This window comes from Microcebus murinus, chromosome 19 (genome assembly GCF_040939455.1).
Source record: "Microcebus murinus isolate Inina chromosome 19, M.murinus_Inina_mat1.0, whole genome shotgun sequence".
Classification (NCBI taxonomy): Eukaryota; Metazoa; Chordata; class Mammalia; order Primates; family Cheirogaleidae; genus Microcebus; species Microcebus murinus.
In genome coordinates, this window is record NC_134122.1 from 30,066,587 (window position 1) to 30,133,543 (window position 66,957).

General features: G+C 55.9%; 5 protein-coding genes and 1 pseudogene across 6 annotated transcripts in view; 3 read left to right on the forward strand and 3 right to left on the reverse strand.

Annotated features, from left to right (window-relative positions):
• The first annotated feature begins 9,411 nt into the window (after positions 1-9,411).
• ORAI2 (ORAI calcium release-activated calcium modulator 2) lies at positions 9,412-18,390 on the forward strand. Of its 2 annotated transcripts, XM_012759084.3 has the most exons (4): positions 9,412-9,548; positions 11,368-11,458; positions 12,925-13,162; positions 17,863-18,390. In XM_012759084.3, exons 2-4 carry the CDS (start codon positions 11,451-11,453, stop codon positions 18,388-18,390), a joined length of 774 nt encoding a protein of 257 aa, XP_012614538.1. In that variant the 5' UTR covers positions 9,412-9,548; positions 11,368-11,450. The 2 variants fall into 2 exon arrangements, with proteins under 2 accessions (XP_012614538.1, XP_012614542.1); XM_012759088.3 differs by lacking the exon at positions 11,368-11,458 and having other exon boundaries at positions 9,441-9,548.
• A 157-nt stretch (positions 18,391-18,547) lies between these two features.
• On the forward strand, positions 18,548-21,091 carry LOC142862378 (uncharacterized; annotated as a pseudogene).
• A 2,594-nt stretch (positions 21,092-23,685) lies between these two features.
• Positions 23,686-29,026, reverse strand: ALKBH4 (alkB homolog 4, lysine demethylase). Its single transcript, XM_012759081.2, has 3 exons — positions 28,892-29,026; positions 25,032-25,229; positions 23,686-24,593 (listed from the first exon to the last, which is right to left on the reverse strand). The coding sequence occupies exons 1-3, from the start codon at positions 29,015-29,017 to the stop codon at positions 24,006-24,008; spliced, it is 912 nt and encodes a 303-aa protein (XP_012614535.2). The 5' UTR covers positions 29,018-29,026; the 3' UTR covers positions 23,686-24,005.
• A 26-nt stretch (positions 29,027-29,052) lies between these two features.
• LRWD1 (leucine rich repeats and WD repeat domain containing 1) lies at positions 29,053-35,848 on the forward strand. The gene is made up of 15 exons (XM_020281591.2): positions 29,053-29,335; positions 29,815-30,049; positions 30,144-30,260; positions 30,742-30,882; positions 31,142-31,246; positions 31,478-31,600; positions 31,682-31,796; positions 31,985-32,085; positions 32,279-32,486; positions 33,008-33,080; positions 33,178-33,318; positions 34,894-34,985; positions 35,141-35,296; positions 35,376-35,488; positions 35,583-35,848. Exons 1-15 carry the CDS (start codon positions 29,256-29,258, stop codon positions 35,721-35,723), a joined length of 1,941 nt encoding a protein of 646 aa, XP_020137180.1. The 5' UTR covers positions 29,053-29,255; the 3' UTR covers positions 35,724-35,848.
• A 285-nt stretch (positions 35,849-36,133) lies between these two features.
• On the reverse strand, positions 36,134-40,902 carry POLR2J (RNA polymerase II subunit J). Its single transcript, XM_012759091.3, has 4 exons — positions 40,680-40,902; positions 39,114-39,203; positions 37,067-37,241; positions 36,134-36,368 (listed from the first exon to the last, which is right to left on the reverse strand). The coding sequence occupies exons 1-4, from the start codon at positions 40,730-40,732 to the stop codon at positions 36,333-36,335; spliced, it is 354 nt and encodes a 117-aa protein (XP_012614545.1). The 5' UTR covers positions 40,733-40,902; the 3' UTR covers positions 36,134-36,332.
• Positions 40,903-46,541: 5,639 nt separating this feature from the next.
• The window catches only part of RASA4B (RAS p21 protein activator 4B), a 26,541-nt gene continuing 6,125 nt past the window's right edge, over positions 46,542-66,957 (reverse strand). Inside the window, exons 3-21 of the mRNA XM_012759079.3 lie at positions 66,618-66,731; positions 66,054-66,115; positions 64,781-64,910; positions 62,758-62,839; positions 62,082-62,213; positions 61,729-61,820; positions 60,374-60,491; positions 59,985-60,135; positions 59,685-59,749; positions 59,269-59,381; positions 58,838-59,030; positions 58,578-58,715; positions 57,908-58,052; positions 57,621-57,790; positions 53,279-53,416; positions 51,773-51,908; positions 50,245-50,365; positions 47,267-47,331; positions 46,542-47,126 (exon numbers count right to left, since the gene is read on the reverse strand). Coding sequence (XP_012614533.2) covers positions 46,999-47,126; positions 47,267-47,331; positions 50,245-50,365; positions 51,773-51,908; positions 53,279-53,416; positions 57,621-57,790; positions 57,908-58,052; positions 58,578-58,715; positions 58,838-59,030; positions 59,269-59,381; positions 59,685-59,749; positions 59,985-60,135; positions 60,374-60,491; positions 61,729-61,820; positions 62,082-62,213; positions 62,758-62,839; positions 64,781-64,910; positions 66,054-66,115; positions 66,618-66,731 — 2,293 coding nt within the window. The 3' untranslated portion in view covers positions 46,542-46,998. The remainder of the gene's footprint in view (positions 47,127-47,266; positions 47,332-50,244; positions 50,366-51,772; positions 51,909-53,278; positions 53,417-57,620; positions 57,791-57,907; positions 58,053-58,577; positions 58,716-58,837; positions 59,031-59,268; positions 59,382-59,684; positions 59,750-59,984; positions 60,136-60,373; positions 60,492-61,728; positions 61,821-62,081; positions 62,214-62,757; positions 62,840-64,780; positions 64,911-66,053; positions 66,116-66,617; positions 66,732-66,957) is intronic.

A 66,957-nucleotide genomic window follows, 5' to 3' on the forward strand; every position in this document is an offset into this window, starting at 1 on the left:
GGACAGAGGCTGATGTTTTATACCCTTACTAGATTTCAGAAGATGATATTTAGGCAGGACATGTCCTGTAGCAGTTTCAGACTTCTGGGTTTGTTTTTGTTTTTGTTTTTTGAGACAGGGTCTCACTCTGTTGCCCAGGCTAGAGTGCAGTGGTGTAACCCACAGCTCACAGCAACCTCAAACTCCTGAGCCCAAGCAATCCTCCTGCCTCAGCCTCCCGAGTAGCTGAGACTACAGGTGTGACACCATGCCTGGCTAATTTTTCTATTTTTAGTAGAGATGGGGTCTCACTTAGTTTGGACTTGGAACTCCTGGCCTCATGCAATCCTCACACCTCAGCCTCCCAAAGTGCTAGGATTACAGGCTTGAGGCACCGCACCTGGCCATTTTTGTTGTTGTTGTTTTGATACAGGGTCTCTCTTTGTCACCCAGGCTAAAGTGTAGTGGCCTCATCATAGCTCACTGTAGCCTCAAACTCCTGGGGCTCCAGCAATCCTTCCACCTCAGCCTCCTGAGTAGCTGGGACTATAGGCACATGCTACCATGCCCAGCCAATTTTCCTACTTTTTGTAGAGATGGGGTCTTGCTTTTGCCCAGGCTGGTTTTGAACTCCTGGCCTCAAGTGATCTTCCTGCCTCAGCCTCCCAGAGTGTTAGGATTACAGGCATGAGCCACCATGTTGGCCGGTTTCTCACCATTTTTAAGGGGTCATCAGTACCTTAGGTTGAATTACTTTTAGTCTTTGTTCAAGATGTTATTTGTTTGGGAAAAGAGGAACAAACAGCTATCACCAAGAAGGGAGTGGCTGATACTGAGAGCCCCTGTCCCCCAACAAAAGCCATGATTATGGGAAAATGGTGAAGTAATGCCCTTGTTGATGGCTCGAGGATAGGGAAAGTCTGGAACTGAACACAACGTTGTATATAATATGACTTGGTTGTTCCAGAAACCTCATGTATGATAAGGCTGATTTACCGGACAAGGTAGCCTTCTTTCATTCATTCATTTAACAAACATGCATTGAGCTTTTACGTGGGATAGCATGTGTCAGGCCTCATTATTTCTATTAGAATACTCTTTGTCCTTCAATTAGATTACCCCTAGGATTGGCCAGCAAGTAAGTAGTGGAGCTGGGCATCTTGCATACCTATGTGCAGCCCAGGCTTGGCAGGGAGGGGTGCCCAGGTGCTGCTTTTTTGGTGCCAGGGCTGGGGGATGCAGATGCCTCCTTTAATGAGCTCTCTGGTGCATCGGTAGTTGTGTGTGTGCATAATAATAGAATATCATAAAATAGTTTTAAGTATAGTTGATCCTCATTATTCATAGATTCCATATTTGTAAATTTGCCTGCTCACTAAAATGTATTTGTAACCCCAAAATCAATACTCACGGTTCTTTCATACTCATTTGCAGACATGAGGAGAGTATCAAAAAATTCAAGTGACACATATATATGTTCCCAGCTGAGGTTGAAGGAGGTGATACTCTGCTTTCTTGTTTCAGCTCATACTCTAAAGTCCTTTTCATGCCCTATTTAGTGTCCAGTTTGTGGCCTTTGTTTTGCTTTTTCTTCGTGATTTTGCTGTTTAAAGTGGGCCCCAAACGTAGCGCTGAAGTGCTGTGTAGTGTCCCTAAGAGCAAGCAGCCTATGACGTGCCTTATGGGGAAAGTATATATGTTAGATAAGCTCTGTTCAGGCTTGAGTTACGTGCTGTTGGCCCTGAGTCCAGTGTTAATGAATCAACAATAGATATTAAATAAGGTGTCTTTAAATAGGAACACACACAAAACAAGGTTATGTATTGATCAGTTGCTGTAAATGTAATCAGTGGCTCACAGGAACCTAACCCTATATTTCCCCTAGTGGCAGTGGTTCAGTATTCACTAATGCACTGTTCATGGTGACTTCATAGAGTATAACTACTGCAGCTTATGAAGATGAGCTCTGAGTGTGTGTGTGTGTGTATTCATAGGCAGTGAGCGTGCGTGAGCAAGCCTGGAATTACAGGCTAACACAAGGAAGTGGACCTTATTGCTCCTTGCCATGGTATCCTGGAGAATCCAGCAGCTGTACTGGTCAGTCCCGCTTTGAGTGTAGGACCAGAGCTGTTACACAGCAACCCAGCACTGGCTGCTGACCCTTAGACGCTCCCACTTTCTACGTGCAGTCTTTGCATGTCCTCTCCCCTCTTGGGTGACTGTGTCATAGAGCTCGGAGAAGACCACAGCCTGCAGGTCCACCCCTCGTGGCCCAAACGTACCTCCCAGCACCTGGGCCACACTCTGCTTCCCTCCTGGTCCAGTGCAGGGCAGTTCCTGCCTCAGTCTCCTCAATCTCTGGCTCACTCCCATCTGCAGACAGACATGCTCTGGTGTCCCCCTGTATGAGATAAAAGCCCTGTCTCCATGTTCTCCTCCAGCCACTCCTCATTTCTCTCCTCTCCCTCTCAGCCTAACTCCCAGAGTTTTCTGCTTGCTTCTGCCCTTCACCTCTCATCCCACTCCAAGTTTGCATCCCCGTCCTCCTAGTCTTGCTAAATCCAGCCCCCTGGTGGCATTCTCTGCAGTTCTCCTGTCTCTCAGTGTTCCTGACAGTCCCCTCCCAGCTTGCCTTCTGTTCCTCTGCTAAGACTCCAACATGCATGAGTGACCCGCAGTGCTGCCTTCTGTCCCCTGTTACACTCAGGCCCCAGGGGCCCGTGGTTTTGACTTCCACCCTCACTGGTGCCTTCTGAGTCAGTCTGTGGCTTCGACTTCACATTGGAGCCCCCATACTCAGATCCATCTGCCAATGTGGCATCTATCTCCCCTCGATGTCTCATGGGCACTGAGAGCTCAGTGTACGAAGAACCCGCATCTCAGTTTCTAAGCCTTTTCCTCTTCTGCCTCCCATCTTGGTTAATTGCACCAGTGCTGTCCAGTTCTTGAGCTCCTCACCTAGCAGTCAGGGTCATCCTTGGTTCCTATTTGTCTCACTCCCTCCCTGACACTCCTCTCGTTGACAGCCATGCGTCAGCAAGGCAGGGCTGCTGGCTCTTGCAGCTCTGCCCTGTACCCCCCCGCCCCCCCCTGCACACCACCAGCAACTCTTGTCTGGGGGGAGGCTGTGCCCCCAGCGGGCTCCCCACAGGGCAGCCAGAGTGGCCCTTTAAAAGAACACCAGGGCCGGTTGCGGTGGCTCACGCCTATAATCCTAGCTCTCTGGGAGGCCGAGGCAGGCGGATCCTTTGAGCTCAGGAGTTCAAAACCAACCTAAGCAAGAGCGAGACCCCGTCTCTACTATAAATAGAAAGAAATTAATTGGCCAACTAATATATATATATATATATAGAAAAAATTAGCCAGGCATGGTGGCGCATGCCTGTAGTCCCAGCTACTCGGGAGGCTGAGGCAGTAGGATCACTTGAGCCCAGGAGTTTGAGGTTGCTGTGAGCTAGGCTGACACCACGGCACTCACTCTAGCCTGAGCAACAAAGTGAGACTCTGTCTCAAAAAAAAAAAAAAAAAAACATACACACCAGGCCGGGGGCAGTGGCTCACGCCTGTAATCCTAGCACTCTGGGAGGCCAAGGTAGGTGGATTGCTTGAGGTCAGGAGTTCGAAACCAGCAGCCTGAGCAAGAGTGAGACCCTGTCTCTACTATAAAAATAGAAATTAGCGGGACAACTAAAAATATATATAGAAAAAATTAGCCAGGCATGGTGGCACATACCTGTAGTCCCAGCTACTCGGGAGGCTGAGGCAGCAGGATCGCTTGAGCCCAGGAGTTTGAGGTTGCTGTGAGCTAGGCTGACGCCACAGCACTCACTCTAACCTGGGCAACAGAGTGAGACTCTGTCATAAATAAATAAATAAATAAACAAACAAACAAACAAACCAGATCTTGTCACCCCCCTATGCTAAGTCCCTGCTGGCTTCCCTCACGCTTGGAATAAAACAGAGGTGCTAGGCCCTCCTGTCTACCCCTGCCTCTCTCATCCCGCCTCCTGTGTCACCCTTACTCTTGCTCCCGATGGCCCCATCTCCACACTTATACCTGCCTCTGGTGCTTCACACATGTCTGCCTCCTCCTCTTAGCCCTCCGCTCAAGTGTCACCTCCTTGGAGAGGCCTTTCCACCCACCCTCCACTGTCTGGTCCTATCACTCGTTCACTCATCTAGCCCCTGCCACCCCAGCACCCCATGGCCCTCAGCTCCCTGAGAGCAAGGACCTTGCCCGTCCTCCTTCTTGCTGCATACCTAGTGCCAACACAGCGCTCAGGACGTAACTGATGCTCAGTAAATGTTGCTAAGTGACTGAGCCAATCCCAGTGGCTGAAAGCAGACAGGGAAGTTCTTCCCACCTGAAAAACTGCTTACATGGCAGGAAAAACTTGCAGGAGGATGCATGCAGCTAGCTACATTCGCTGGGGACTTCCAGAGGGCTCACACCAGTGCCGCACCAGCACCTGCGGAGGCTGCTGAAAAATGCAGATCCCCTGGTGATGCCCCAGAGATCTCGTCCTTACCTTTCAGGCCCAAATACTCTTTTTTTTTTTTTTTTTTTTTTGAGACAGAGTCTCACTTTGTTGCTCAGGCTAGAGTGAGTGCCATGGCGTCAGCCTAGCTCACAGCAACCTCAAACTCCTGGGCTCAAGCAATCCTTCTGCCTCAGCCTCCCGAGTAGCTGGGACTACAGGCATGCACCACCATGCCCGGCTAAGTTTTTCTATATATATATATTAGTTGGCTAATTAATTTCTTTCTATTTATAGTAGAGATGGGTCTGGCTCAGGCTGGTTTCAAACTCCTGACCTTGAGCAATCCGGGCCGCCTCGGCCTCCCAGAGTGCTAGGATTGCAGGCGTGAGCCACTGCACCCGGCCCAAAATACTCATTTTAAACAGGTGCCCCAGGAGATTCTACTGTACATCCCTCACCCCCCTACCCCCTTGCCTTGAGAAACACTGGTTTGGAGCATATTAAGTACTGTTTCTTTCTCTTTTTTGAGACAGAATCTCACTGTGTTGCCTGGGCTAGAGTGCCATGCCGTCAGCCTAGCTCACAGCAACCTCAAACTCCTGGGCTCACGCCATCCTCCTGAGCTCCTCACCTAGCAGTCAGGGTCATCCTTGGTTCCTGTTTGTCTCACTCCCTCCCCACAGCCACACATCAGCAGGGCAGGGCTGCTGGTCTTGTGGCTCTGCCCGATCCCCTGTATGCCCCCTCCCCGCACACCACCAGCAGCTCTTGCCTGGGGGGCGGTTGTGCCCCCAGCCAGCTCCTGAGTAGCTGGGACTACAGGCATGCGCCACCAGGCCCGGCCAATTTTTTCTGTATGTTTTTAGTTGTCTGGCTGATTTCTTTCTATTTTTTTTAATTTTTTTTTTTTAAACAGTCTCACTTTGTTGTCCATGCTAGAGCCCAGGCTAGAGTGCTGTGGCGTCAGCCTAGCTCACAGCAACCTCAAACTCTTGGGTTCAAGCAATCCTTCTGCCTCAGCCTCCCGAGTAGGTGGGACTACAGGCATGCACCACCATGCCCGGCTAATTTTTTCCATATATTTTTAGCTGTCCAATTAATTTCTTTCTATTTTTAGTGGAGACGGGGTCTCACTCTTGCTCAGGCTGGTTTCAAACTCCTGAGCTCAAAGGATCCGCCCGCCTTGGCCTGCCAGAGTGCTAGGATTACAGGCGTGAGCCACCGAGCCCGTCCAATACTGTTTCTATTTTAAATTTATTTCTCTATTTTCAACATTACCTTTTGGAAAAAACAAAAATTACTAAATTGAGTTAGAGGAGTGATGTTCTACTGACTTTTGGAAATAGAACTATAACACAATCCAGTTTCTTTGCAATCATCATGGGAACAGGCATGTTTTCTCCTCCTCCCCTTTGGAGTGTCTGTTTACTATCTGGAATACTTAACTAAAGTGAGCTGTAATTACCATATATTAACATATATTTCAGCAAAGAGAACACTTGTAGAAATTAACCTGGAACAAGTCCCGTGAGGCAGTTTCTAGTGTTCTTACTCTGCAGAATGTGGCAGGTGCTTACTGAACACCCACCAAGAGCTAAACCTGGAGGACTCCCAAGCCCAGTTCTAGGCACCGGGCGGATGCTGAGCAAGGCACTGAGCTCCATGTGTGATCAGGAACAAGGTCTGAGTGTATCGCTGAGTGCCGAGTGGGCACGTGACCCAGGCCCCCGGGAGGGGCTGAGCTGAGCTCTGAGGTGGCTCAGTAATGCCCGAGCACCCAGAGAGCACAGGGGGAGCAGACACCCTGCCATGGCCTCTAGACTCTGCCATGGGACTAGACTTTATTAGCCAGGCCACAAGTAACGTCTGAAGGGATGGGGCTGGAATGGAAAGACACGAGGGGGACCTTTGACTTTGCCGTGCAGAGAACAGACTGGAAGGGGACAGATGGGGGGGGCGCCTACAGTAGCGCAGGCCAGAGGCGGCAAGGGCCTGATTAGTGTGGAGGTGAGCAGGGACAGGGAGATGTGGGGGAGACCAGAGACCTCCGTGAGAGAATTCACAGGACCTGCTAGGGAGGGGAGGAGTCCAGGAATGACATGAGATTTAGTGTCACTAGCTGAGGGGATGATGGAGGTGGAGCAAGCATGTGAGGGAACGATGACAGGCTCATTTGTGGGCATGGTGTGGGCAGGGCCCTATGGACACGTGCTGCAAAGATGTCCCCCAGGCTGGGAAGAGAGATCAGGGCTGGAGGCGATGGCTGGGGGGTCATCAGGCTGCCATGGTCCTTGAAATAACAGGGGTGGATGAGACCAGGAGTGAAGAGAAGAGAGGGGACCCAGACAGAACCCTGAGGAGCATGTGTATCTAGGAGACAGCAGGGGGACAAACAGGCAGAGTCACTGGAGCTAAGCAAGGAGGGTGTTTCCTGACAAGGGAGGGGCCCCCAATGGCAGAGAACGCTGACTGCTAAACATCCTCTGGAGTTGGCAACACACCGTCTGACTGCAGAGGGTCGAGGAAATGGCCGGATGAAGCTCTCGAGAAGGCTGGCCACGAAGTAGGGAAAGGTGGTGGCAGGAGGTTAAAGAAGGTAAGACAGTGGCAGGAGAGTAGCTGGAAAGCATCAGGCTCAGAGGACAGGAGAGGGAGGAGGAGGGAGGTGGGGCTTGCTGGGTTGGGGAGGAGGGGTGGTGGGGACTGGAGTGAGTGAGGTCAGAAGATGGACACTGGGTGAGGACAGGCACTAGGTCATAGGAATGAATGGCCGAGGGGCCAGAACTGACACATGAGGGGACACAAGCCACATTAGGAGGCCACCCTCAGTGCAAAGACTAGGGTCTAGAGGAAAGCAAGGACCACAGTCCACTAACAGAGGGGATGTGTATCCATGAGCAGGACTAGAAGGTGGCTGACCCTCCCGTGTGCTGCTAAGAACTGGTCTTTTGCAAATGAGGGGTAGCCAAGGCCGTAGGAGAGGAAGTGACTTACTCAGGTCAGCCAACTAGGGAAATAGCCCAGACTGTAGCCCAGACATCCTGGCTGGGTGGCTGGGTGGCTGGGTGGCTGGCACTTGTGCACCTTGACCTGAACCTCCTTCCCCTCTGTGTAACTCCCACTCAACTGCCTGTGCACCCAAGGGGGACCCTCCTATTAATACTAGTTTTGTAATTGTTAGTTCTCCTTTCAACATGGTGCTGTCACCCTCCTCAGTCTTTTAGGGGAAAACAAAGCCATTCTCTGTGTTTAGTTAGGAAACTAGCTCTGAAAAGCACTGCTAATTATGACTGCATTTTGCTTTGTCCAGGCAAGCTGGATAAACGTGCCCGGGGGCGGAGGCACCCTAACTGGCATGGGAAGCTTTCTCAAGGATGAGCTAAGTCAGGCTGCAAGAGTGAGCATTCAACAAGCCAAGGCCTCCCTTGCCGAAAGGATGTTCATTCTATGATGCAACTGCTGCAGTTTGCAAAGTGTTTTCTTCCTGTTTTCCATTTCCTTTTACTAAGAGCTCCACATTTGAAAGCCACAGTATGATTGCATTTGGGGAACTTTGCCCCTGAAATTCAAACAATATCTTTCCCATAACCACATATAGGGGTAGGGTGGGAGGAGCAGGAGTCAACCTGGGATTTTTGTATGCCCTTGTTAGGGCCTAACCTGTCTGTTAGGTCAGTAACCAGGAGGGGGAAACCTGGTTTATTAGTTTCTAAATGCCCTCCTAGATTAAAAGGTATCGGTCCGGCTCCCAGCAATGGCCACTACAGCACAACTTGGGCTGGGCACAGTGACTCACACCTGTAATCCCAGCATTTTGGGAGGCTGAGGCCGGAGGATCACTTGAGGCAACAAATTTGAGGTTGCAGTTAGGTATGATAGTGCCACTACACTCCAGCCTGGGCTCAAAAAAAAAAAGCAACCTGAAGTGTAACTGGATTTAGCCTGACGTGTGTAGCATCTACTCTTCCAATTGTCAGAAAACTTGGATTGGTTGACACGAATGGAATTTTTCTTGCGATTGGATAAATGTGTCACGGTCCAGTGCTATTGTGACAGATGGAAAAATCCTATGTAGGGCACGCAGCAGCCTACCAGGTTCGCAGGAAGGATATACCAGGGGGCCCTGTGGCACCGAAGGCTGATAGGAATCCATCTCGCCCTCAGTGAATTACTCATGTGCACTTCCTGTTAAGAACTGTTTGAATATCTCGGTGGTAAAACCGCAGAGTTTATCTGCAGTAGCGAACAGAAGAGGCTGGGCACTGCAGAAACCCTCCGGTACTGTCCACCAACAGCCATAAGAAGGAGCGCACTGTGCCAGGCTTGGGTCCCCACTGGTGTCGCTGGGCCGGTGCGGTCCCGCCAGGCAACCCCCAACCAGCTCTGCATGGTGCCACCGTGCACCTGGGCAGACTCGGGCGGCCAGACGGAGCCTCCCCTTGCATCCCTCTCCCCCACACTTCCCACCTCACGCCTGTCCGTCCTGTTCCCACGCCCCACCCCTCCACGAGGCCATGCAGCGGTGCCAGGCACCTCTTGAGGCCCACCCTGCCAACCCCGGGCTCCCATTCTGCGCTCAGACCCAGAGGCAGAGGAATCCCAGCTCCTAGTCTGTCGCGGGGCCGGGCCCAGTCCTCCCGCGCGCCCCGTCGCCACCCGGAGGCCACTCCCGGTGAGGCCGGGCCGGGGCAGGAGGGATGCGAGCGGCTCGCGGTCTCCCTGCGCCCCACGCTCCCCTGCGCGCGGCCCTGGGGTGGTCCCGGCAGGTGAGGCGGGGACGCCCTCCCCCCGCTCTCCCCAGGAGGGCCCTGGAGCTCCGCCCCTCCCAGCCCAGAGGGTGACGTGGCCGCAGGGCCCCCGCGGGCCGCTCACGTGACGGCGGCGCGCCGTTGCCATGGCTGCGGCTGCGGCGGCTGGCGGGGGTGGGGCGGCCCGCGGAGGCGGGGCCGGGGGGGGGCACCCCGCGCGACCGGCGGAAGGAGGGAGGGGGCCGCGTTCGGCGCCCTGGCCCGACCACTGGGCCACACGGCCGCGCCACCGCCGCCTGCCGCGAGCCTGGAGCCGGGCGGGGCGGGCAGGGCAGCTCCGGTGAGTGCTCGGCGGCGGCTCCGCGCCCACCCTTCCCTTGGCTGCGGGGGGGTTGGCGGGAGGGGGTCCCCGCCCAGCTGTGGGGGCCGGAATTGGACCGGGGACGCTCGCCAGGGGAGGGACGCGGCTTCCTCCTGGGCAGGCTCAGGATGGAGCGGAAGGAAGAGAGGACCGCCGCGGAGTTGGGGGGCGGCCAGGTGTCCCCAGCCCCGCGGGATCCCGGGCCCGGTGCGGCGCCAAGAGGATTAGGAGGGCGGGGTCGCCGCCGAGTCCGAGTCCTGCAGCCACAGGGGCTTCCCAGGAGAAGGGACAAGGATGCAGGTGGACACCTTTCGGAGGCCCCCGCCCCGCGCGCCTGTGTGACAGACACTCACCATTGCCGGTGCCCCAGATGTTTAAAGGAAGTCAAGACAGGCTAAGTCCAAAACCTCTCCCCTGGAAATGTTTCTAATAGACCTGCCAGGGAGAATCGCTCGTCTTTAGAGAGAGGGTCACCGTTATCCTACAAGAACTCTTTTCTCTGACTGCTCCTTATAAAAACAACGAAACAAAAAACCCCACAGGCTTCAGCCAGGTGCGCATCCTTTGGAGCCTGTGCCACCTGGCAGAAATGTAGGGCTCCTTCTGGCCCCACTCCACCTGCTGCCTGAGCTCCAGAGTGTGGCGACCAGACTCTGCCCCTCCCCTTGGGCCATGAGGCCTGGCACAAGGTAGGCCACTGTGAACTAAAGGATGGATTGGAACCCGACCTGGGCTGCCCTCTCTGGAGGAGGTGGCTTCTCTACCTTCAGCACCTGCAGGCCTTTCTCCAGGCAGACAGACAGCCCTTCCTTCCCAACCCCACCCACTCTGGGGACATCTGCAGGGCCAAGACTGCCCTGGCCACTCCCTGGAGGCCACCCTCAGTCCTCATTGCCTGAGCACTCCATCTCCACTCTCAGAGTTAAGCCCGGCCTACACTCACTGACTGCCCCTGGACTTCCCTCTTCTTCACCCTTGTCCCTTTGGAAGCCACCAGGCCTTCCCATGCCTCCCAGTCTGCCAAATATTCATTCCCTGGTTTGAACTGTGGTCCCAAACAAGACTGACCCAGCAATTCCCAGACTGTCCCACTCACCAACTCCTTCCATGCCCCTACAGCTGGACACTGCTAGAGAAAGGCCAAACAGGGTCATGCTGCCTGGGCCTGCTGGCCGTAAGCTCCAAGTGTCTCCCACCCACATCTCCCTGCACCCTCACCCTCCAGGCAGCCAGCCTTCCCACCGTGTCCCCTGGAGGATGGGAGCCATCCCAAATGTGCCAGGAGCTTGTCTTCTTGCCTCTCAGGACCCTTCCATGGGGGCAGCACCTTGTCTTTGAGGGAGGGTCCCTATTTGCCAAGGCTACCTTCACTACCTCCCACGTCCTCATGACCCCTGGTGTTGCCTGTGGGGGTGGGGGGGACCTTTCCCTTGCCTCCCTCCCTCTCCACTGCAGACCATTGGAAGAGGGTACCCCCTTCTCTTGCTCCCCCACTGGGCAGTGAGATTCTTGCCTCTTTCGCCTTTGCTGCCTTCGAACCAAGTGCAAGAAACATCTCTGGGATGCAGATGGGAGGAAGGAGAGATGCTGGAGGGGAGCAGAAGTCAGCCCCGCACCATCTGCCCCCCGCACTCTGTGTACTGTCTTCCTCAGACCTGCAGGCTCGGTTCTGTCCCATATGGGAGAGGCAGAGGCAGGGGGAGGGGAAAATGCATTTCCAAACTATGACATTCTCAATTATGTGGAGCTAAGCAACGGATTGGTTTAATGAGCAACACTTCTCTGTATTCTCCCCAAGGAAAGGGACGTTCCAGGGATGGAAGTGCTTGAACGTTGCTGCTGGCTGAGATGGGACCGAGCACCGAGCTGGCATTCCTATAAATGACCTGGTAATTGGCATCCTCTGGCAGAGATAAGAGAGCACAGAACTGTTCCCGGGGATGCTGCTGGCCGGTGGAAGCCGTGGCTCTGCGGCCTGGCACACCAGAGACCTTTCCCCACCTCCAGCACCTTTTTAAGCCCCGCTGGAGGCTGGCGTGGACGGATGAAGTCTGGGGCATTTCCTCAGCTGCTGACCCTGGTCAACGCCGGCGGCCCCACCCATCCACGCACTCCCTGGGCCCTAGAAACGCTGATCTGTTTGTAGTAGCTGAAAGTAGGCTCTCCATGGAGCCTGTGGGGGTCTGAACAGAGAAGTTACTCTCGATGCCAAGTACGCCGCAAGGTGCCTGTGCCCTTGAAGTGTGTGTCCTGCAGATTAATTAGCGCCGGAGCCGGCGTGTGGCAGCCAGGCCAGCCCCTTGGGCCATAGGAGACCGCCAATCCCCTGTTTGGATTAGTGGAGATTTGGGTTTAAAGTCACAGATCTTGACAGATTAGTCCTTCTGATATTCAGTCCTTGTTATTGTCAAACCAGATGTCTACCAGGTAGAGTACAGGCGTCTCCAGTGTCTGTTTCTCCTTAAAATGTACTTGCGTCAGTTGGTGGATTCAGTTTTCATTTTGTGGAAGGGTTCCATTGCAGCCTGGATGTGGCTTTAGTTTTATTTTTTGAGGGCACACTGTACTGACTAAAATTTAAGTTAGATTTGCGAAACTGGCAGCTACTTGGAAATGTTTATTCCACGATTGGCACCTGGACGTTGAAAGCAGGTTTGAATCTCTAGTTGTCTTGTTCAAACGTCCTGCAGGTGGGAATCGTTCTGAACATGAAGGCGTGAGGTCAGAGGTCAGCTGCCATGCTCAGGATCATGCAGTCGACTCAAATCCAGGTGTTCTGACTTTAAGTGCTAGGCTCTTTCTAAACCACAGCTGATGCTCCCTGAAGGTAGGTGCAAGTCAGAGGAGTCAGTAGGGACTTTGGGCCATTCCTGATTGGAGCCTTTCTAGCCATCAGGAGGCTGGGTTCCAGCTTTGTGGACAGATGACCTTGCTGCAGCAGTGCCTGGTAATGCACGCCTCACCTTCCTTTCCTGCAGGTGGCCCCCATGTTTGGTTTGGGGACTGCCTTGGAGACCAGGGCTCCACATCCCTACTCGCTTTGGACCCCCATGGCTCTGATATGAGCCTTGTACAGCAGGGCCCAGGGCATATTAAATGGTCTTGGGACTGGCTTTTCTTTCTTTTTTTTTTTTGAGACAGAGACAGAATCTTGCTCTGTTGCCTGGGTTAGAGTGCCCTGGCGTCAGCCTAGCTCACAGCAACCTCAAACTCCTGGGCTCAAGCAATCCTCCTGCCTAGGCCTTCCTGAGTGCTAGGATTACAGGCGTGACCCACCACGCCCAGCCTGAGTCTGGCTTTTCAAGGCCACAGAAACCCTCTCAGCAGCCTGAGCATGTCTCTCTCCCTTCCCCAGCCTGGCTCCCACCATGAACGCTGAGCTCAATGTGCCTGTGGACCCCTCCACTCCCGCCTGCTCTGAGCCTGGCCACAAGGGCATGGATTACCGCGACTGGGTCCGCCGCAGCTACCTGGAACTGGTCACCTCCAATCACCACTCGGTGCAGGCCCTGTCCTGGAGGAAGCTGTACCTGAGCAGGGCCAAGCTGAAGGCCTCCAGCAGGACCTCAGCCCTCCTTTCCGGCTTTGCCATGGTGAGTGCAGCCCTCAGGGGAGCTCAGCCAGTCAAATCTGGGGGTAGAGTGCTCCCTCTGGGCCACTGGCAGCCAGGATGGGACTTCTCATTGGGAAGTGTCTGCCCATGTCCCAGCTCCTCCAGGAGGCTGTTCTTTGAGGGGTGGGGTGGGGGGAGGCTGTGCTGGGAGGATGGAAGGGTGGGATTCCAATGCCCTGAGTCCTCAGAAAGCCCCCCTTTGTGTGCATGGAAAGTATTTGCTTAGCAAGGAGGTTAGTGCAGCGTGATTAAAATAGCTTCAGTGTTTCAGTGTACAGGGTTTCCTCAGGAGAGATACCCACGTCTGTCCCATCCCGGGCACCACCCAGAAGTTTGGAAATCTGAGAGATTTGAGCAGGGACTCTGGGATTGATTGGGGTTTTCTCAGTTTAGCCCAGTTGGGGATGCAGACTTGTTCCCTGAATGTGGCCTCTGGGGTGACAAAGCAGAACCTCTGGCCTGGCTCCCGGCTGCCCGTTTCCCTGAGTCATCCCCCAGGCGTCATCCTCTAGGACAAAAATCAGTCTGGGGGCAAAGCCTATCTGCTGTTGACTCCAAACCCACATCCCTTGGGGGAATTTTTCCTGAGGTTGAGGACTCAGAGTGAGAAGCAACAGTGTGCCCAGAGGCCTTATTGGGCTGGAAGCCATTTATTTCTTTATGTAAAAACGATTGTTTTTCTAAAGCCCAGAGCCTCAGTTGTTAAATTGGTAGGGCAGCTTCCAATAATAAGCTGACGGAGCGAGCCACTAAGGCCACAGGGCCTGCTCAGTCATCAGTATGGGCCACTCTTGGACAGGATGAGTCGTTTCATTGAGAGGGTGAGGCTTTGTACAAGGCAGGGCAGAGGTCACCTAGTTTTGTGTTTAGGTCTGTAGGTTAAAGCAAAGGCTTATTTAGGTCTTGTGGGTTTTTTTTTTTTTTGTTTTTTTTTTTAACATATTGACAAAGCATATAATTATATGGTATACATCTTTGGCTCAGAGTGACTTTCTTCCACGGTTTTCATCTCATTAAAAGGACAGAATATTTTCTCAAGCTTAATTATAAGGAACATGTGAGAAGTTTAGATGTCACCATTAAATTGAAGCTTGTTTTTAATAGCACAGAAGAATTATAATATTGCATTACATTTTTCTGGCCTGTGCTCCCCCCCACACCTTTGAAAAATTAACTCTTAAGTGTTTAACACAGGTGGTTTCCTTTCTGTGGGGGGCCTGGGATTTGGAAATCGTTTCCTGGCTACAGCTGTCTTTTTTAGACCTTGGCCTTCCAAATATTTGGCTTTACAAACTTAGGACAGCCTTACAATTTTTCAGCCAACAAAATGCTCCCCCAAGACTGAGGCTTCAAGATCACTAAATAAAATTTGAAAAGAAGCCCTGTGAATAAAGCTATATAACACAAGACAAGTGGACCAGGCGTGCTGGCTCACACATGTAATCCTAGCACTCTGGGAGGCCAAGGCGGGTGGATTGTTTGAGCTCAGGAGTTTGAGACCAGCCTGAGCAAGAGTGAGACCCCGTCTCTATTAAAAATAGAAAGAAATTAGCTGGACAACTAAAAATATATAGAAAAATGTAGCCGGGCATGGTGGTGCATGCCTGTAGTCCCAGCTACTTGGGAGGCTGAGGCAAAAGGATCACTTGAGCCCAGGAGTTTCAGGTTGCTGTGAGCTAGGCTGATGCCATGGCGCTCTAGCCCTGGCAACAGAGTGAGACTCTATCTCAAAAAATAAAATAAATGAAACAGGATGTGTGAATTCTGGAGGAAGAGTTTGACACTTAATGACTGCCCTTGGGGTATACAGTGGTGTTAGAATGAGAATAGTAGGGGTGGGAATCGGGTCACCCAGCTTGCTGGGGCCTGGGGCAGTCCCATTCTCCTGTAATCAATCATTTCCTGTTCATTGATGAGTGTGTCCTCTACCAGCAAGTGCTTCCTTATGCAATTTGGAGGCACATTCCAGAAGTGCCTTTGCTCTCTCTTCTAGGAGTTTTCTCTCAGGGAGACTGCCCCAGCCTGACATGCACTGGCCATAACAGAGTATACAGTTGTCCCTTAGTATCCTGGAGGGATGGGTTTCAGGACCCCCAGGGGTACCAACATCCACAGATGCTTGAGTCCGTGTGTGGCATTTGCATACAGCCTACACACATCCTCTTGTATACTCTAAGTCATCTCTAGATTACTTAGAACACCTAATACAGTGTAAATGCCATGTGAATGGTTATACTGTATTGATTTCTTATTTGTATTATTTTTTATTTTGGTCCTCCCCCCCCCCCATATTTTTGCTACATGGTTGGTTGCATCTACAGATTCAGAAGCCTCGGATATGAGGGCTGCACTGGGAAGCCGGCGTGCGCCCCCTCGGTTGATTAGATGAATCTACCACCATTCAATCAGATCATTCCTCAGACTGGGGGCAGCTTGGGGAAAATAAGTGATAGATGCAGGGTATCAGAAATCCTAGCTGAATCTGGCAGGGACACGGAACAGTGAAAACGCACACTTTGCTAGGTGGGACCCTCGTTTATATTATGTATTCCCTAATTAGAATTGCAAACCTGTTCCTTCCTCCAACAGCAAGCAATTATGCCTAACCATTAGCTTATTTCCTCATGTTTAGCCTTGCCCTAACTTAGAGAACCAGTGATCCGAGGCCCCTCATAAAATCTCTGCATAAACACAGTAAAAATGGCCCTTGGGCCTATTGAGGTGGAACACAACCACTCTTTGTAGACCTTATCTCCTGCCTTTTAATCTACTTAGTTCCTTCTTGGAACCCTCTGTAGTTTGTTATACCCTTTTGTTGGGCCATTATCCTTCGTGGAACTAAGAGCCCACCCAGAGCCACAGGAGCACTGAGAAGAGACCACCCCTCAGTATTGTATTGTGACTACTGTCTTTTAGATATTTTTTACCATGGCCCCAGCCATAGCACTATTGAATTGCTATTCAGGTCTGGTGCACTCGGACTGTCATTATCTTCTTCTACCTACCAAGTATGCCATCATCATTGAAGGTGAGGTGTAGGGATAAGGTTCCCCAGGAGGCAGTAGTAGCTGAAAGTTATGAAATCTTATATATATATTTAAAAACAGGGATGGCTGATCTAGGAGGCAAACACTGTGGGTGGAAAAACCTTCCTCAGTATATTTTTTTTTTGCCTCCCTACCCCCTTCTTTGACTAGTCTGGCTTCTTTGGCTGCCCGGGGAGAAGGTCCTTTGTTCCCCTGCAGTCCTTGCTGGGCATGGACTAAACCCTCCATGGGGGGAGGGATCCACAGTGCTGGGGGCAGGTGGGGACCCAGGAAGGTGCCTTGGTCTGACTGCAGGGGAAGTGTGGGAAGGGCTTGCTGTGAAAACCCCTCGGGGTGCATGGTGAGCAGGCAGCAGTGACTATAGACACCCCCTGCCACGGAGATAAGCGGGAGCTTCGGGTTCCCTCTTTGGGGCTTTTTCTTCCTTTCATTTAAAAATAATTTTTATCTCATCAAAGCGTAGTACATGAATATATTTTTATTTTTATTATTATTTTTTTAGACAGAGTCTCATTCTGTTGCCGTACTAGAGTGCCACGGTGTCAGCCTAGCTCACAGCAACCTCAAACTCCTGGGCTCAAGCAATCCTTCTGCCTCAGCCTCCCGAGTTGCTGTGACTACAGGCAAGCACCACCATGCCCAGCTAATTTTTTTTTTGTATATATTTTTAGTTGGCCAATTGTTTCCATTTTTTTTTTTTTTTTTTTTTTTTAGTAGACATGGGGTCTCATTCTTGCTCAGGCTGGTCTCAAACTCCTGTCCTGACCTTGAGCAATCCTCCCGCCTTGGCCTTCCAGAGTGCTAGGATTATAGGCGTGAGCCACTGCGCCTGGACTATATTTTTAAAAATGCTTATAGCAAACCCTAGCAGCCCTGCGTCCCCAACCCCTTGAGGAGGGCACTTGGCTTTGGCTGCAGGTTTCCAGATGACACGCGGAGACCATGGTGCTTGGAGCATCCGTTTCAGGCCTCACCCACCCACTGGTCTCCCCTGCCTGCGGTGCCGATTTCTCTCCCTCGGCCCAGCCCAGGCTCCTTCCCACAGCTGCACCCCTCACTTCTCCTGCCTTTCCTGGCCTTCAGACATGCAGCTTCCCCCAGCTTCTGGTCTCAGCTGCAAGCTGCCCCATATGGTCTATACGAGGCCGTTTGGGTGCACAGTTCCAAGTCCGAGAACCGTGAGGAGCCTCACTTTTTACCTTTTGAAAGGTCAGTTTTTATTTTTTAAAAAACAGCCATTTCTGCAGCTAAGCCAGCTTCAGCCTGGCTCTGACATCAGCAAAGCCACACAGACCCATGCCCAGGGTCGTGGGCATGTGCCCTGGGTGCTAGCTGGGCACCACAGAGGCATCCTTGCTTGTAGGTACAGGATGGCACCTGGGGGTGATCACCTGTGTGTCTTTGTTCTGTACTTTTTAGATTTTCCCTTAGTGTGATCTTCTTTAGCTAGTCAGAACTTTTTGAAATACTTAAATATCAAGGAGAGGTCCTCTGGTCTTCAGGGCCCCAGAACATGGGTGAGTCCCCAAGGTAGGTAAGTCTGTGGGTGCCCACAGCCCTCCACACTGCCTGGCAGGTGGCCATGGTGGGGGTGCACCCTGCTCTCCCCACCCAGCCCTGCTCTTCCTCGCAGGTGGCCATGGTGGAGGTGCAGCTGGAGACGCAGTACCAGTACCCGCGGCCGCTGCTCATCGCCTTCAGCGCCTGCACCACGGTGCTGGTGGCCGTGCACCTGTTTGCCCTGCTCATCAGCACGTGCATCCTGCCCAACGTGGAGGCTGTGAGCAACATCCACAACCTCAACTCCATCAGCGAGTCGCCGCATGAGCGCATGCACCCCTACATCGAGCTGGCCTGGGGCTTCTCCACCGTGCTGGGCATCCTGCTCTTCCTGGCTGAGGTGGTGCTGCTCTGCTGGATCAAGTTCCTCCCCGTGGACGCCAGGAGCCAGCCTGGCCCCGGCAGCCACACAGGCTGGCAGGCCGCCCTGGTGTCCACCATCATCATGGTGCCCGTGGGCCTCATCTTTGTGGTCTTCACCATCCACTTTTACCGCTCGCTGGTGCGCCACAAGACAGAGCGCCACAACCGTGAGATCGAGGAGCTGCACAAGCTCAAGGTGCAGCTGGACGGGCACGAGCGCAGCCTGCAGGTCGTGTGAGGGGCTGGGCCGTGCCCCAGGGGCCAGAAGAACTTGCCAGAACAAACGTGCTTGCGTTTGGGGAGACTCAGCAATGCAAACTGCTCACCAGGCTGCTTAGACACTGCCAGGTGGTTCAACACCAAAGTTTTACTTCTGTCTTAATGTAACAACCTGGATGATTTTCCCTGAGATGGAACAGCTGGTAATTAACCAAGACACTGTTGCTGAGAGCTTAGGGGGCAAAGAAAGGCTGATTCCTTGGCCCTGGGATTTCCTGGGTCCGGGCAAGCTGAAGAGGCTCCGGGGGATCCATCCACAGGCCCTGTCTCAGGAAGGGCTGTGAGCAGTACCCAGTGGCCAAGGGACTCTCTGAGACTTGGAACGTGCAGCCGGCCAGGGAAGGGAGCATCTGGGCAGGGGCGTGAGTTCAGAGGATTGTCCCGGGAGCCCTTTGGGGAGCATGTCCATTGGTGATTAGGTGAGGACTGTGGCAATCAGCTGGGTGCAGGAGGACAGCTTGGTGTTTCCTCCCTCTAGCCCTGGAGGGAGTTGGGTGGCCTGGCTTGGGTGGGGAGGTGGCGGGAGGCAGGAGCTTGGGGCACAGACCAGCGCAGCAGGTGGGGTGGATGCTGCAGCTAATGTCAGAGTTGCCAGGCCCTGGGGAGATTCCAAGGGTGGGAGGCCTGGCCAGGGTCAGGGAGGCATGTCTGTGGGCATCAGTGTGAGGTGCCCACCGAGAGGGACAAATTAATTGAGGGGTGTCTGAGGCAGACGAGGCTCAGGTTCTCTTTTCCCAACCAGCCTGGAGCCCAGGCCCCATGCACTCAGTGAAGCCACCAGGTTGGGGAAAGGACCCACAGTCCGGAAGCCTGCCCAGGTTGTTGCTGCCCATGGCCCCAGGTGGCAGGAGGGGACAGCCTGGGGGGCTTCCTGTTTAGACAAGGCCATTGGCTTGGTCTGGCCTAGCTTGTTTGTAGCGGGTCTAGGAGCCAAATGTGGGCCTCCTTGTGAGGACACCAAGCAACTGCAGGGGGTGAGATGCCACGTGCTCCCTGCAGGGCCCTCCAGGCCTGTCAGCCAGCACAGGTCCCTGTGCACTTGCTGACCCAGCTGTATGGTGTCAGTTCTGGCATTTTCACTAAAGGCACCTAGTAGACCTGCCCCGAGTTCTTGGGTGGAGACACACACACGCGCACATGCGCCACAGCAGCGGCTGACGTGGGAGCGTGCTGCTCCCTAGCTGCTGTTAGAAACTGTGTTGACCCCACTCCCCAGCAGTAACCTGGAGAAGGACAATTTGTCTTTTGTTCTCATAGTCACTGGGCGTGGTCATGCTCTGATTACATTTCCTGTAATGGTTTAATATCTCTGCGGGGTCTGGGCTATCTGGGCTGTGGGATTCCGGATGGCCCAGATAAGGTCTCTGGGATGTGACATACTGTTGAGAATAGAGACCTTGATACACAGAGGTGCCGGGAGCCTCAGGACGCTGTGCTGAGAAGCCCCACTGTACGCTGTGGCATCTGTGGGGAGCCCGGACATCGTGCCCTTGTCTGTGGGGCCAGACAAGATCCCTACACCTTGCAAAGGGTGTGACCTTTGCAGCCCCTGCAGACATCTGTCTGTGACTCGCTTGCCTCCTAGCGCATGTCTGTACTTCCCTGGAGCCTTATTGAAAAGGCTCTTCTGGTTTGGTATGTGTTTGCTTTGCTAAAGAATGTCAGTGTCACTCCAAGACGGTTGTCTTGTGTCCTGGTAGGGACAAGACAGGCTGGCTGTTCTGAGTGGTGGCCCTCCAAGGCTGGGGGCAGCAGGCCCTAACTCTGGCCTGAGCCTTTTGAGAGGGCCGAGCTGGGCCCTCTCCTGCTGCCCACCTTCCCGGGCCATCTGGTGCCAGTCCACGGAGCGCCACACTCAGTCTGTGGAAAGGAGATCTCCGAGGCCAGTGTTACCCCTGGTCCCCACAGGCTAGGTGCCCAGTGATGGTGCCATGTGGCTACAGACAATGCCACATACATCTTTAGTGCTCTGATCAGGAGAATGGTGGCCTGTAGTTCCTCATTCTCTGGTTTCATCCAGAGTGCTCTCCCGGTTCCAGCCTGTCCAGTTCTGCAGTGTGGGGCAGACAGTTTGTGTGGGGCAGAACTGACTGTGGACATGGGCCTTGCTTGTCAGGAGGGGGAACCTTAGGGTTGCCCCAGAGCTTGTGGGGAGATGCAAGGGGAGCTGCTGTTGGGAGCTGCAGAAGCCACTTGCAGGTTAGAAATTTGGTGTTTGGAGGTTTAGCCTGATTTCGAAGAGTGTTCTAAGAATCGTAGCCTCTGCTGTAGTGAGAGGTAGTGTGGGCCGCCCTGGAGCCATCATGGCTTGCCCTAGTTTTGAGCGGAGCCTTCCCAGTGCTCCAGACATGCTGAGGCCATTGCAATGTGGAACACACTCTCATTTAGCACCTGACACAAGTCTCGAAAAGCAAGTGTTTCTATTTTAGAAACTTAGAAGGCAGAATGTGTTTTAGCGTCTTCTAGGAAGGTCTGTTGAGGACAAAACCACATAAGCCTGAGTGGGTCAGAGTTCACCTGCAGTTGTTACTGTATCGTGCTGATTATTTATGCATGACATTACGCAAATCATGTATGGCGAACATACCTCCTGTCCCGTGTGTGGGTTCTTTAAACACTTGCCCTGGATTGAACTGAATAAACCAGTAAAGCTGTTGAAAGCGCTTTCTGTTCCTGGCAGGACGCTGCAGGCAGGGGACGTGCTGCAGCCCTGGTCCTTCCCCGTGTCTGCATGGGTGACCCCCCAACCTGGCACAAGCGCCCTTCTCGACCCCACCTGCTGCATTCTGTGGCTGGTCACTGGCTAGTGTCCCAACAGGCTGCCCTGGTGAGGGGCGTGGACATCTCTAGAATGGAGAGTCAGGGTGCGCACACCCAGACACGCTGTCCCCAACAGTGAGTGCCTCTGCCTGCCACTTCCAAGTCAGGGCCCTCTCTTTCCAGAAACAGGAAGAGACAGCCCCACATGGGTGGCTGAGTACCAACAGAGCCTATTTAAACAGGGTTGGTATGAACGTCCCCCTAAGCCGTCCAGAAAAACCACGGAAGTTCTGGTTGCATGGGATATTCTCCAGCCCCAGGTCCCTGTGACTCTGGAGCCGGGGCCCAGGCTGCACAGGCGCATGCAGGTCCTCCCACGGGCTGGCAGCAGTGATGCGGAAGCACCCAGATACGCCGTTTCCAAACAGTCACCCACTGAAGAGGCCCCCTTCCAGGAGAGAATTTCCACCCCATATTTTTAATTTTCTGGCATTTCAACCTAGAGGCTCTTGGGAATCAGGTGTGCAAAGCAACTGGCAGCACCATACCCTGCCAGTCCAGAGGGCCCACCCAGCCTCGAGCAAGACAGCACTTGAAGTCGGGCTGCAGCTTCCTTAGAGAAGACCCTGCCCTGCCCCTGCGAAGGGCAAGGGACAAGTTGCTGTTGACTCTGTGGGCCACTCTTGCAGTGAGTGCAGCGAGCCTGCCTGGCTGGGACCCACTTCACACCGCGGACCCATTGAGACAAGGCTTTTGTCTTGACTCAGCTCTGGAAAGTTATCGGTAGACTTCACACAGCCTGAGTGGGGCCCAGCAGGGCAGGGCTGGGACAAGACGGAGCCTGGAGGCTCCTTGCTAAGCTGTCTTTCCAGGCCACCTACTGGCTGCCTGGGGGTTGCTGTGAGACATAGGACATACAGGTTCAACACCAATCTAGGCAGGAGTAGCCCCAGAGAATGTTCCTGGGACTGAGCTCTGTCCCTTCCTGCTCCTGAGTTAGGACCAGCCCGGCCCTCACCACCCACCACTCTGAACACATCTCTGCAAGAGGCAGGCTGATGTCAGCTGAGCTACCCCTCGGCTTACTCGGGAGCAGGACGCCACAGGAAGCTGCCCTCAGTATTAGTGAGTCCCCCACAGGGGACTCTTGCCTTCCTCTTGTTGAGCCTGCAGGAACATCAGAGTGGACAGCCTAGTCTGCACAACACAAGCCTGCTGCCTAAGGAAAGTGCTGAAGGATGTGTGAGGCCACTTAGCCAACACGAGGTAAGCAGGTGGTGGCACCCGCAGGTGGTGGCAGCAGGGCCCAGCCCTTCAGAAGTGTGCAGCACAGTGTGCCAGGAGCAAGGCTGTGTAGAAGCACAGTCTGGTACCCAGCCTGGCACTCTCATGCCCCATCAAGCCGGGCTAGGCATGGCTGTGCAGACAGTAGGCACGTGGGGCCTAGTGTCTCTATGTCACAGCTTCCAGGACAGACTCAACTCTCTCAGCTCTCTGGGGGTCACCAACCTATCATGTAACAAATGTTTCCTAAAGTGTATGTGAGGGATGCTGGGGAGAACAGTTGTCTGTGCTCAGTGGCTCCCAGGCCTCTCCTGGCGAGGCCTCCGCATACAGCATTCTGAGTATGCGTTTCCCGCAGAGCATGTCGCAGGCTCTGCCCAGGGGAGTGCCCGCTGTCAGGGGCAGAGACCCCGCACAACGCCCTCTAAAGTAGACCACCAGGCCCAGGTGGCATCTGCATGCCAGTGAGGACCTGCATAGGGTCCTGACACTGGGAAGAAGTCATGCTCCCCCCTCATGCTCCCCAGGAGCTGATGGGAGCAACAGCCCAGGGTGTCTGGGCGCCCACCCAACCCAACCGCCCCTGGCAGCTGGGCAGCTTCTCCACTGGGTCTTCACAGGGTTCTTCAGACCTCACCAGGGGCTCAGTAGCTGGGCAGCCAGCAGCTCCCCTGCCGGACAGCTCTGGGAAGGTTCTGGAGTGACCTTGCAGAATGATGCTAACTATGTGACAAGGCCCTGCTCCCCCAAACTCAGTTCCCAGCATGTGGAGGTGAGCTGAGTGTGTTTGTCTCATAAGCGCAGGAGAGAGGGCTAGCCATGGGGGCCAGGCTCACGCCACCCCCTCAGCTGCCTCGGCCTGCTGCTAACTCTGGCCACTGGTGTACCTGGGTAGCTGTCCATCCAGGTAAGCACCCCACACTGCACCAGAGCCAGAGTGAACACCCTTGTGGTGTCCTGGGAGATAGGAGCCTTTTCCCTACTTGCTAACAGCATATGGGAAAGGGAGCCAGGCTTTCAGACTTCCCTGCCCTCGTCGCAGCCCCCACCCCCAACGGTCAAGCATGACCCAGGCTGAGCCTGGCTCAAAGCTGTCGCCAACTCTGAAGTCTGGACTTCAAATCGTCTACCAATTCCGTTCTCCAATCCAACACGTTCCCCAAAGGAAGGGACTGGACAGTGGGACATCAGGAAGCCTCAGAGAGACAGATAAAGAAAAAAATAGTTTTAAATATTCTCAACTTTTTTAAAGCTCAAACTATCCCACCCTCCCCAAACTGTGTCAAATAACTGAAGCAGAGTGGCCACAGTGCAGGTCGAAGGGGACTGACTGAGGTGTATTCTCGCCAGAGCCAGCGCCCGGGCAGGGCTCACACTGCCTGTGGCGTCGGGGGCCACATGTCTTCTAAAACCTAAGGAGCTGGGGAAAAGCCCTATACTGGGCTCCCCACTTCAATCCCAAGAATGGCCAACTCTGGGGCCAGTGACTCCGGCCAGGCCCAGCGCCAGCTCCTGTCCCCAGGGAGGAACTCACACGGGCCTTCCTTGGAAGGAGAGAGCGATTTGCAGGAGTTCATGGCCCAGTTCTTGCTGCCTCCCTCCGGGACAGAACTCGGCTGATAGCTCCCTGAAGGTGGCACAGACGCGGCGGGCCTTGATGTGTCTGCGGTGGATGGCGTGCTTCCACTGGTGCCTCGCGGCCCCTGTGAGCACCAGCAGGGAGCGGCGGGGCAAGGGGATAGCCACCTCCACCTCCTGGCACAGCACGGACCTGCTGGGGGCTATCACGCTGTCCACCAAGGCCTCTGGGGTGGCCGACGGGGCTGAGCAGAGCAGGAGGCTGCCAGGCACCTCACGGCACATGGACAGCACGGTCGGGGACAGGAGGTTGAGGCTGACCAGCCGCTCCCCCCACAGCCAGGCGTCGTCCAAGTGGGAGTCAATGGCAGAGCCCCGCTCGGGGCAGTAGTCCAGGTTACACTGCTCGACCGGCCGGAAGCCCTCCAGCCCGGGGTAGAGGCCCATCCTCCGCACCACCTCGCGGCTAAAGCTGGGGAGGCCTTGGAAGCCCGAAGTCTTCAGCTTCTGTTTCCGAAAGTTGACTTTGGGGCCGTAGTCCTGAAGGGTGAAGACAAAGGGAGGTGAAGAAGTGTCTGAGTTTACAGGAATGTGTATCACAGAGGTGGTCTGAAGAATTCAATCGCAGTGACCAAGGCAAAGCAAAGCCCTGACTTCAAGGATGGGACATTCCAGCAGGAAGAGGCAGACACCGAGGAGACAGTAAGCAGCTCGGTGGTTGCCAGGGGGGGGGGCAATGGGGAGTTACTGCTAATGGGTATGGGGTTTCTTTTTGCATATGAAAATGTTCTGGAGCTAGAACACACTGCCACGACCCTGGCTACCCACAGCCCCGACCCTGGCTACCCACAGCCCCAAGGTCAGGGGAGGCTTGTCCACTACCAATCCTGGGAGTGCGTGGAGGACTCTGAGCAGTGGGACTATCCCTTCAGTTTGGCCCTGCCTTTCTCCCTGCCCCCCAGCTAGGGCCTGGCTTACCTGCTTCCTCCGTCCTGACTGTGAGAGCTTCCAGGGCTCCAGGTCCATGAGACGCACCATCTCAGCTTCTTCCTCCCGGGTCACAAAGTCCTCTATCAGCATCACTCCTGGGAAGGGGAAGCCCCAGCCCTCAAAGTCAGACTCCTCGGCGCCCACGGCCCAGCCAGTGTCTGAGCAGTAAATGAAACGGTGTGTTTTCTGTAAAAGAAGCATGGTCCTAAAGCTGTGGCAAACCTTCACCCGGCACACGTGGGTCCTCCAGAGGCCCCTTGTGAGCACAGCCCCTGCCCGGCTGGCTGCCTGCCTCCGAGTGGGTTTCTGCTGGCTCAGCCCTCCCCGGAAGCCACCCTGGAAGACAGAACCCCTGCCCCAGGCTGCCTCAGGGAAGGCCTGCAGCCCTTTGAGTGAACAACTCGGGCTCCCTTTTCATGTTTTTACTTCTGTAAAAGGAAGAGCCTCTGCACAATCCTATTTTCATTCTCCATTTTACAAAAGTGGCTCAGCAAAGTTAAGGAGCTGGCCCAAGGTTGCACAGCCAGGGAGCAGCCTGCACTGTTCCTGGTTTCTGTGGGGCATCTTCTATCCTTTTCAGCCTCAGGAGGACTGAAGGAACAGGCCTGTGTGAAAGCATACAGCCGGGCCAGGGGTTGAGAAACCTGCTCATCGTAGAGAAGGGGCCTCTAGGCTGTCCATGGGGTGAGTGGCACGTGTTGGGAGGCCAGGGGGAGGCATCTGTCTGTGCCCCTGCCCTCCTCCTCTTCCTGTTCGTACATATCACACACAAACTCACACCCCTGTACTCCTCACTGTCTCAACAGCTGCTTCCAGGAGGACCCAACTGTCCTCCCCTGCCCCTATCTATGCACCCAGCTTCTTTAGGTGGGGCTGACCTGGGCCTATCACAAGTCTGAGTGTTGCCCAAGAGGGCAGCCCCCTTCCCTGGGCCTCGCTCTGCTCCCCCCTGAGCTGAGCCTCTCCCCTTCACTCTGTCCTCCAGGCAGACCCTGAGTCATGTTGCCAGTGATTACTTAAATCTCTCCCTTGGCTTCAGCTGCACTTTCCTCTTCTGGCTCTCTGCATTAAAAAGAGTTAGTTAATGAAATAGCTAATACTTGCATCCATAGTATTAAGCATTTTATATGGGTTATTAATAGTTTCACCCCCAGGACAACTCTAGGAGGAGGGTACTATAACCATCCCTACGTGTGAGCTAGAAGCGCAGATGTTGCAGGTTCTGGCCAGAGCCACCCAGCGAGGACCTCAGAAGCCTCCAGAACTCAGGCCAGGCCCCTGTGGCCTTGATCCTCTTCCTCTCCCATCCCCAGCTGTGGGCCTCTGTTTTTCTCTGAGGATTTCACTCCGTGCTAAAGCTTCACTTCCAGCCTCCAACTCCAGCTCAGATACTTCCTGAGCTTCGGACCACCATCTCCTCCATCTCCTGGGTCCCTCACATGGGGCACATTAAAACTGGGGAGGCATCCTGGACATCTCACTCTCCTTGTCCCATAGCCATCAGGATGGGATGGTGTCCCATACACAGTGTCCTGTGTCTTCACACCCATGGCCACTAGTACAGTTCAGACATTGCTCAATTAAAAAAAAAGTTTATCAGCTTATTCACATTGTGCAGCCATCACCACCATCCTCCTCCAGAACACTGTTTTTATTGAGACAGAGTCTCTGTTGCCCGGGCTAGAGTGCCGTGGCGTCAGACTAGCTCACAGCAACCTCAAACTCCTGGGCTCAAGCGATCCTCCTGCCTCAGCCTCCCAAGAAGCTGGGACTACAGGCATGCGCCACCATGCCCGGCTAATTTTTTTCTATATATTTTTAGTAGTGCAGCTAATTTCTTTCTATTTTTAGAAAGAAAAGTAGAGACCGGGTCTCACTGTTGCTCAGGCTAGTTTCGAATTCCTGACCTTGAGTGATCCTCCAGAGTGCTATGATTACAGGCGTGAGCCCCCACGCCCAGCACTCCTCCAGAACTTTTTCATCTTGTAAAACTGAAACTCTGTCCCCATTAAACAGTAATTCCCCTCTCCCCATCCCCTGGTAACAACCCTTCTACTTTCAGTCTCTATGACTGAGGCTACTCTAGGTACCCATATAATAGGAATCATACAGTGCTTGTTTTTTTGTGACTGGCTGCTTTCTCTTAGCATAATATCCTTAAGGTTCATCCATGTTGTAGCATGTGCCAGAATTTCCTTTCATATTAAGGCTGAATAATCCATTGTGTAAATGTACCACATTTTGTTTATCCATTCCCCTGTCAAGGACATTGGGCTGCTTCCATATTTTAGCTAAGGTGAATAATGTTGCTATGAACCTGGTGGTAAAAATACTTCTTCATGGCTGGGGGTGGTGGCTCACGCCTGTAATCCTAGCACTCTGGGCGGCTGAGGAGGGAGGATCGCTTGAGGTCAGGAGTTCGAGACCAGCCTGAGCAAGAGCGAGACCCCGTATCTACTAAAAATAGAAATTAGTGGGACAACTAAAAATATACATAGAAAAAATTAGCCGGGCATGGTGGCACATGCCTGTAGTCCCAGCTACTCGGGAGGCTGAGACAGGAGGATCACTTGAGGCCAAGAATTTGAGGTTGCTGTAAGCTAGGCTGACGCCACAGCACTCTAGCCTGGGCAAGAGTGAGACTCTGTCTCAAAAAAAAAAAAAAAAAAAACTTCTTCACCACCACTTTGTTTTCAATTCTCTTGGATGTATACCCAGAAGTGAGATTGCAGAATTTTAAGTAATTTTATGTTTAATTTCTGAGACATGGCCAGGCGTGGTGGCTCACGCCTGTAATCCTAGCACTCTGGGAGGCCGAGGCGGGCGGATTGCTCGAGGTCAGGAGTTCAAAACCAGCCTGAGCAAGATGGAGACTCCGTCTCTACTATAAATAGAAAGAAATTAATTGGCCAACTAATATATATAGAAAAAATTAGCGGGGCATGGTGGCACATGCCTGTAGTCCCAGTTACTCGGGAGGCTGAGGCAGCAGAATTGCTTGAGCCCAGGAGTTTGAGGTTGCTGTGAGCTAGGCTGACGCCACGGCACTCACTCTAGCCTGGGCAACAAAGTGAGACGCTGTCTCAAAAAAAAAAAAAAAAATTTCTGAGACATGCCATCCTGTTTTCCACATGACCTTAGGTACTTTTATCACGCACAATGGGCAGTTTCCATGCTGGCTTCCCAGCTTCTGCACTGTGATACCTGCCCCACTCCTCTCCTGGAATCTTTCTAAAATTCACCTTTGACACTCCTTTAAACCCCTTCAGGAGCTCTCCATGGCTTTCAGGACAAGTCCAGCCTGCACAGCTGACACATGGGGGACGCTCTGTGGTCAGAGCCCCTCAACCTCTCCAGCCTCGTCTCCCTCACTTGAAGCACCACTCCACCTTCCTACCCCAGGCCTCTACCCATGCAGTTCCCCGGCGGATACGCCCCTGTAACCGACCACGATACTTCCAGGTCAGTCCAAATGCTCTGATTTTTTTCATTAGTCAACTGGAATTAATTGCCTACGTGCCCATTTTGTCTACGGCCTTTAGGCACTAGTATTCAGTACCCTCCACCCTTTCCACGTCGTTTACCCCTCGTGCCGCTGACCCCCCAGCACTTGACCCAGAGGGGCTAAGTCGAGGTTTCCTGACAGTTTCTCCAAAGTCCCACAGGCGAGCTGCGGTCGGACACACCTACATGCCAATCCCTTCCTCACTCCCGAGACTCAGTCCGCAACACCCTTACTGCAAGTGCCCGACAGGCTTTGAACCAGCCTGTCTCATGACCAAGCTGGGCCTCAGTTTCCCCATATGAAGAATGGAGTTTGTGGGCGCGGTCCCTCTCCCAGCCCTTACCGCCGGGGGGACCTGCCAGGGTGGGTCACCACCGCGTTGCCGCTCGCATATCAGACAGGTCCGGATGCCCTTGCAACCACACTGCCGAAAGACCTCTGTCGTCTCAGCGGCCGCCGCAGCCGCCATTGCGCTGTCTGGGCGGCCAGGACGCATGCGCGGGCCCGCGGAAGCCGCTGGGAGTTGTAGTCCGTGGGGCACAAGGTCTCGGCTCCGCTTCCTTCCGGTCGCAGTCACTCGCGGGCTTGCGCGGCACCACCTCCGGTGCTCGGCCGCTCCAAGACGCCAGCTGCGGACTCCGGGAGACCCAGGCACTGCGAGACGCCAGCGCCGCCGACCGAGCCAGCGTGGGCCGGGCCTCCTCGCCATGGGCCCCCTCTCGGCGCGGCTGCTAATGCAGCGCGGGCGACCCAAGAGCGACCGGCTGGGGAAGATCCGGATCCTGGAGTAAGAGCCGGGCCAGGGGCGAGGCTGTGTCCACGGAGCCTGGACCCCACCACCCGCCACCGCGGCCTGGGTCGCCGGGCGATCGGAAAGCAAAGCTGGGACCTTTCCCCACTTCCTTCCCGTCCTGGTTGTCACCCTGTTTGGCAGAGTCGTGCCTAATGTCTTCTTGTTATGAGATGTGCAGGATCGCTGCCCTACCCGCTTGCCGGGTGGGCTCCTGGCAGCTGGGGACATAGTTTTGCAGAGAGAGATCATAGAGGGCCAGGGAAGCCAGAGGAGCTCCCAGAGGATCAGGAAGTGCATCCTGGATGGGGCTGTGCAGCCCCTAGTTCTAAAGTAGCTACAAGATGTTTTTCAAAGGGTTTAGGGGAGGCTGCACATGCACAGGCCATTCAGGTGGAAAAGCCTCCCGAGGCCGAGGTTGGTGTGGGCTGAGTGGCCTGCCAACCCCTGAGCCCTTCCTGTCTGCCCCCGCCCAGCCTGTCCGGGCTGAAGCTGATCTCAGAGCACTTGGACCCCAAGCTCATGTGCCGCCTGACGCAGCTGCAGGAGCTGGACCTCTCCAACAACCAGCTGGAGACGCTGCCTGACAACCTGGGCCTGTCCCACCTGCGCATCCTCCGCTGTGGTAACAACCAGCTGAGGGACGTCACCGCCTTGTGCCAGTTCTTGCAACTTGAGGAGCTCAGCCTGGAAGGCAACCCCTTTCTGACAGTAAGTGGGGGCCCCTACCAGCCCTGAGCCAGGGGCCAGGACCCTTGGGCTCAGGCTCATCAGCCCCTGAGCCACTGCTCCTTCACCCCCCCAGGTCAATGACAACCTGAAGGTCTCCTTTCTCCTGCCCAAGCTCCGTAAGGTCAATGGCAAAGATGCGTCCTTGACTTGCTCTCAGGTGGAGAACCTGAATCGGGAACTGACCAACAGGGTAAGGGGACAGGCAGTTCATTGTGGAGTACTTGGGAGCTGTAGCGAGTGTTGCGGAGGAAGTGACAGCATGGGACATTTGGAGGATATTGAGGAGGGTGACTGACAGGGGCTCTTTGCCCCGACCATGCCTAGCCTGACCGTCTCTAAGCCTGGCTCAAACATTTGAAGGATATCGAGGAGGGTGACTGACAGGGGCTCTTTGCCCCAACCATGCCTAGCCTGGCCTTCTCTAAGCCTGGCTGTGGCCCTGCATTGCAGGGCCCAGCAGGGGAGGCTGAGACATTCTTCCAAGTAGCTTTTCCTGGGATGTTTGTGACGTGTGTGGTGCTGAGGTTTGTGCAACCTGCAGATGAGAGGCTATGGTTCGGGGAGGCTTCCAGCAGGCGGTGAGATTGAGATACCTGCAGCCATGAGATTGCCAGTAGGGGTCTATGAGAGCTGGGGTGGGCTGGGCCTGGATCTGATCCCTCTCGTACCAGGTCACAGCTCACTGGGAGAAGTTCATGGCTGCAGTGGGCCCTGAAGAGAAGGCTGAGAAGGCCCAGGCAGACTTTGTAAAGTCTGCCATCAGGGATGTCCGCTATGGGCCCGAGTCCCTCAGCGAGTTCACCCAGTGGAGGGTATGTCTTTGTCCCATTGGACTGGGAGTCAGTTTTCCTGCCCCTTGTTGGCTCCCATGGCCCTAAGCTACCCCGGAGGTCCCTTATTGTGAGGGGGCTGTGGGAGTGGGGTGGGTCAGGAAAGGCAGCCCTATTGGCTGGAGAGACCCTTCCTCAACTTGGGAAGCACACGCCCCCTCTGACCAGGCGTCTAGAGAGGGACTGGGGACACCCAGGACTGTGTCCGGCTTCCTGACCCTGACAGCTTGGCCCTACCCAGGTACAGATGATCTCTGAGGAGCTGGTGGCCTCCGGTGGGACTTTGGTACATGAGGCAGACAACCCAGAGAGGCGCCCAGAAGCTGCAGCTGCCCACAGGCCCAGGGTGAGTGTGGCCTCCAGGGCTCTGGGACTGCCTTAGCCTTCTGCCTGAGGAAGCAAACAGGAGGTCCTGGAAATGAGCCCAGGAAGTAGCTGCCAGTGACTAAGTTAGCTCCCTCTATGAGCCCAGGCAAGCCCTGGTCTCTTGCTCTCTCAGGAAGGTGTGGTCCAGCCTGCAAGGGGAAGGCAGGAAGCCCTGGGCAGATTGGCCTATGGTCATGCACCCCCTCCACAGGCCAGGCTGGTGGCCTTGAAACGGCCAGATGATGTCCCACTCAACCTGTCTCCCAACAAGCGGGCGTGCACCTCCCTGTCAGCCCAGGTGGAGGGCAGCCTTGTGGGCTCTGATGGTGGCCAGGTAAGCTAATGGGGTGGCAGGGAGTGTGTGGCGGGCAAGCCAGGGCTGGGGCAACTGTGACCCTTCTCTCTGTCACTACAGCCTGTCCTGAAGCTGGAGCCCCTGCACTTCCTACAGTGCCACAGTAAGAACAACAGCCCTGATGACCTCAATACCCAACTGTGGGCCTGCGCCTTCGAGCCAGCCTGGGAGGAGGGTACGTCCTTGGGCAGGCGGGCATCGGGAAGGGCAAGGGCCACAGAAACAGAGGGGACAGCCTGGATGATGAGGGGAGCTAGAAGAGAGGTGAAGATACCTCATCGAGGCTGGGAAGAGGGGTTTGCAGGGAGGAGCTTCACAGATGCCATTGCCACTCAGCTGACCCCCTGCAAACTGCGCATTCAGGGACGACGTCTCAGACAGTGGCCACGTGTGGTGGGGAGGCTGTGTGCGTGATAGACTGCCAGACGGGCATCGTGCTGCACAAGTACAAGGCACCAGGCGAGGTGAGTGCAGGGTGGCGGGTACACACCTGCTCCCGGGATGGGAAGCTGCAGTGGCGGACCAGGCTCAGCTCCCTCCTCACCATGACCTTTTCGTTTTGTGCTGGGCCTCACTGCTCTGGGCCCAGGCCTACATGTGTGGTCACACCTGTAGCTCTGCCCAGTGACTGCTTCCTCTACCCCCCACCCGGCCCAGGAGTTCTTCTCTGTGGCCTGGACAGCCCTGATGGTGGTCACGCAGACCGGCCACAAGAAGCGCTGGAGTGTGCTGGCGGCTGCGGGCCTGCGGGGCCAGGTCCGTCTGCTGCACGTGCGAGCCGGCTTCTGCTGCGGGGTCATCCGGGCCCACAAGAAGGCCATCGCCACCCTCTGCTTCAGCCCCACCCACGAGACCCACCTCTTCAGTAAGACCCTCTCCCCTCACCCCAGGGCTCCCCAGTACCCCTATCCTGCTGCCCTGATGGCACAGTGCCTTCTGGGACTATAGGGAGCTTGGTGGCTGCTAGGCCCAATTCTGGGTCTTGCTGTCTGGCTCTGGCTTTGGTAGGAAGTGACATGGCTTTATAGCCAGCTGGGCTTTGGATCCTGGCTTTGTCCCCAGCCTACTCTGTGGTGTTGGAGTTTTCCAACAACCTAGGCCACTCTGTCTTCCTTGTCAGGGACCTCTGGGGGTAGGGGGGGATACCCCAGGCCCTCCAGGTGGCGATCTGGGGGTGAGGCATGAGCTGCAAAAGAGGCTACCAGTGCCACATTAGGTTACAGCAGCACGATGGGGATCCTGGGCTCATGAGTCTTCCTGTCTCCTAGCCTCGGGGCTCCCTCCCTGCCCGAGGGGTTGGCCTTGGAACCTCTGGCTCGGCCTACAGGAGGGAGCGGGGCCGCCTCAGGGCCACCTCTCCCCTTGCCTTCCCCACTCCCTCCTCAGCGGCCTCATATGACAAGCGGATCATCCTCTGGGACATTGGAGTGCCCAACCACGACTACGAATTCCAGGCCAGGTGATGCTTTGGGCAGGCCTGGGGAGAGGCCAGTGGCTGGGGTGGGGGAGTGGATACGTGGGTCCACAGACTCACTCTCCCCCTGGCCTGCTGCCAGCCAGCTGCTCACGCTCGACACCACCTCCATCCCACTGCGCCTCTGCCCCGTCGCCTCCTGCCCAGACGCCTACCTGCTGGCTGGCTGCGAGGGGGGCTGCTGCTGCTGGGACGTGCGGCTGGACCAGCCCCAAAAGAAGAGGTGAGGCTGCAGCCAGGGGTTTCTCGAAAGCCAGGCCCGAGCTGGGCTGCTGTCACCAAGATGGGCTCACATCAGCCAGGGCACACCATGCCCTATGCCCTGGGGGCTGTTTTCAGAGGCCTTTTCACAGTGCTGGCCTGTTCCCCACCTTCTGCTAGGTTCTCAAAAAGGATCCTATGACCCCTTCCTCACCCTGATGTTACCTCTGGCACTGGGCTGTGGTCACCTCACCTTTACTCAGGGCTTTAGCACTGCAGTGTCCCCAAGTGATCAAGCCCAGGTCCTGGAACTCACTGGAATGTGACCTTTCTGTCCTAGCATAATGTCCTCATCTGTAAAAAGAGGACAATGACTTGCATCCCAGCGCTAGCAGAGGGCAGGTGAGGTGGTATCTGGGTAGGGAAGAAGCTGGAAATGCCACACTGAGGCTCATCTGCAACACCTGCCCCTGACATGGTGCCTGGCCTAGGGTCCCTGCCCTCCTGGGGGCCCCAGCCTAGTAGGAGAGACAGGCACTCAGCAAAGCCAGTTAAAACCCCACAAAATATGATGTCAACCACAAAGGAAAGAGTGATGGGGGACAAGAAGCTCTGCTGAGGTGTGACCAGGGACAAACTGGTAAGTTCTAGGGCTCATGCTTTCCTCCCCAGGGGCCCTGCAGGCGAGTCAGCCGGGCAGAGGGAGGGAAGGTGCTCATGGAACGGCATGCGCAAAGGGCCAGTGGTAGGGAGAGCTGGCTGACCATGCAGCAGTTTGGCCACTCCTTGGCAAGACAGGTGCAGATGGCCCAGAGGTGGCAAGGCGGCCCGGGCACACTAGGCTTTGTTGGCCATGGTAAGAAGTATAATGAACAGCCCAGGAGGAATGGTAGGGTGGGTGGCAGGAGTGAAGTAGCTACTATGTGGAAGAAAGCAGCAAAGCCTCAGCAGAGACGGTGGCAGCGTCCTGCCAGGTGCTGGTGGCCTTGGGCTTCTCTCACCCTGGGCCCCCTTTCTCCCTCTGTATGCCTGCCTGGCTGCCACGTCCTGTGGAGTTGCTCCCCTGTGGCCGATGCGTCTGCTTCTCCTACTCCCCTGCCGCTGCCTTGGTCATGCCCATCCCATAGTTGGGTGCTTGGGTGCCTTTCTGGCTCCAGGCTGGCGCCTCTCCAGCACTTGGACAGCTGCCTGGTGGGCTTTCCTAGCAGAGGTGATACTCCGCCCCCATGTGCTCAGCAGTCACTCCCCCTGCCTCCAGTCAGAGCAAACCCCGCCCACACTGGCCTGGAAATGCCTGCCCTGCTCACCTCATAGTCCCAGAGGCACTGGCTCGCTCCAGAACCTTTCCTGACCACACTGCCCACCCCCTCCTGGAGGAACCAGCCCCTCATGCATCTGGACTCCCATTACTGTGACTCAGGACACCAAGCTGCTGGCCCCACCTTCCAGGGCAAGGCTGACCCTCTCCAGTGCCAGGAAAGCAAGCGTCCTTTTGGTCACATCTTCCACCCTTCACACAGGGCCTGGCCCAGAGCAGGTGCCCAGGGCAGCTCTTTGCACATGCAAGGAGTAGCCAGCCCGTGTCTTCTGCCTGCAGGGTGTGTGAAGTGGAGTTCGTCTTCTCTGAGGGCTCCGAGGCATCTGCACGGAGAGTGGATGGGCTGGCATTCGTGAATGACGATGTTGTGGGTGAGCGAGCCTGGCCTAGGGGACAGCCTGGCTTCCGGGCACCTAGATGGGTGGCTTCTCCAGGGGCCAGGGTTTAGGCACAAGGGTTTCTGAGGTGTCTCCAGTGGGGAACAGGTGTCTGGGAGGGGCCCAACACGGTTCTCTTTCCCCTACAGCCTCCAAGGGGAACAGCCTGGGCACCATCTGCCTGTGGAGCTGGAGGCAGACGTGGGTGGGCCGAGGCCACCAGTCCACAGTGGCAGTGGTCGTCCTAGCCCACCTGCAGTGGTCCCCCACGGAGCTGGCGTACTTCTCGCTCAGCACCTGCCCTGGTGAGCCCCCCTGCCTTCCCCTCTCACCCACTGCTCCTGGAGCTCCACCCCACCTTAGGCTCCCACCTTGTCCTGGCAGATGAAGGCATCGTGCTGTGTGGGGACGAGGAGGGCAGCGTGTGGATCTACGACGTCAAGAGCATCCTGAAGCAGCCACCTCCACTGTCAGCAGCCCCGCAAGCCCCCACGCAGGTACTGCCCCGCTCACTCCTCCCCAGGCCAGGGCTGGTGCTGTGCGGACCTGGTCTCTGGGAAGCAGGTGCCCAACCCCCTTTCTTCCCACCAGATCCTTAAGTGGCCACAGCCCTGGGCCCACAGCCAGACGGTGACCAAGACCATGGTGAACACGGTGGTGGCCAACCCCACCTTTACCTACCTCACCGCTCTGACGGACTCCAACATTGTTGCCATCTGGAAGAGACAGTAGCCTCCAACAGGAGCGCCTGCCTCTATTGCAAAGTACCAGGGACACAACTTAACTTATTCAGCTTTTGGGCTAGCAATGGTGGTCTTTTTACCAGTGAATATTTGTATTAAATTCTGTGGACGAGAGCCTGTGGAGAGCTGTCTGCAGCTGTGTGGGTCCCACCTTAAGATAGGCAGATCTGGCAGCTGAGGCTTCTAGAAGAGAGATTCATGGACGGTCAAGGGTTCTCACAGTTCCCTTCTGCTCAAGACTGTATCCCAGCACCGCTCCCCCCACCCCTGCCCCATTCCCAAGTTTTGGTCCAGAATGAGTTTGTCCCCGTCAACCTCTCAGACAGAAATCAAGCTCTCTGGGCCAGAGTGTGTCTGAAACAGGTCATCTGCCTCCATCAAACCTCACAATCCACGTGCTTATGCCCTTGGCCAAGTCTTTTCCTGCCATACTTTATTAGAAAGATAAAACAGAATCTATGTACATCAAGGGTGAGAGGCTCACGGATGGCTCCAAGGGTCACAGCCAGGACTGGCCACTCTCCTCTGCGCCTGGAGAAAAGGGCTTGATGCATGTAGGAACTGGGCTTACAGGCCAAGCAAAGGTCTTTGTAGCCCACTACTCAATTCCTTCTTGCTTGTCTTTAATGGCCACCTGGGAAAGAAGAAGGCAGCGACTTAGCTGCTCAGCCAGGGCAGCAAGGATGGGACACCCCCAGTATCCCCTAACCAAAGTCCAACCAGAAGCTGCTGCCATGCCCTCCTGAGGGTAGCCATCGGCTACGCTCCACAGGACACCCAGTCCAGGCAGCAAACCTGGCCCCAGATGGCTCTAGGGAGCTGGGCAAAGGGCACCACTGAGCTGGCCCAGCCCACCCCATTGTCTGGGGCTGGAGTCGTGCGCAGGCAGCTTAGACACTGAACATCTCACAAGGCATGGCTTTTTCCTGCTGTAAACTGTTCTAGGCCCTGAGGCCCCCTGACAGGTGTGACCCTACCCTGGGATGAGCTGCCTGCTAAACAAATGTCTGGAAGTAGCCAGGCCTTACAAACCAGAGCCTATACCACCAGATGAGGGACTTAGACCTACTGCCCTTTTGGGGCTGCTCTTCCCTCTCTCCAAGCACAATGAGAGCACATAAGGAGGAACGCTGGAGCACTAGTTAAAATCCCCAGCCCATAGGCCTCAACTCCACAATCCCTTAGTCCACACATCCCTGCTCTGTCACTGCTGCCCCCTACCCCCAAATGCCCCTGAGGAAGCAGCCTAGGCGTGGCCTGCGGACATTGCAGCTCTGGGCACACTGGCAGCTCCAGTGCCGCCCCCCGCCACCCCGCACCCCGGGCTCCTACCCGGAACCGCTCTTCCAACAGAGACAGCTCGCTGATGAGGTCGGTGATGGCATTGGTGAAGGCCTCCTGGGGGCTGTAGTCCGGTGTGGTCTGCACGCGGATGATGATCTTGTGCTCCAAGGGGTGGGGGACTTTGTAGCCAGCAAAGAGCACCTGTGGGTCCTTCAGCAGCTGTCTGAGATGCAGGGACAGGCAGTGTGAGGGAGGCTGGTAAGCCTCTGGTCTGAGACAGGCCTCAAGGCTACCAGGTGGCCCCCAGCTCATGCCTCAAGGCTTTCCAGCCAGAGAGTTTTCTCTTCCCCTAAATCTTCAAGTAAAACAGTTTCAAGAAGAAATACCACATGGGGATACCACCCCACCCACACCCCCATTCCCCCTGCATCCATGAGGATCAAGGACCTAGCTATGAATAGGTTTCCAGCATCCTCTCCCCTCAGTGGAAGTCAGGGACCCTGCAGTGCAGACAGAGAGACCTCCCTGTGCATTCATGTCCAGCCAGCGTTCAGTAAACCAGAACAGAAGCCCAAAAAGACCATCTACTAGGCCAGGCATAGTGGCTCACGCCTGTAATCCTAGCACTCTGGGAGGCCAAGGCGGGTGGATCTCTTGAGGTCAGGAGTTCGAAACCAGCCTGAGCGAGACCCCATCTCTACTAAAAATAAAAATAAATTAATTGACCAACTAAAAATACATATACAAAAAATTAGCCGGGCATGATGGCACATGCCTGTAGTCCCAGCTACTCGGGAAGCTGAGGCAGGAGGATCACTTGAGCCCAAGAGATTGAGGTTGCTGTGAGCTAGGCTAACACCACAGCACTCACTCTAGCCTGGGCAACAAAGAGAGACTCTGTCTCAAAAAAAAAAAAAGAGCATCTACTCCGCACATCGATGGGGTGGGGAGAAGAGTGAGGCTCTGAGCAGTCAGGGAGATGGAAACAAGTCCTCAAGGCAGCACAGGCTGGCAGGGGCTGTCCATGCACACTGGGCCCTGTTCTACAAGGCTGCGTCGTGTACATTCCCTGACACATGGGGGTATCCTCTAGAGCAGCTCAGAGTCAAGTGTGACCACCGTGAGGGGGGGACCCTTGCATGGATGGGGACACTGGGCAGGAGTCCTCTAGGCAGCAATAGACATCCCCATGCCCTACTGCACCAGGACCCTTGGCTTCCAACACACAAGCCTGGGAAAGGCCCAGCTTCACCAATGGCACCCGACGGAAGAGCCACACCTGCAGTGAAGTAACAAGTTCCCAGGCCAGAGTGGCAGTCACATCTCTGAGCACTCCCATCCAGGACTTCACTGGTTGAGCAAACACCCACCAACCAATTTCTGTGGCCTACCAGAGACTCTGGACAGCCACAGAATGCCTCTTCCAATTCTCTCCCTAGATCTATGGCAGTCAGGTCCCTAACTGCCAGGGGTAGGGTGGGGAGAGCTAACCTTGACTGCCTCTCAGTGCTCATTAGCATAACACAAGTAGGTCTACTTGCTGCACACTCTCTAGATAGATAAATAAGCCAATACAGAAATGTGGCTTGTGTGAACAGATACAGTTCAGTGTCCCCTTGAAAGGTACTGGGGGCCGGGCGCTGTGGCTCACGCCTGTAATCCTAGCTCTTGGGAGGCCGAGGCGGGCGGATTGCTCAAGGTCAGGAGTTCAAAACCAGCCTGAGCAAGAGCGAGACCCCATCTCTACTATAAACAGAAAGAAATTAATTGGCCAACTGATATATATATATATAAAAAATTAGCCAGGCATAGTGGTGCATGCCTGTAGTCCCAGCTACTCGGGAGGCTGAGGCAGAAGGATCGCTCGAGCCCAGGAGTTTGAGGTTGCTGTGAGCTAGGCTGACGCCACGGCACTCACTCTAGCCTGGACAACAAAGTGAGACTCTGTCTCAAAAAAAAAAAAAAAAAGGTACTGGGATTGTGAAATGCCAGAGCAAGCACCCAGAGAGACTTTAAAAAATCTTACGGAACTTGTGCCTTGCCCTAAAGAGCTCCATTAAACACAACCCCTGAGAGTCTCTGAGCTGGAACTTACGATTTAATGATGTTTCCTAGTGTGTGGTCTTCTTTGTTGATGGTGAACAAACAGGCATTGGGTACCTTGGTGTCCTTGTTAATGGTGATCCTAGAAAGAGACAGAAGCCACAAATGAGGGGCAGGGGCTAAACCCTGCCCCTGGAGGTGGGCTCGTGTGCTGCCTCCCCATCCCGCTAACCCATCCCCAACCAAGCCCTTCTCAATCTGTTCACCCCACGAAGACCTCTGACTCAGCGCAGCACTGTCTCTACACTGACTCCAGCTAACCCCACTCTGGTGCCCTCACCCACTCATGACTGCTCCTTTTTCTTAAAGCAGAGTTTCTCAGTCTTGACACCACTAACATTCTAGGCCAATAATTCTTTTCTGTGGGGAGCTGTCTTGTACACTGTAGGACATTAGCAGCATCTCAGGATCTACCCAGTAGATGCCAGTAGTAATCCCTATGACAATCAAAAATGCCAAATGTCCCTTGAAGGGCAAGATGGTCCCCAGTTGAGAGTCTGCTCTAAAGGGAGGCTGAAGTGAAGGTCACAGGACCCTGCATTCCAGGCTGTTACAAATTTTAAGAAGAGGAGACAATATTTAAGCCAACTTCTATGTGCTCAGCCCTGGACTAAGTACTTTACACAAATTACCTCACTTAATCTCCTCTAACAGAAAAATCCCACGTTTAAATACAGTTAACAAACCTATTTTCCAAGTGAGGAAATGGCCTCAAACAAACCAAGTCACTTGTCCAAAAATAGAGTCTCGTTAAGTGGGGGATACAGAAGTCAAGTCCAGGCAGTCTGACCAATAGGCTCCTTCAACCAGCAGGCAGTGAGGAGTCACAGCAGGTTTTACACAGACTAGTGACAGATCAGATGTGGGCTTTAGAGACATCACTCTGGCTGTCACATACATAGAAGATGGAGGTGGTGGATGGGAGACCAACAGGGAGGCTGCCAGATCCCAGAAGAAAAGGACTTTGGAGGCAGACAATCTGGGTTCGAATACAAGCCCGCCACTTGCTGCGTGCCTGTGGCAAGTTACTCAACTTGTCTGAGCCTCAGTTTCCTCCTCTGCAAAATGAGTACTCACCGCGCAGGACTTCCTTAAGCTTGACAGACACAGGTCGACTTATTTATTTATTTGTGAGACAGAGAATCACTCTGTAATCCCAATAGAGTGCAGTGGCGTCATCGAGGCTCACTGTAACCTCAAACTCCTGGGCTCAAGTAATCGTCCTGCCTCAGTCTCCCGAGTAGCTGGGACTACAGGTGAGCGCCACCACGCTCGGCTACTTTTTCTACTTTTAGTAGAGACCATCCTCGCTCTTGCTCAGGATGGTCTCGAGATCCTGACCTCAAGCAATCCTCCCGCCTCGGCCTCCCAGAGTGTTACGAGTACAGGCGTGAACCACCACGCCCGGCCCAGGTCAACATTTTGCTCAAGCAAAAGCCGCTGCCGTCCCGGGCGGAGGACCGGCGGGAGAACCGCAGGACCCGCAGGGCTGACGGCCGACGGTCGAGGGCTCGCGAGCCTCGGCCAGACCCTCCCGGATCCACCCGGCCCTACTTACTTCTTCTCGCCCTCGAAGAGCAGGAACGACTCGAAGGCTGGAGGGGCGTTCATGCTAGCGCTGCAGCAGGGTCCAGACTCCAAGCGGCCGCTTCCACGGCCTCCAGAATCCTATTAAGCGATCTCTTCCGGGTTACGTCGGCGGTGCCAAACACGGGTAAGGACCGTCTCATCGCCCCCCACCGGACTGGAGGGTCTTGCGCAGGCGCCAGAAATTCCGGAGGGAGGCCTGTGGCTCTACGCATGCGCTGATCCAGAAAGCCTCCACCTTTGTGCCTCGGGCCGTGGAAGCCCTTCAGCGCATGCTCGGAGCGCCGGGAGTGACGCTCTGCTACTGCGGAGACTTTCTTGCCCAGGCTGAGCGGGAACTCCAAGCTGTGTCTCTCCGCTGCCCATGTCTCATGATCTCTCTTTGGAAATGTGCCCTTGGAGTACACAGCAGGAGGCTGTGTAGAGAATGGAGGCGTGGGGTAGTGGGCAGCTGTGGCTGGAAGCGGTGGGGGCTGCAGAAAGTCAGTGGCTGGAGGCGGGTGTATGGCTGCGCCTCCTGCCAAGGCTGCCTGGGCGCACTGCGCCAAGAGCCCTGGCTGGGTTGTCTCTAGCTTCTTAGCCAGGAGGGACAATTGGGTAAGAGCTGGCAGAGGACGTAGCTGTAGACAGGGGTGAGAGACGCGCTCAGAGGGCTAAGTGTATCATCCCGTTTGGTTGGTTGATATTTTGCAGACTATAAAGGCCCCACCTGAGCTGTTTGAAGCAACAGGAGCTAGGAGCTCATTAGCTATTGGAGCCCTAATGGCTTGGCAGCTGCTTCTCCAGGGCTAGGCAGCAGCTGTGGAGCCTCTAGGGAAATCTGGAACTTCCACCACCACTTATGGGGGAGGACCAATTCCCACCTGAGCCCTGGGTGAGGAAATGTTAGTCTGCCAGGGCCCCACCTAGAACCTGACTCTCCAGGCCAAGTAGGCCAGGCACCTTTTTAACTGATGCAGAATAGAAAAGGATTCCCTGGAGTTGTAACCCCTACCCTCAGGGTCACCCTGGGAAAGTTTAGGTCAAGGACGCTACCCTCACCAGGACTGCAGAGGCCTGCAAGTAATGAGGCTAGCCACCCTCACCTGGGCTAAGGACTGTGTGGACAGGATTTTCATCTACCAGGGGCTTCACCCCCAGCCACTGTGGAAGTCTGTTCTCTCTTGGGGAGTTGTGATGACAATTGCCCTTTCCTTCCCAGACCAACACGAGACCCTGGGCCCCAGAAGTTGTCAGACTGCAAAGAGTCTTCAGTGGCTTGATACTGGGCTGCCCCAAGAGAAGGCCATGTGACCATTCCCATCTCTCATGAGACTAAAGAAGATGAGTCTGACTGGCACAACTACAGAAGAGGCTGCTGGAACATGGGGTGTTAAAATTATCCAGCCTGGGACACAAAGTGAAAGGGCAGTGTGTGGCATGCTCTGACAGTGTCATACTGGAGATGTCATTGGACAGGCCTGACAGAGGTTTGTTTAATTATCTAGGGCAGAGGCCAGCAAACTACTGGGATCTGGGGACCAAATCCTGCCTGTGCTTGTGAAGTTGTATTGGAATACATCTGCCCACGTGTTTGCACATTGTCTGTGGATGCTTTCCTACTACATGGCATAGTAGTTGTGACTGAGACCTGCACCACTGGTCCTTTAGAGAAAAAGTTTGCTGACCCTAAATGTGGAGACTGTGCCTGTGTTTGACATTCATTCATTCATTCATTCAGAGACAGGTTTTGGTCTGGAGTGCAGTGGCCTCATCATACCTCACTGTAACCTCAAACTCATGGGCTCAAGCAATCCTCCCACCTCAGGCTCCTGAATAGCTGGGACTATGGGCACATGCCACCCCACCCTGCTAATTTTTCTATTTTTTTGTAGAAATAGGGTCTCACTCTTGCTCAAGCTGGTCTAGAACTCCTGGCCTCAAGTCATCCTCCCACCTCAGCCTCCCAAAATGCTAGGATTATGGGTGTGAGCCACTGTACCCAGCCCTGTCTTTGTTATTTACTGTTTGATTAGAGCCCAGATACTTAAGTGTGGCTTTTTTTTTTTTTTTTTTTTGAGACAGAGTCTTGCTTTGTTGCCCAGGCTAGAGTGAGTGCCATGGCATCAGCCTAGCTCACAGCAACCTCAAACTCCTGAACTCAGCAACCCTACTGCCTCAGCCTCCCAAGTAGCTGGGACTACAGGCATGCGCCACCATGCCCGGCTAATTTTTCTATATATATTAGTTGGTCAATTAATTTCTTTCTATTTATAGAGACAGGGGTCTCGCTCTTGCTCAGGCTGGTTTCGAACTCCTGATCTCGAGCAATCCACCCACCTTGGCCTCCCAGAGTGCTAGGATTACAGGCGTGAGCCACCACGCCTGGCCTTAAGTTATTTATTAACCTGTAGGTTTCTGTCCCACAGAGAAGAAAACTCCATTAACTAGTTTTGTATCTAACATCACAATCTCATTCTAGCATTCTTCTCTCAGAATGCTTACAAATACATGTACCCAGTTTCTCAGAATGCTCTATGAATCAGCTTTCCAAAACAATCCCTTCTGAATTGATGTGCAATAGGTCTTTTTTTTCCTTTCCTTTTGAGACAGGGTCTCACTCTATCACCCAGGCTAGAGTGCAGTGGCCTCATCCTAGCTCACTGCAACCTCAAACCCCTGGGCTCAAGTGATCCTCTGTCTCAGCCTCCCAAGTAGCTGGGACTACAGGTGCACACCACACTTGGCTAGTTTTTTATGTTTTGTAGAGATGGGGTCTAGCTATATTGTCCAAGTGGGTCTCAAATTCCTGGCCTCAAGCCATCCTTCCACCTTAGCTTCCCAAAGTGCTGGGATTACAGGTGTGAGCCACTGCACCCAGCTATAATAGATTTTGATCTGTGTTCATTCTATATTTGTATGAATCTTTTCTCTTTTACATATTTGAAAATTATACTTTGACAAGGCTTTGTCAGGAGGCGGTTGTTGCAAACCTGCTCAGATGGACCCAGAGGATGAAAGAAGCAGGTACCCACTCAGGGATTCCCAGGGTGCCCTCCCTGTGGTGAACACCAGTCCTTGAAACCCCAGAACATCCAAAAGGCATGAGGACGTTTGTGAAACCCTAAGAAGCAGCCAGAGAACCAGGGGTTGGTGATTTGGGGTTAGGGTTGGTACAGCAGGCTCAGCTACCCTTGCACCCAGGCCTTGGGCCACGGAGGGAGGGGAGAGACCCAGCCCTGCAAAAAAAAGCGTCATGAAGTCCATAGGATGGTGGTATCAAGGTGAGAACTAAAAATAAAATCCTAAGCCCCCCAACCACTGAATGGACCCCCTCTTGGCCAATGGGACACCAGAGAAACCTTGAAACCTGAGTTCCTGCCATGACAATACTGGAGGTCAGACATAGCTCATTGTACCCCTCACTTTATGCGGTTTAGACACAACTGACCAGCAGGAATCTTAACATCAAGACCACATGACTGAATGGACATAAGAATGGACTCTGGCTACAAGATACCAAATTATAAACATGGCCTAAGGCTGTGCCAGGCGAGAGTTAAGTCATGCTCCCCCACATTTAAAAAATAAACTATGTTCTAACTGTCACAAGGTTTTTTTCTTTAGCAACTAAACAAGCACTGGCCTCTCAATAAGCAACATTCAAACCATTGCAAATCAAACAAACAAACAAACAAAGACCACTGCAGCTCATCTGCCACCACATGCTAACCGACCTCCTCTCTCCACAGCTTGGATTGAACAAAAGACTGATTTCTGGAATTTTCTCCTGATAAGAGATCTCGACCACAGACTGGTTCTGGCTGGTTTACTTGCATGCCCTCGTGTTCCTGTTTCACCTTTTGATGTTTAGGACCTAACTGTAACACATTCAAACATTAAGTCTCCACCCCAAGGTGAACATGGGTCATATGCTACATGTTTGTCCAATATGCATGTGCTAGGACTGTTCGTGAAGACCCACAGCTCCTCCTGCAGCCTGTGGAATATGTATACCTGGTGTTAAAATGCAGACCCTGGGCCTCGATGGCTGAAGGTTTGTATCAGACCTTTAAAACATTAACAATAATTCCTAACATCCTATAGTCGATTAGTGTCCAAATTTCCAGTGGTCTCATAAAGATGTCATTTCACACCTCTTTTGTTTTTTAGAGACACTGTCTTGCTATGTCACCCAGGCTGGAGTGCAGTGGCTATTCACAGGCAGGATCATAGCTCACTGCAGCCTTGAACTCCTAGGCTCAAGTGATCCTCCTGCCTCTGCCTCCAGAGTAGCTGGAACTACAGGTGTGCAGGACCACACTCAGACTTCAACATTTTTTGTTTCAAGTGGTTGCTAAAAAGTCTCTAAGCCTTTTTTTGTATTGTAATAAAATAGTACAACATAAAATTTCCCATTTTACCCATTTTTAAGTTTTCAACTCAGTAGCATTAATTACATTCTTGACGTGCAACCACTATCTAGTTCCAAAATCTCACGTCTCTTTTAATCTATAACGTTTATCCTTCTATCCTAAATCTTACGATTGAAAGTGGTTTCAAACAACACATTTGAGCTCTGAGCTGCCTAAGTCCAAAGCCCAACTCCTCTGTCCGTGTGTCTCAGCTTTGTGATCTTGAGCAAATTACTACTCTCACCTTATGTTCCCAGGAGCTAAAATAAATGGAGATGACAATAGGATAACAGGTGAGGAATTAATGAATTGATAGAGGAAAAACGCTAGAACAGGGCCCACCTGGCTGTGTCTATTAGCTGCTGTGGTCAGGAGTGGGACTGAAGCCAGGGGGCGCTGGCGGGGCAGGGAGGGAGTCTTGTGGGGAGGGGGGCAGGCAGGAGGCTGGGTCTGGAGGCCTCAGAGGCTTCTGTGTCCTCACAGGCACAAAGGCCGCCCACCCTGTACCTGGGCAGCAGGTCAGCCACAGGAGTGGGCACCATGGGGCGGGGCAAAGAGGGATGGAAGCCCTGCCTGTCCCCTGCTGCTCCAGCCACCCCAGAACCACTTCAGTGGTACGAGCCAGTGGCCCATCATCACTGCCCCACAGAGGCAGTGGGGGCTCCTCTTGGGCAGGGAGCAGGGCTTGGTGGGCAGCTGGTGGGCTTCAGAGGGGACTGACCAGGAAAGACAGACTAGGCCCCCAGGACGCCAGGGATCCTGCCCCCAAGAGTGGGGACTGGCACAGAGTCAAGCTTTGCCAACACTCACACCAGCCGGGGCCTCTGTTGATGGGGACATCAGACAAACCTCTCGGGGCCAGGAATGGGGCACGGGTGGACCACTGGGATCTGGGTCAGAGGGCAGGGGGGCGACTGCATGGCCAAGGCAGGGGCTGAAGGCCTTATGGGGAAGCTGTGGATGTGGGGGCAGGTCCAGGGCCTTCTCCCCACCTGAGCCAGGTCACTGTGGATGCCTCTGGAGCCCAGCCTAGCAAGATGCCACTGGGGGAAGCCAGGACCCTCACGTGGCCAACACCCCCAGCCCTCACAGAGGGAAGGACACTGCCAGGGCCAGGCCACCACTCGAGAGTCAAGCTTCCCAGCCCCACCCCTGCTATGCCATCTTCAGGGACACCGTGGAGGGGGCTGTCCTGAGGAAAGAACAGCTGGCAAGAGACACAGCTCCCCTGGGGCCTGTGAGGAGGGAGGAGCAGGACCCAGGGGTGTGGAGGGGAGAGGAAAGGAGCCCCTGACCCCAGATGTGGGAAGCAGAGAAGGGGACAGAGATGCCCGGAGGCCACACTGTTGGACCCATCCTCGGCCATACCCACCGGTAGCCTCTGAGGTTCCCCCGGGGCCACTCTCTCCCCAGACCCCTCTCAGAAGACCCCAGAGCCTTGGCAGTCTCAGCAGGTTTACTGTCGGTGGCAGGTGAGTGGGAAGGGGTGGAGAGCGGGTGGGGTGGCAGCCAGGAGTGAGGGGTGCTGAGGTCGTGGCCTGGCACCCTGGGGCCCATGCTCCCACTTCTCTGCCCACCCGGGCATGGACCTTCCCAGGGGTGGCTTCTGGCTGCGTCTATCCTAGGCAGCAGAGGAGGGTCCCTGGAGAGGCCGGGCCAGTGGCAGCGATGGCTGGAGGGGCCACAGACAGCGGCTAGGCCTCACAGAGGAGTAGGAGCCACCGCAGTCCCGAGATGTCAGGTCAGCCACGACAGGACGGGCCCAAGCTTATCAGCTCTGGACCTGGCTCCCCCCACTCGCCCTGCCCAGCGAGGTGCCTTGGGGAGGGTCCAGAGGGCTCCGGGGGGTCTCCAAGCGCCTGGCAGGGGGCTTGGTGCGGGAGTGCAGGGTGGGCCTCACGTCTGTAGCTCCAGGAGGCGGGTGGGCTCTGAGGGTGGGGGGCTGGTCGGGCTGGAGCTGCAGCTGTGGGCCTCCCGGAGGTCTTGCAGCACCTGGAGCAGCTGGGCCAGTGGGTCCTCGGGAGCTGGAGGCAGACGCAGCTGTGAGGGTGGCCGGCAGGGCCTCGGAGGCCAGAGGGCCCTGGGAGCAGGCCTGGGTTCCCCACCCATGCATCCCTGAAGGTGGCTGGGGATGCGGAGGGAGTCCCAGATGGGAGGGACCTACCTTGGTCAGGGCCTGTGGGCTCAGCGCCTGCCTCTGTGTCCCTGCTTGGCTCCCGGAGCTTCTCCCTATGGGGGAGGACGGAGTGAGGGCCTGTGGCCACAGCCCACCCTGCCTGAGCTCCTGGCACCCTTGCTGGGAAGGCTGGTGACCCAGCGTGGGCCTCTAAAGTTGCAGGTGGCTCTGGGGCCGGGAGCTGACTCTCGAACTCTCAAGAAGCAATATGAGCCCCTGGTCACCTTCCCGGTTCCTTCTTCCCCTCCACCACCGTGGGTAACCAGAAGGGCTGTTGGAAACCAAGCTCAGGCCCCGTCCCTCTCACCTTGCAGTGCCCGTGGGAAATAGCCAAGTGGGGCCTGAAAGTCCCCTAGCTGGCCACAGAGTGAATTTCTTTCTTATGGGGCAGGAGACAATGACATGTTCCTAACAGGGCTCACCAAAGACACCAGGCCCTTACAGGTGTGATTCTCCTCGTGTTTACAGGAGGGACGATGAGAGATGGGTGGATCCCTGCTCGAAGTCCCTTAGGTAGGAATTCTGGCTTAGTCCTTTTCACTGTCTCCTGGTCTAAGTTTCTTTTTAGAGATGTGGTCTCGCTCTGTCACCCAGGCTGGAGTGCAGTGACATCATTGTAGCTCACTGCAACCTCCAACTCCTGGGCTCAAGCGATTTCACCTGCCTCAGCTTCCTGAGTAGCTGCGATACAGGCATGCGCCACCACACATTTAATTTTTAAATGTTTTGTAGAGGTGAGGTCTTGTTATGTTGCCCAGGCTGGTCTCAAACCCCTAGGCTCAAGCAATCCTCCTGCCTTGGCCACCCAAAGCACTGGGATTACAGGCATGAGCCACCACACTGGTTGACAGAGCAAGACCCCGTCTCCAAAAAAAAAATAAAAGCAGTTTTGCCCTCAAAGGGGCAAATGGAAAAGCAGCCATGCTTGGAGGGAACGTGAGGTCACAGGAGTGCTCATTCTTAAGATGGGGACAGAGTTTTTGGGGGCTGAGGAAATGATCCAGCAGAGATAGAAAAATCCCTGAAGGTGGAGGTGGCGACCCAGCAGCAGCACAGCCCCCGCATGAAGGACACAGCGGGCAGGGGCCTTGGCAGGAGACTCGGTTTGTCAACGGAACGAGAAGGCGGAAGACGCAAGCGCAGGTGATGCAGATGGGCTGGGCTGTGTTTGGGGCCAAAGTGGCACAAATGGTATAGGGCCATGTGCCAAAGGGGTGAGCAGGGACAAAGTGTAAGAAAGTCAACAGAGGGCAGCCCAACCGAGCAACCTGCTGCAAGAGTGGTGGGGGGACACTGGGCAAAGATGTGGGTAGAAAAAGTGGGGCCCTCGAAAAGCGGTTCCTCCAGGGAACGCAATTTTTGATGAGCTGCCTGGGTGCAGGCCGGGGAGGTGGGGGCAGCAGGTGCGGAGGGGCCAGGGTGGACAGGTCCCTCTCTATCCCTGGACTACAGCCAGGATAACCAGTCTGTAGTCCCTGGAACCTGTGATTGTCACCTGACATGGCAAAAGGGACTCTACAGACGTGATTAAGGATCCTGAGATGGGCAGAGGATCCTGGGCTCTCCAGGTGGGCCATAAACGTGACCATGAGGGTCTTATGAAAGGGAGGCAGGAAAGCCACAGAAGATGACGAGAGGAGGGAAGCAGAGATGAGAGTGGTGCACTTCGGAGATGGAGGAAGAGGCCCCGAGCCCAGGAAGTTCAGTGGTTTCTAGAAGCTGCAAACAGCCAGGAAACAGATTCTCCCTTCCAGCCACCAGGAGGAGGAACAGCCCTGCCAACATCCAGAACTGCAAGGGAATAAATCCGTGTTGCTTTCAGTCACCAAGTTTGTACTCATTTGCTAAAGAAGCTACAGGAAGCCAGCACAGCTGTGGACCACGGACAGTGGATCTGAGGTCCTGGTGGGCTGGATCCAGAGGAAGTGAGCTGGGATGAGGTGGGGACATTCTCAGGATAGCAGGTACGCAGGTGGTCAGGACCGAGGGTGCCGGAGCCAGGGGACTTGGGTTTGAATCTCGACTCTGCCACTTCCTGGCTTAAGTGCAGATCATAAGAGCAGCAACCTGGGTCGGTGGCTATTAAATGAGTTCACATGTGAAATGAAATTAAAATGGAGCCTTGCAAATGAAGAGAAAGAGGAGGAGGGCAAGTGCTAGGGCATGGCCGTGGGTGTGAGGGTCCAGGTGGGGGTGGTGCATGCATCCCGTAGTGGAGGATGAAGTCACCGAACAAGGGGGCAGGAGTGTGTGGGGGGCAGCGAGCCAGGGCCACTCCATCAGAGAGCAGGTGGCTGCAAAGTGGCTGCAGCTCACAGGGGAGCAGGTGTTTCCAGATGGATGGTGTGAGCTTTGAAGGGTTTTCAGGAAAGAGAGAAACCCTGGCAGAGTTGATGAGGAGCAAAGAGGACCCAGAATGCAGGGGTGTGGGGAAGAAGAGCCCCGCCCGGGCAGGCTCAGGGAAGCTGAGCTCTCAGGAAGCCCTGGCCTCACCCCCCTAGATTCCCAGTTCACGGGGCCAAGGCATCCTCCTGTCTGAAGTTGATTTAGGACAGCATCCTGTTTTTTCTAAGCTGCAGCCAGGACCAAGAGCCCCTGGACTAAGCGAGCTGGCCGAGGAACCCAGGGAGCTGGCAGAGGGCAGGGCCTGCACTCCGAGGGCCCTGTGAGCTGGCTGGGCAGGTTGGGAGGTGGGCTCAGCCCAGGCCAGGAAGCAGACATGGCCCTGACCCTTGGGTCCTCCATCCTAACCTGAGCACCCTGTGCTGCAGAGGTGTTCCTCAGCCCCAACCAGATAGTGTTGTGGGGTGGGAAGGTGCTGGGAGCAATTAGAAGAGGGGTGGCCAGCCACCATGGACCAGCAGCCCTGAGCCCAAATCCCAACTCCAGCTCTGGTCTGGCACTTCCCCCGGGGCCACACAGGCTCTCTTGCATGGGATTCGCAGTACCCGCACAAGCCTCCTCACCGCAGGGCGGGCTCCACACCCAGCAGGTGCCGGTAGATCAGCTGGGCCTCAAGGTCATGGTCAAGAGGATCGTTCCACTCCTGCAGGGTCACCCGAGACCGGGTCTTATCACAGCCCCGATCTGGTGGCAGAGACAAGGCAGAGTTACGAGCAGGCACTATGGCACCACCATGTCCTACTTCCTGGCAGTACATATGGGGAAACTGAGGCCTGAGGAAGCAGAGGTATGAACTCAGGGACCCTCAGTGCAGAGCTGGGCAGAAATTACAGCCTGGTACTCTCCCAACTGTCTGGGGGCAGAGGCTCCTCTTGGATTTGGCTCCTGAACCATGGGATACATTACTACAGAGCCTGGGAGTTGTGCAGGATGCAACCTAGGATCACTTTCTGGAAGGTTTCCTGCCTAGGAGGGAGCAGGGAGCAGCCTGGAACTATGAAATCATGGTGAGGTGGGCCACAGGGGGTTGGTGCCTAGAATGAGCTGGCCCTGCCACTCGCTGGCTTTATGACCTTGTTTGAGTCATCTGCCTTCTCTAAGCCTCAGTTTCTCCTCCATAAAATGGGATAACAGGCCCTGCCTCTTGGGCCACAGTGGGCCCCATTTCACCAATAACGAGGGTATGTCTGTGGTAGTTATAGCCAGAAGCTGCAGGTCAGGTCAACCAGCCAGCAATGCCCTTGCAAAGAGCCACCAAAAGCCATGCCCACCCACTGCTCAACCACAAATCCAGGGCAGGACCAGAGCGGTGGCTCAGGTTCACATGGCCTCTGCCACACAGGGCTCTGGGGACAGAGACTTGGCCTGGTCTGAAGGCCAAGGGGCTCCACATACTGCTCCAAAAGCAAGTGGGGATAAGCTAGGGGGGAGATCTCGAAAGTTCTAGGACTGTGCTATCCAAGAGGGTAGCCACATGAGGCTATTTAATTAAAATTAAGCAAAATTAAAAAAAATTTAAACTCAGCTCCCCAGCTACACTAGCCACATTTCGAGTGCTCAGCAGCCACAGGCACTAGTGACTAGAGTATTGGACAGTGTGAAGACGCACCATTTCCATCATCACCAAGAGTCCTTCTAGAAGCTCCTGTCTGCTGTTCCTCCAGTACCCAAGGCCCAGGCCCTCCCAGCCACAGCTCCAATAGCAGGCTGCCAGCGTGGGAATGGCAGCGTGTTTCCTGGGACACTGGTCTGCAAGGAGCTCACTGGGCAAGAGGAGGGTTCCCTAGGGTTCCCCGTCAGATGAGTTTGGGAAGTGCTCGCAGGGTTACACAGCATTAGAAACAGGATTCTAATGAGTTTTCAGGCTTCTTTGGAGCCTTCCACATACTCACTCCCATGCATCCCACATGTCATGTGGCGTTTCCCAAACTACCTGGTCTCGAACCGTCTTTGCCCAGAGCACATGGAGGGGGGTCAGCTTTCCTCAGGTTGCCTCCCCCAGGCGCATAGGCAGGGCACAAGGGCCCCATGCACCGGCCTGAGGCCTGCCAAGACAGATGCACAGCATGGGGCCCAGGCCTCCGCACCTACCTGTCCTGTCTCTCTGGTGGCAGCAACTCCACTTGTCCCCACGGAAGATGCCGGGGTGGTAGGAGCCCAGCAGGCCAGAGTTGTTGATGCTCACTTTCCGCAGTGCAGACAGCCACTGGTTCAGCTCATTCATGCACTGTGGGGGACACAGGAGGGGGTGGCCGGTTCAGAAGTCACCTCCTACCAGGACGCCCTCCTTCCCTGCAGTTCCCAGCAGCCCATTCAGCAGCTGTAAGTTGGGGAAGGCGCCCCCTGCTCCAGCGTGTGCCCAGGCACACGGCCTGCTCGGCAGAGCGTGGGCTGGATTCTAGCCACTGCCGGCCCCTCTGCCATGCCTGTGGGTATCCCAGAACCTGCCAAGCATACGTGGTGGCCCTGCTGTCACCACTGTTCCCTGCAGCCTGATCCAAAAGGGAACCCCTAAAGGGTACAGCCCCAGGGGATGGGCCTGTGACCTCCTCCCCAGCTAAGGATAGTCACTCCAGGAGGAATCTAAAGTCCCTCCAAAGCTTGCCTTCCTCCCTGTTCTGTGTGTCCCTGCCCAGATACACATCTGGCTTGCCCCTCACGAGGTCCTGCTCAATGCCACCTGTCAGAGGCCCTCCGCGATCACCCTTTATAAAGCAGCACCCCTCCCTGCTGCACCCACTCTGTTCCCTCCTCTTCTGGCTTAGTCTCCTGAGGTTCCCCTAGAGGCACATCACCATCGGACACTTTATTTATTTATTTTGAGACAGAGTCTCACTTTGTTGCCCAGGCTAGAGTGAGTGCCGTGGCGTCAGCCTAGCTCACAGCAACCTCAAACTCCTGGGCTCCAGCAATCCTGCTGCCTCAGCCTCCCGAGTAGCTGGGACTATAGACATGCACCACCATGCCTGGCTAATTTTTTCTATATATATTAGTTGGCCAATTAATTTCTTTCTATTTATAGTAGAGACAGCGTCTCGCTCTTGCTCAGGCTGGTTTCGAACTCCTGACCTCGAGCGATCCGCCCGCCTTGGCCGCTCAGGGTGCTAGGATTACAGGCGTGAGCCACCGGACACTTTAAATGTTTAGTTATTGGTCCCCCTTCTCCCCTGGGATAAAAGCTCTGTGAGGGTGGCACTCTGCTCTGTCTGCCACCGTGTCCCCTCACCTAGAGTTGCGCCTGGGATATCTAGTAGGTGCTCAAGAGGTATTTTTTAAATAAATGAATAACTGAGTTTATAAATGGACGAGGCGGGTATTGAGAGGCAGTACCCACAGCCAAACACGTGCACGATACGTGACTGTCACGTGTTGATACACACACGGAAACACACAGGCGCCAACCCAGACTTCTGGAAACACAGTTTCCCACAAACAGGTGCAATATGCAAGCTCCAAATCACAGGGACATGGCTGTCCACGCACTGGACCATATGCAGACCTAAACACGGGCACCCATGGAAAGACACGGGCCGTGGCCTCGCTCCCGCCTCATCTCAGCCCACCCGGCCGCGCCCACGGCACCCGCCCGAGCTGCACCTTGCACTGCAGGTAGGTGGTCTGGGGCCTGCCCACGTCGTCCGTGTAGATGACCTGCATGACGTGCGAGCTGCCGAAGCTCTTCTCTTCCACCTTTTCTGCCGCCCGGATGTTCGCCAGCCTGATGAAGGCACTTTTCTGGGGCAGGCAGGGAAAGCGGGGCTCAGGTTTTCAGCCGGGGCCACTCCCCTCCCTGTCTCTGGGCCCCAGCCTCCCTTTCCACAGCACCTGGGGGTGGTGGAGGGGACCCGGAGTGCCTGCTGCTCCCAGGAGCCTGCTCTGAGAGTGGCCTCAGCCAGGGCAGAGCCCAGACTGCCAGTGACCACTGACCAGACTGCCCAGCGACTGGGAAGGAAGGAGTGGGGCCACTCGGGGGCTCCCCGCAAGCCTGGGAGCTTCGGGCTCTGGAATGGCGTCTGGACACCCCAAATTCCCTGGGCCTGCGATGGCCCAGGCCTTGTGCCTTTGCACTTACTAATTCTCCAACCCATCTTTGTTTTCCTAGGCTCTGCAAGCAATATCCCTTGCCCTGTCCCTCCTGTCATTATGGAATCTAAAATACACACATGTTCCTGAACGGCCCCTAACCTGCTAATGCTGAATCTACCCCACCCCCACCATCTGCCTCCCCTCCCCCTGCCTCTGGCATCCTCCCTCCAGAAGGCACCTGGGCCCCTCGACATCCAAGTGGCAGGTCCCCATGGCCCTCAGGATAACACCCACACCCCCAGCTTGGCATCCAAGCCCACCACCCCTCTAGCCTAAGGGACAGAGTAGGAGCAGTGCCACCTCTTGGGAGGAGCAGGGACACACGTTTGAGCCGCCTTAGCATGGAGTCTGCCAAAGGACAAAGGAGGTGGCAGGGCGCTCTGCCCAGCCCAGAGGGCTTGCTGCCCATGCTGCGGGCGTGCCCACTGGAGAGGCGGCAGGAAGGAGGCAGCAGGCGGCGCTGCACAGGGGGACGCACAGATGTGCCCGTGGAGGGCGGAGCTCAATGCCATGGAACTCCAGGTAGCCCTGACGGGGGCAGAGAGGGGCCTGCTGGGTAATTAGACTTTGCTGAGGCTGCGGAAGGTGCCAGGGGGACCTGAGGCTGAGTGGCTGCCTGGACTCTCAAGAGGCTGGGAAGTGGGAGGCCTGGGCTGAGGGGTCACCCCAGTGAGGACCAGAGATCTGCTTCCGGCCAGACAGGCTGGGGCAGGTGCTGCCAGCAAGGACAAGAGGGGCAGACGCCCAGCGTGGGACGAGGGGCTGCAAGAGAGCAGCAGGTGAGAGGGCAGCCGTGCCGACATCGAGAAGCCTTTACACTGACATAACCAGGGCGCACAAGGTGTGAAGAACGCAGCTGGGATTCCCCAAGGGGGGCGGCGCGGATTCAGGACCAGATTATCAGAGATGGCCAGGACGGAGCTGGGCTGGGAGAGGCTGGGTCACTGGGTGGCCATGGGGCCTGCTGTTCCAAGCTTATTTCCGTTGCAGCTAAGTCACAAAGTCAGGAGAATGTGATGGCCACCGTGGATGGTGACTGCAGATGGAGCGTGCCCTCTTCACCTGGGGATGCTGCAGGGACAGGTCCCAAGCTCTGTCCTTAGCACCATCCTGAGCACCAGTGACCCGGGGAAGGATCCATGTGCTCAGAATCAGAACTGGAGAAGACCTCAGCCAGCTGGAGCCAAGGGCCAATTGAAACAAAATCAAGTTTAAGAAAAATAAATACTAAACCCTGGCCACGAATTTGTTTTTTCTTTGACTTTTTTTGAGACAGGATCTTGCTCTGTTGCCCAGGCTACAGTGTAGTAGTGTCATCATAGCTCACTGCAACATCAAACTCCTAGGCTCAAGTGATCCTCCTGCCTCAGCCTCACAAGTAGTTGGGACTACAGGTGTGCACCACCATGCCTGGCTAATTTTTCTTTCTTTTTTTTGAGTGTGTGTGTGTGTGGAGACAGGGTCTTTCCATGTTGCCCAGGCTGGTCTTGAACTCCTGGCCTCGAACTCCTGGCCTCAAGCAATCCTCCTGCCTTGGCCTCCCAAAGTGTTAGGATTACAGGCATGAGCCACTGCACCTGGCCTGTTTTTTTCTTTCTGAAGAGAAAAATTATAAAATTACTTGAATCTCAGAAAGTGGAGTGTGAATCTACTAGTGAGGCAAAAAAGGAAAAAACCAAAAAAAGGAAAAAACAAAAAAGGCCGGGTGCGGTGGCTCACACCTGCAATCCTAGCACTCTGGGAGGCCGAGGCAAGTGGATCACTCAAGGTCAGGAGTTTGAAACCAGCCTGAGCAAGAGCAAGACCCCATCTCTACTAAAAATATAAAGAAATTAATTGGCCAACTAAAAATATATAGAAAAAATTCGCTGGGCATTGTGGCACATGCCTGTAGTCCCAGATACTCAGGAGGCTGAGGCAGAAGGACTGCTTGAGCCCAGGAGTTTGAAGTTGCTGTGAGCTAGGCTGATGCCACAGCACTCTAGCTGGGGCAACAGAGTGAGACTCTGCTTCAAAAAAACAAAACAAAACAAAAAGATGAGTCAAAGCAGTATTAACAGAGGTATAGTGGCCAGAATCAGGGAGGTGACTGTCTACTCTGCTCTTTAGTGTTCAGATAACACCCATGGTGCTGTGCTCAGTTCAGGTTGCCACAGTCTTAGAGGAAACTCTTAGAGCATGCCATGGAGACAGAGAAAAAGACTTTCCATTCATTCCCCATTCCCCATATAAAGCTCAGGGGTTAGGTTCTAGAAAACACACTTAAGGTTACGGTCTCTGCTGCATTAGAACAGAGGAGCAGAGCAAGGATCAAAGAAGAAAGCCACAAGAAATTGAAGCCTGGGCTTCAACTCCAGGCAAATAATTTCTTGGAGAGGTGGTCCATGACCCACACAGGGCTGGACAAGGTGACCTGTGAGATCCCTTCCAAGACTAACCTTCAGTGCTTCTATATTCCTGCCTCTGCCAGGAAGCCTTCCCTGGTTGTCCCAGCCTCTTCCTTACTCCTAGTCTCCACGAGCACTGTTCACACCCTGGCTCACTCCTGCCTCATACGTGCCCCCATAACTCCAGAGGATCAAAGCTACTGCCTACCATGCAGTCTTGGGGTTCCCATGGGGGAACCAGGCTGCAGAGTGAGGCAGACAGAGGCACACATCTCTGCTCCACCACACCCTACTAGGTGACTTCGGACAAGTCCCTTTGCACTTGTGCATCTTCGTTTCTGTGAAATGGGAATGACACCAGCATTCAGGCAAAGTGGGAGAGGAAGAGTAGGTGGCAGATGACAGGTGCCTTACCATGCAGCAGGCACGCTCCAGAACAGCCCCAACAGGAGACTACAAATGCTCCCCACCGCTGCACGCTCTTCGGGAGGGAAATAGACTTCTGCCACTGGGGCAGAAGCCAACCATGGGGAAGCCCAACTCAGGGCAGAAACCACAACAGTGGCCACAACTGTCTCAGACTGACAGGCCACCTGACTGGCTATCAGAGGTTGACAATGGGCAAAAACAGGGACCAGAATTAAATAACACCCATGTGGGAAGACCTTTCAATCCTGGGGATGGGGATGCATAATAATTAGAATCTGAGGGGTCTTTGGTGGGGGAGAGGCTGGGCCCCTCGCCTGGTGGGATCCCTCAGCTGGCTCCTTCACAGCACGGGGTGACAGGCTCCTTCACCCACCCCAGCCCCACCTTCACCTGCTCAGGGCTAGGCACCCCTGGCAGACCATCCCCATAGCCTGGATGACTAGGGGGTGGCCAGCCCAGCAAGGGGTCAGCAGGTGCATGGAGAGAGCATGTCCTTAGCCCGTCTTGAGAGAACAGAGCTTGCAGACCAGCCCAAGCGAGGAAGTGTCTTTAATAACACCGTCTGCCTGCACTGTACTACGCCAGGCCCCAGGTTAAGACCCTTGGAGACATCATCTCATCTAACTCTCAACAACCAGGTAAGGACCATGTTCCTAAACTTGCAGACCAAGAACCAACGCTCAGAGAGACTGAGACATTTCCTCTAAGTACACGTGGCTGAGCCAGGGCTGGAAGCCAGGACTCGGTGCCCGTTCTGGCTCCTCCCAGCCCCACCCCCCATGCACCTGACCAAGAAGCCAGGGCTGGACGTCATGGTCACTGCCTGCCCCACGTGGTGTGCAGCAGAGGGGCCCTATACTCATGGTCTGGAGTGGCCTGGTAGCTGACCAACGGTAAAGACACCAGAAACCTGGTCCCAGCCAGGCTTTCTTCTCTGACCCTGGTGGACCTCAGGTGTACTCTCAGGAAGAGAACAGGTGCCTCTAAGGTCCTATAATCTCCAGGAGCCCCTCTCGCCATCTTCCCTCCTTACCCACCTTGGAGCTGGGTGTCTTGGCGAAGCTGAGGGCCTCGGTGGTAAGGGAGAAGTGGAGCTTCTTGAAGGAGGACGACGTGAGGGGTCCCTTGCCCTTGGTCCTGTGGATGAAGAGCGGCCCCTCCTTCACGGGTGGCGCCTGCAAGCTCAGCGTCCGCTGCAGGTCCAGCTCTGTAGCGGGGCGGGGCAGGGAGGCAGGGGAAAGGGGAGCCTAGTGAGGGGGCGGGGCCAGGGCGGAGCAAACGCCAGCAGCAGGCGGTGGGCGGGGCCGCGCGGGAAAACACCCACCCTCCCTCTCCTCGATGTCCACGAGCTTGGTGATGAAGTCCTTCAGCTGCGCCACGCCTTGGCGCACGGTGGGCTGCAGCGGCTCCATCCAAGCCTCCTTGGCCCTGGAAGCCGGCGTGTCCATGTTGCCCACGTTCTGGACTGCCTGGGGGTGACAGTACGAAGGACCAGGCTCTGCTGGGACAGGGGCCCGGCCACTGCACGCCCCCAACACCCTCGCAAGCCTGTGCTTCAGCTGTAGTGATGGCGGCAGAGGCCCTGCCCACAGGCCCACTCCTGCCCCTCGGGGGTCAAGGATGGATCACGGTCTTTGAGGGCCTGATAATTGAGACCATTTGGACCCAACCTATTGACCTTCCTCTGCAAGTTTAACCTCAGACTGCTGCGCTGGGTGCCCCAGCCTGGGAGTACGTAGACTCTAGTTGGAAGGTCTACCGTGCGGCCTTGGGCAGCCTCTGACCCCTGGCGGGCCTGTTCCCTTATTTAGAAGATGGAGCTCAGGTGAGGCCCCCAAGAGAAAGCTTTGCACAGTCAGGTGCAGTAACCACGTGAGAGTATCAGCGGCCTCGCCGCAAGGCCTTCCCGGAGCCAGTAGGGGACGTAGTGCAGTCCAGGGGGGCCCCAGTCCAACACCCGGCCAGGCATCGCAGCCCGGTCCGCAGGCCCGCACCTTGGCCAGCAGGAGCAGGGTGCGGCTGGTGCGGGCGTCCGCGTGGCGCTCCCGCAGGTGGAAGAGCTTGGGCGACATGATGGCGGGAGAGAAGAAGCGCAGGCACAGAAAGCTGGTGACGGCGATGAATGGCACATTCTGGAGGGGTGCGGGAGAGTATGAGTTCCCGGCGCCTGTGGCTGCGTCACCGCCCCTCTGCCCACCTTTCCCCGCCGCTCTGGCCCCCGCCCCAGCCCCAGCCCGGCCGGCAGAGGGCGCACCTCGTGCTGGGCGCCCGGGAAGCGCTCGCGCACGCGCCGGAAGAGCTGGCGGAAGGTGGCGCGCACCACGGCGGGACAGGCGCGCACAGAGCGACTGAGTGCGCTCAGCAGCGCCCCCAGGTGGGCGCGCAGCGTCTGCGCGCTCTGCTCCAGCACCTCGGCCTCGGTCTGCGGGCGGTGCAACCCTGAACACCTGCGTGGGCCGGGAGGGGCGGCAGAGAGGAGTGCGGTGAGCGCCCGCACACCACACGGACAGGGGCTCCCGCAGACACAGGCGCCAGAAGGCATCAGCCGTCATATGGACACAGAAACGACACATAGGTGGGCAGGGAAGTGACAGGTAAGCCCAGGCAGAAAGCCACATACACACACTTGCAGACAGGGCCCGAACCCCCCCACCCACGGCACCCCCAGGGATTACCCGACCTCACCCTACATCCTTAACTTCCACTTTGCTGGGGTCCAGCTCCACGTACTTCTTCTCCTCAAACACCTTGTCGATGATGGGGCCCACGATGCTGTGCAGGTACCGCATCCCAGCCACCTGGGGCCACCACCAGCTTCTTTGGTCCTGTGCCCCCTCAGCTGCCCTTTCCCAGCAGCTGGCCTCTGCAGCCACCCCTGCACCCGCTACCTGAGGTATCTGCCCAAAAGGAGCCAGGTACACAAGCAGGGCAGCTTTACACGCTGATTCTCCACAAATGAATGAATGAATGAAATTCTTAACCTTAAAGGGCCCTGGACACTAAGACAGAATACTTGAGTTTCAGCTCCAACTGTCTCTTGGCCTCTCTGAACCTCAGGGTCATCATCTATAAAACAAGGATAGTACGCTATGCAGACTCACCTTCAGAAAAGACTCCATGGACTTTGAGGCCAGAGAGTTGCTCCGGAACAGGGTGTTGGCTTCACCTACAATCAGAGGTTGCAGTGGGTGGGGGGCACTGGGACAAGGCTTTGTGGGGAGGAGGACAGAGGACCCTGGGGCTGGGAGCTCTAAGCTAACCCTTCAGTAAAAGGCCTCCTTGCCACTGTCCCACCTCTGTCCTTTGTTCCATCTCCTCCCTCCCTCCCCTCTGCCCCCTACAGACCCCCTGCTCCCTGACCCCACCCTGCACCCTGGGACTGGTTCCCTCCCAGGACTCACTGGTGCGCCGCAGCTCCAGCTGGAAGAGCAGATCCAGAAAGTCCTTGGCCAGGCCCTGCCCCAGGAAGAGCTTGAGCAGGTTGGTGGCCACATCCTGGCGGCACTCAGTGCTGGTTGTCTCTTCGATGAGTGGGATCAGCTGCCCTGGGCCCTGCAGGAGGTGGCAGGCAGAGGCAGGGCTGGGAGAGGCACAGAGGAACCCAACTCTGAGGACCTTAGAGCACCATGGGGAAGGGGGCACTTTCCCAAGGAATGGCCAGGGGTGGGGGCACTGGGCACTGGCCAGCTCCTTACATCCTGAGAACTCCATGTTCTGCTCTGCAGAATGGGTTCAGAAGGACAGGCCTACCGTCGCCAGACCCTCCCACCTCCCCCTAGAGCCCCCTCACCTGGGCACCCAGCTTCACCTCATGGCACAGCAGCTGCACCAGGGGCTGGTAGCAGCCAGAGGGCAGCACCATCTCGTCCCGCAGCCGCACCTCCAGCTGCAAGGAGCCCAGGTTGCCCCTGGAAAGTGCAGCCTGTGACCTCTCCACCAGGGACCCAGGCTGTCCTCAGCCGTGCCCTCCCCTGCCCCCCCATGTCCTTCCCCCTCGGGGCCAGCCTCCCATCTCTCTGCTCCTGCCCTCCACCCGTCCTGTGTGGGTTCCCTGCATTGCTCTCCCAGGAGCTGCCCCTACTGCTTACTTCTTCTATCTGAAAGCCCTTCCTGCCTCTGCACTCATGGAACCTCTGTCTTCAAAGCCTGGCTCCCTGCCACCTCCAGGCTCCTGTGGCCCCCAGGCTTGACCCATGTGGGCATACAGGGCTCTCCAACCTCTAATCTATAAACTCCCAGATAATAGCAGTTTCATGTGAACACTTTACACTGGATGCAAATCTCCAATCCCATAATGACCTGCCAGGTAAACTGAGGCTCAAGCAGCTCAAGCAACTCGAGACAGATCTTACTACCAGGCTCTCTTGTTCTGACCCCTCCTAGGGGTGGTGTGGACTGAGGCTTAACATCCTCCGAGTCCCCTTTGCCCCCACCCAGCACATGCTACACACACACAGGCGTCAAAACAGGCCCTTGGCTGGGTCATCGGAAAAGCCCTGGTGCTGGATGCACCCGTCCACCTGCCCTGCCCTGCTAAGGGTGGGGATGGGGGGTCTGGGACCTTCTGCAGGGAGATAACACTGAACCACCTGAGGGCTGTGGATTGCCAGATTTGGTGAAATAAAAACCCAAGACACCCAGTTATATTTGAATATTTTTAGTGTATATCTCAAATATTTCATGGTCATTCTTATACTAAAAGAGTACTCACTGTTTACCTGAAATTCAGCTTTAGCAGGTGTGCTGTCTTCTACCTGGCAGCCCTATGCCTAGAAAATCTTAGGGAGTGACTCAGAGCTATGGCTCAGGGACACTGGCTCTGGGGACTTAAACCCTGGTCTGACATCTGCAGGGAAACCCTCAAAGGGAAAAGGTCTGATCACACATACTAGAAACTGCCAGAAGGCAGAAAACAGAGGACCTAGACTGCCTCCACACTCAGAGGACAGGGCTGAGCGCAGGGCTGTGGGAAAGGACAGGAGGTAGGTGTGGCCTGGAGGACAGGGATCCTGGCCTGGTAGGCTGAGGGCTGAAGGAACCCTGGGGCTGTGTCCCCTGACCCCTGAGCTCTGACCTGCCCTGCCTGCCTGCAACCAACTCTCGAATCACAGCCCCCAGCCCTGCTGCCAAGTCCCCAGCACTCACTTGTCCCGCCGGCTCTTGGACTGGTCCGGCTGCAGCCGGAACCAGCCCTCCTCCTGCTGGGCCACCCGGAGTCCCTGGACATTGACCACCACCTAAGGGCAGGGCAGGTGGGTGGGGGAGGGTGTCATGCTGGGGCTGGGACACTCAGGTCTCTTGCTTGCAAACTACCGTTCTGTTAGCGGGAAGGGGTCCCTGAGCACCAGCAGCAGTGGGGGGCAGTTGCTGGTTCTAGGGAGTCCCAGGCTTCCCAAGTGTCGCCCTCTGGGGAAGCTGGAGGGAGGTCACTGAGGGGGGATGGCTGGAAGGGAGGCCAGGTGCTGAAGGCAGCAGGTGCACCCCACGGTGGTGCTCACTTTGCCCAGGAAGTCGTTTCGGCTGACGAGGTCCCAGTCCCAGGCCTCCACACACAGCGCCTCCGTGGCCCTCTCCTCCAGCTCAAACTCAAAGGTCTCGTTCCAGCGAGGGTAGCATGATTTCTTCACGATCTGCCCGGAGAAGGGTAGGAGGGGGTGGGGCTTACTCCACAGGGCTCCCCAGACCAAGGGCAGAGCCACCCCAAACTCCTCCCTGGTTCCCTGCAGATTCTTTGCCTCCGAGGCTCAGCAATAGCAGAGGCCAAATGTCCTGTCCAAGCCCCCACCCATTTCTCAGATGGGGAAAATTGAAGCCCAGGGTAGGTAGGGACTCGTCCAAGGCCCCACAGCATTGAGAACCCAGACCTTGGCCCCTTCCACCAGGACTGAGCCCACCACCCTGGTCATTTCTTGGGGTGGGGAAGGCAGGGTGGGCCGCTGTTGGACTTTTCAGGTTACCCCCACTCCGGCTGTCTCGATCCCCTCCCTACCCCCCAGCATGGCCAGGCTGAAAGGGGTTGGCACTAGAGGGGCTGAGACCTGCTGCGTCCCCTCAGAGAGGTTGCCCCCTTCTCTGGGTGACTGCGGTCCCAATCTGACCTCCCAGGTGATGCTGAGGACAGGGCCGGCAGGGCCCTGAGCCTCCTATTGCCTCCTGGCCCACCAGCCTTCTCACCGAGGTCTCCTGCGTCCGGCCATTGTAGCGCACTCGGACAAAGGGGTCAGATGCGCCATTCCGATCCTTTGGGGCTAGGTCCCTGGTTGGGGGGGAGGGAACAGGTCACCCACTCATCATCTGGCACCGCCCCCCAGCTTATCTCCATTGGAAGGTAGCCATACCAGGCTAGAAAGGCCTGGGTCCACCTGGCCCCTCCCCCTCTGGGCCTCTGTACCGGCAGCCATCTCCCCAGTGTCCCCCAGGTGGCCAAGACTCCCCCAAGGTGGAGGCCGAGGCTCCATCTGACCAGGCAGCTGCTGCCCCTTGCTCTGGGGGTGCAGGGAGGTGAGTGCCACCGGGGAACAACCCAGTCCGAGCCCCCTGCCCTCCGTTCCCAGGACAGCCTGGAGCAGGGGCAACCTCTCTGAGCCTCAGTTTCCTCCCCTACCCACTGAGGCCTGGTGCCATAATGGCCTTCCAGAAGGCCCAGCGTTGTCCTCCTCCTTGGGGTGGGTGAGGTGCAGCCCTGAAAGACTGTCCTTCCCTCCCCACAGATGGCGCTTTACAAAGCCCAAGTCCGGTTGCCTCCAGCGCAGAACCCTTTGCAGAGGAACAGCAAAGCCCATGTTTCTCCTGTTTACTATAAACATCATTTTTCTGCCTGTTTCCTCTCCATATTTTAAGTTTTTAGCCTCTCGTGCCTGCCTTCCTTTCCCCCTCAAAACTGTCCAACAGAACTCAAGGTTTGGCCTTGAGAATGTGCCCAGAAACATAAGCAGAACGTGTTTCTTCTTCCTCTGCTGCGAGCAGGCATGTCTCAGGCTTCCAGCAGGGGTCTTGGCACAGAGGACAGCCAGGAGAGGCCTGGACACACCCCTCCCTCTCCTGGGACTTGCCAGGAGGCGGCGAGACTGGCCCAGCCACTGTGTCCCCAACAGTCCCAAGAGAAGAGGACTGAGAGGTCCCTGGAGGGAGGGGCTGGCGGGGGGGAAACACTTTGGTGTGCCTGTGTCCATGAGTGGGATGGGCGCCTGGGAGCAGCAGCCCCAAGGTCCCAGAGCCTGGCCACGCGTGTGAGCGGTTGCACACGTGTGCATGCCGTGTCCCAGACAGCCTGGTGCCAGGCAGGGCTGAGGACGCAGGGAGCCAAGGGAGAAGGGGATGGATGGGGGCGGGAGAATGAGTGAGCGGTGGGGGCATGGCTGTGGCTCGGCCTACGTCTAGCCATTTTCCATCCATTCCCATTTTCTCAGGGCAAAAATAAAGCCAGGGCAGCCACAGAACACGCCCCCTGTGCACATCCATCCCACACCCCTCATTTGCCAGAGAGAAATCTTCCTCCCAGACAGAGTGGCCGCCCCAGGGTGGGGGACACAGTGCTCCACAGGCCCTGGCCGGCTGGGGGCTGCCCTCCCGCCCCAGAGACAGGGAGGGCCTCCAGGGAGGTGGGTTTGGAGCCAGAAAGGAAGGCACTTCTCACGGGCTGTGACTCACACCCAGGCCCAGACAGGAGTGGAGCCTGCAGCTAAAAATAGCCTGGGAGTGGGGCGGGGGTGGCCCTGGCACAGGTGACTCAGGCCCACTGAGCCAGCCAAGCCACTGTCCCTCCTGGGGAGAACCCCCACCCTGCCCATCTGGAGATTTTCAGCAACTCTTTTCACCCCCGAACCCCACCAAGGACCACAGACACACCAGGCCAAGTTCATGTTGGGGTTAAACCTGGGGGAAACCCAGCCTTGGTGCTGGGGCCCTGGCGTCACAGTTCAGGGTCCCCCTGCACCCCCACCCCATTGCTCTATGATGCCTGAAGTTCCGCCATTAGAACATCACCCACTCCCTTAAGGGAAATGTCCCCTGAGTTTCCTAGAGATCACCCAGGAAACACCTGGGAGTCAGGAAACCCTCCCAGACCCTCTCTTGGGAGCAGGCTTTGATGGCAGGCGGCCCTGGGGCCAGGAGGCAGGGATGCAGGGAGGGGAGGCTCCTCAGTGGGTTTACTGGTTTCACGGGCCCCATGCCCGCACCCCAGCCCCCATCTCACCTGGCCTCCAGCACAGAGCAGCGCAGCCGGCGGGCGCGGGGCCCCGGCACCACCTCCAGCTGCAGGTGGATCTCGCCCTGCACCTCCTCGTCGGGGTCAACCTCCGTCAGGTGGGCCCACCCGCTGAAACCTGTGGGGCTGCAGCTGAGCCAGGGGCCCGGCCCTTTCCCACCAGCCCTTCACCCTCAGCCCCACCAGGCACCATGTGGGCCCTCCATAATCCCCTCAGAATCCCCTCGGACACCCTTGAGGCAGGGGCTGTCTTCCCCACTGACAGATGGGAAAACCGGGGGTCAGGAGCTAGACAGCAGCAGGTGGAGCAGCTGGGATTAGAATCTCAGTGAGGCCTGCGCCCCTACTACTGTGCCACAATACGTTCCATGGTCCTGACCCTAACTTATCACAGGACTGTCCTCAGTTTCCCCATCTTAAGGGGACAGTGGCTCTCTCCTAGGGCTGCTGGGAGGAGGGTCTGAGGGCAGGTGGGGAAGCTGCATGGGACCCTAGGGAAGGGCCTCACTGGGGCCTCTGGACCCCAGAGGGGCTGGCTGGGGCTGCAGGCGGGAGAGGCCTCCGGCCTGGCTGGGGCCAAGAGGTACCATGAGTCAGCAGAGCCTGCCGCCACCCCCGTGCCTGCCCCAGCCTCACAGACAGGAGCAGGTGTGTGCCGGGGAAGCCGGTGAGAGGGTCACGGAGGCCTGGGCACGGTGCCTGAAGCATCCAGGAACTCCTGGTCTGAACCCTCAGAGAAGGCAGGACCTGCCCAAGGTCACACAGTGAGGCTGAGGCAGGGCTGACCCTCAAAACCATGTCTGCATCCCCAGGAAACATCCAACGGGCTCTGCAGCCTTGGCTGGCTCCAGGCCAACCCCTTAGACTGAGGACAGAGGGGTGCTGGGGCCCAGGCGGAGGGGCCCCCAGAGGGTACAGAAGGTGCTATCCCCACTGGAGGAGGGGTTCCCTACCCCTCAGCAGTGCAGTAAGAGGGGCAGGCCTCAGACCCCACCATCGGCAGCCCCTCTCCGTCCTAGGGAAGCAAAGTCCCCCAAGTGGGCAAAAGAACACAGAGGCCGCAGGTGCAGGAGATGGCCACAGGCCCAGGCTTCTGGGAAGCCAAGAGATGGCATTCGCTGAGCACAGGACTGGGGGAGCCAGGAGGGAAGGTCTCTGAGCGGGAGACAGGCCAGGGGGTGTGCACACCAGGGGCGTGGGGAGAAAGCGGAGAAGTAGGAGCGAGCCGTGGACTCCCACCCCACCCCCCCCGGGATCTTACCCTTAGGGTGAGAGGCCAAGGTGTCCCTTGTAAGGCAGACCTTCCCGATAACGTCGTCCCGGCTAGAGGGTGGATATGGAGCCAGAGCTGGGCAGGGCTGCGGCGCCTGCTCCCCAAGGACCCAGCACCCCCCCCATCAAGTTCAGGGTTCCCTGTGGGGAGCAGGGAGGTGGGCACTACAGTCACTTGCAGTGTAGCTCAACGGAGTGGGACGTGTGGCTTCTGGATTCTGAACACTCAACATGGATTCTGGCACATGATATTTCTGTACATGGACCAATATGTGTGCCCACACACACGCCAAGCTCATGCTCTCTGGGTGCCCATTTCACAGCTCACACCCCCATGCACACGTATGCCTGTACCCCACACATGCACCATGTGATGTGGCTCGTGCCCCATGAATCCCTGCCCTGCCTCCTCCTAGGCCCTCGGGGCTCTGCCTCCCTCCAAGCTGCAAAAAGGCTACAAAGGGACGGGCGGTCCCAGCAGGGAAATGGGCCGGGCCAGGGAGCCAGGTAGATGGCCAAGTCCAGGCCCCAGCTGAAGCGTGGGGGTACCCACCTGAGGGCGTCCTCGTCCATGATGTAGAAGGCCACCGCATGGAAGGTAGGTGGCAAGTGCACCTGATACTCCTCACCCCAGAAGGGGCACAAGGTCTTCCACACAGTGGCTGTCCTGTAGGAGAGGACACTCAGCACCTGCGAGGCCACCCACTAGGCCATCCCCAGGCCCTGGGTTGGAGCCAGGCAGGGCTGCAAGACGTGAGCCCACCTTCCTCAAATCTCCCCACCCCCACCCCAGCAACAACGGGCTCTGCCTCAGATGCTTCCTGCTCAGACCCCACCGCCCAACGCCAGTCACCAGGCCCTGGCCTCCCTCCCTGCCCTGGATGGAACACAGG

What these genes read in the sequence shown, in the direction of transcription:
- POLR2J (XM_012759091.3), bottom strand. Translation starts at nt 40,732, where the DNA reads ATGAACGCCCCTCCAGCCTTCGAGTCGTTCCTGCTCTTCGAGGGCGAG. An exon ending in CTCTTCGAGGGCGAGAAGAA is followed by an intron (nt 39,204 to 40,679) that starts GTAAGTAGGGCC and finishes GTCTCTTTCTAG; the next exon opens with GATCACCATTAACAAGGACA. An exon ending in CTAGGAAACATCATTAAATC is followed by an intron (nt 37,242 to 39,113) that starts GTAAGTTCCAGC and finishes CCTGCATCTCAG; the next exon opens with ACAGCTGCTGAAGGACCCAC.
- LRWD1 (XM_020281591.2), top strand. Translation starts at nt 29,256, where the DNA reads ATGGGCCCCCTCTCGGCGCGGCTGCTAATGCAGCGCGGGCGACCCAAG. An exon ending in TGGGCTCTGATGGTGGCCAG is followed by an intron (nt 31,601 to 31,681) that starts GTAAGCTAATGG and finishes CTGTCACTACAG; the next exon opens with CCTGTCCTGAAGCTGGAGCC. An exon ending in AGTACAAGGCACCAGGCGAG is followed by an intron (nt 32,086 to 32,278) that starts GTGAGTGCAGGG and finishes CACCCGGCCCAG; the next exon opens with GAGTTCTTCTCTGTGGCCTG.
- ORAI2 (XM_012759084.3), top strand. An exon ending in TCCTTTCCGGCTTTGCCATG is followed by an intron (nt 13,163 to 17,862) that starts GTGAGTGCAGCC and finishes TCTTCCTCGCAG; the next exon opens with GTGGCCATGGTGGAGGTGCA.
- ALKBH4 (XM_012759081.2), bottom strand. Translation starts at nt 29,017, where the DNA reads ATGGCGGCTGCGGCGGCCGCTGAGACGACAGAGGTCTTTCGGCAGTGT. An exon ending in CCTGGCAGGTCCCCCCGGCG is followed by an intron (nt 25,230 to 28,891) that starts GTAAGGGCTGGG and finishes CTTCTTTTACAG; the next exon opens with AAAACACACCGTTTCATTTA. An exon ending in AGTCAGGACGGAGGAAGCAG is followed by an intron (nt 24,594 to 25,031) that starts GTAAGCCAGGCC and finishes TTCACCCTTCAG; the next exon opens with GACTACGGCCCCAAAGTCAA.